Here is a 69,636-nt window from a genome sequence, read left to right as displayed (position 1 = left end):
CTTTCTAAGAGCATTCTTTTTTCTTTTAGTCCCAGGTTCCCAAGGTGTTTTTCATTCATAGTAAGTATATGTGACTCACACAGAATGTGGATTTTCCCCCTTTGGAGTATTTTTGTAATATAGGTGGATAGCTATGCCACAGCATGCATAAATTGCACATTTTGTTTGACTTTCTTTATAAAAGTATTTAATTTGAAAAATATAATTTATGCCAAAAAAGGTATACTTTGTAATTTTGCCACTAAAAAGGTTGATTTAGCACAAAATGCAAAGTTTTGGGGCAGAAGGGGAGGGAGATAAAAAAATTTTCATAGATAATAGTTGAAATACGTTCCATTACTGGCCTGTCAGAAACCCTAAAGCTGCATTGTAAAACAAATGGTGTAAATTAGTTTTTAAAAGTGGTAAGGGATTGTGAAAAAATCTCAGATTAATGCTCCCTGACCACATGAGTTTTTTTACTTAGTAATACGCTGCTACATATTTGGAGGTTCTGGTGTTTGTAGGTCACTGAACAGACAATGAAATATGATTTATATTGTATAACTGTAACATAGAAAGAAAAAGTATTTATATATTTTCCGTAAGAATATTTCATTCAGTTGTGTATAATTTAAATAAGGTTTGTCCCCAAATGGTTTTGCTCACCTTGATTTTTTTTTGTGTGTGTGGTTTTCTTGTTTTTGTATAATGTGTACAGTTTATGTCAAGGGCATTAAAAGCCTCCTGAAGCATAATCTTAGCAAAGGGATACATTCTTAATAAAATGTACTTAAAATTCTTAAACTTGTGTTGTTTTACTTGGAATTTTTAAAAAGATTTTTATTAAAATATAGCTAACATACTATATATTAGTTTCAGGTGTACATCATAGTTATTCAACAGTACACACCTGGCACTATGCAGAGTTATTACCGTATTATTGATTATATTCCTTATGCTAAAGAAGTGATCACCATGATAAGTCCAGCAACCATCTGACACTGTACCATGCTGTCATGATACTATTGACTGTATTCCCCATGCTGTACATTATATCCCCAACACTTACTTGTTTTGTACCTGGAAGTTTGAACCTCTTATTCCCCTTTATCTTTTGCCCTTTTTTTAATCTTTCAATTACAGTTGACATTCAATATTATCTTAATTTCAGATGAACAGCACAGTGGTTAGACATATAATTTACGAAGTGATCCCCTTGACTAGTACCCACCTGGCACTATACATAGTTTTTACCATATTATTGATTATATTCCCTATGCTTTATGTCCGCATGACTATTTTATAACTACCACTTTGTATTCCTTACTCCCTTCACCTTTTTCACTCTGCCCCCAACCCCCTCCCATCTAATACCCCAATAAATCTAATACCCATCTGATACCATACATAGTTATTACAATATTATTGACTGTATTCTGTATGCTATACCCTCCCTATATCTCCATGATTACTGTGTAACAACCAATTTGTACTTCTTAATCCTTTCCCCTTTTCCACTCACCCCTAACCCCTCTCCCATCTGGCAAGCATTAAAATGTTCTCTGTATCTATGAGTTTGTTTCATTTATTTTGTTCTTTAGATTCCACGTGTAGGTGAAATCCTGACATGTCTTTTGCTGATTCCACTCAGCACAGTACCCTCTAGGTCCATCCATGTTGTTGCAGATGGCAAGATTTCTTACATTATTTTTTACAGCTGAGTAATATTCCATTGTATATATGTACCACCTCTTTATCCATTCATCCATTCAGGGACAACCAAGTTACCTTCCTATCTTGGCTATTGTAAATAATGCTACAATGAACAATGGATAAATATATCGAACTAGCGTTTTGGGTTTCTTCAGATAAATACCCAGAAGTGGGATTACTAGGTCTCTCTTTGTCTCTTCTTATAGTCTTTGTTTTAAAGTCTCTTTTGTCTGGTATAAGTACTGCTACCCCTAACTTTTTTGTTGTTTGTTTCCATTTTCATGAGATATCTTTTTCCCTCCCTTTACGTTTAGTCTCTGTGTGTCTTTCGATCTGAAGTGAGTCACTTGTAGGTAGCATATATAAGGGTTTTGGTTTCTTATCCATTCAGCCCCCATCTTTTGATTGGAGCATTTAATCCATTTACATTGAAAGTAATTGTTGATAGATACATAGTTACTGCCATATTACTATTACTGTTGTTTTTTTGTTTGTCTTAAAGAATTCCCTCTATGATTCCTTGTAATACTGGTTTGGTAACGATGAACTCCTTTAGCTTTTCCTTGTCTAGGAATCTCTTTATCTGTCTTTTGATTTTAAATGATAACCTTGCTGGGTGGAGTACCCTTGGTTGTAGGTCTTTGTTTTCCATCACTTTAATATTTCCTGTCAATCCCTCTGGCCTGCAGAATTTCTGTTGAGAAATCAGCGGATAATCTTATGGGAGCTCCCTTATAAGTTACTAGTTGCTTTTCTCTTGCTGCTTTTAGGATTCTCTTCTTTAACTTTTGGAATTTTAATTATTATGTGTCTAGGTGTGGTCCTGTTTGGGTTCATCTTGTTTGGGACTCTGCGCTTCCTGGACTTGTATGTCTATTTCCTTTACCAGGTCAGGAAAGTTTTCAGTCATTATTTCTTCAGATAGGTTATTAATCTCTTGCTTTCTCCTCCTTTGGTACCCCTATGATGAGAATGTTACGTGTAATGTTGTCCCAGGGGTCTCTTAAACTCTCCTCATTTTTTTGGATTCTTTCTTCTTTTTGCTGATCTGATTGGGTATTTTCTGCTACATTGTCTTTCAAATTGTCGATTCAATCCTCTGCTTCATCTAGTCTGCTGGTGATTTCTTCTAGTGTCTTCATTTCAGTTATTGTATTCTTCACTTCTGACTGGTTCTTTTTTATGGTTTCTCTGTCCTTTTTTTTTAAATATCTGCTACCTCTTGGTTGAAGTTCTCACTAAGTTCCTTGAGCATCCTTATAACCATTGTTCTGAACTCTGGTAGATTGCTTGCTTCTATTTCGTTTAGTTCTTTATCTGGATTTTTCTCCTGTTTTTTTATTTCGGACACATTTATTTGTTTCCTCATTTTGGCTGCTTCTCTATGTTTGTTTCTATTTGGTATTTCTGCTATGTCTCCCAGTCTTGGCTGGGAGGCTTTATGTGGTAGGTTTCCTGTGGGGCCCTGGCACAGTCTCTCTGGTCTCTTGCTCTGGGTGCTCCAGAAGTGTCCCTTGTATGGATTATGTGTGGCTTCCCATTGAGCCTTGATTGTTTTTGGCACATCAGTAGGTGGGATTGAACTTTATGCTGACTCTCTGTGGGATTTGGCCATATCCACAGCTTAAGGGCTGCTGTCCAGGAGAGTTACCCCACTGAATGGGATTTGCCCCAGCAGATTCTGGTGCCTGTTGATACCACCCTTTGTGTGTGCCACTTGTGGGGCTAACTGGACGGCGCTTTGTTGTGGTCTGAAGCCAACCTCCAAGTGTTGGTTCTGGGCCCTCTTGGGAGGGGCTCTAAGGTAGGCCCAGGTCAGCCACTGCCTGTGACAGGCCGGGGGCTACCTGGCAGGAGCTATAAAGGCAATTCACAGTTTTTTGCTGCCTGTGCTAACCCTGAAGGTGTGTGGGAGAGGCTATGCTGCAAACAGGATGGCTGCCACCAGTGCCGGGTCTGGGCAACCTCCGCCAAAAGTCAGGACACCCAGAGGCCTGTTGCCCTTGGGAGGGGCTCTAAGGTAGGCCCAGGTCAGCCACTGCCTGTGACAGGCCGGGGGCTACCTGGCAGGAGCTATAAGGCAATTCACAGTTGTTTGCTGCCTGTGCTAACCCTGAAGATGTGTGGGAGAGGCTATGCTGCAAACAGGATGGCTGCCACCAGTGCCGGGTCTGGGCAACCTCCACCAAAAGTCAGGACACCCAGAGGCCTCCTGCCACCTGCCGGCTCCCTTAAAATTCAGCCACTGATAATGCCTTGTGTGGTATGCAAATTGGATGAGGCATGGCCTCAGACAGTCACTAGAGTGGGAAGAATTGCAGTCACCAAGTTAATGTAAATTTTGGTTTGATGCCAGTGCTGAGACTGGATCGACTCAGCAAAAGTCTCAGCACACTGAGGCTGTTCACCACCCCTCAGGGGCCTGCCAAACTCTGATAGTTTTCCAGGAAAGAGTACAATGCTGGCAGGCTGGCTGCTAGCAGTGAAAGTGCCTCCAGGCTGTGGGTGAATTGGGTGGGGCAGGGCACCAGTGAGTCAGCAGGTCAGAGCAATGAAGCTCACCAGGCCAATCAGATTCAGATTTTGCTGGAGGGGGTGGGCTCAACACGGGAAAGATGGCGCCTGCCTGCCTGCTGCATGGAAGAAGGACCCCTCACTGGGAAAATGCTGACTGTCTTCCAGCCGTCCCCCGAAGCCACACACCTCAGTCTGCCCCTCCCATAAGTCTCCGAGGCCTCACGAGTCACCATCCCTCCGCTGGAGCCCAAGGTGAGTGCCTGCGAGTGAGTGAGTCTGTGCTCGGGCTGTTTAAGAGACGTCTGGTTTTCCCGCCCACCAGAACAGTTGAATCCCCACTGTTATTTGCAGCCAGATGTTGTGGGGGCTCCTCAGCACCAGTATTCCAGGCTGGCAGCTGGGGAGCTGGTGTGGGGGGCTGGGATCTCTAGCTCCTCCAGGGAGATCCAAGGCGGCCCAGGTATCCCTCCTAATTCTCAACCACCACACGCAGGTGTGGGGCCCATCCCGTATCTCTGCCACTTTTACCAGTCTCGATATGGCTTCTTCTTTATATTTTTTGTTAGACTTCTGTTCAGCTAGACTTCAGATGGTTCTCCAGGTTGATTGTTCTATAATTTAGTTGTAATTTTAATGTGTTCACGGAAGAATGCAAGCACAGTGTTATTTACTCCACCATCTTGGATCTCTGTCCTTAGATTCTAAATGGTAGTTTTGCTGGGTAGTGTAATCGTGATTGTAGGTCCTTTTCATTGCTTTGAATATTTCCTGCTAATCCCTTCTGGCCTACAAAGTTTCTGTTGACAGCTCACCTGTAAGCAACTAACTGCTTTTCTTTTGCTGCTTTTAAGATTCACTCTGTCTTTAACCTTTGGCATTTTAATTGTGATGTGTCTTGGTTTTGACCCAACAAGAAAAATTGGGTTCATTTTGTTTGGGTCTCTCTGCACTTCCTGGACTTGTATATCTAGTTCCCTCACCAGGTTAGGGAAGTTTTCTGTCATTATTTCTTTAAATAGGTTTTCAAATCTTTGCTCTCTGTCTTCTTCTTCTGGTGCCCCTATAATGTGAATGTTGCTACACTTAATGTTGTCCCTTAAACGCGCCTGACTTTTTTTGGATTCTTTTTTCTTTTTGCTGTTTTAATTGAGTGTTTTCTGCTACCTTATCTTCTAAATCACTGATTGGATCATCTGCTTCATCTAATCTGTTAATTCCCTGTAATGTCTTCTTCATTTCTGTTACTGTATTCTTTATTTCTGACTGGATCTTTTTTGTTTCTATCTCCATTTTAATGTTTCCTGTCTCTTTGTTGAAGTTCTCCCTGAAATCACTGAGCATTCTTACAACCAGTGTTTAGAACTCTGCATCTGGTAAAATGCTTGTCTCCATTTTATTTAGTTCTTTTTCTGGAGCTTTGTTCTGTTCTTTTATTGAGACATGTTTCTTTGTCTCCCCATTTTGGCTGCCTCCCTGTGTTTGTTTCTACTGTTTCCCCACAAATAAGACTTAGCCAGACCATCAGCCCTAAAGCATCTTTTGGAGCAAAAATTAATATAAGACCCAGTATTATATTATATTATATTATATTATATTATATTATATTATATTATATTATATTATTATATTATATTATATAAAATGGGGTCTTATGTTAAAATAAGACCAGGTCTTATATTAATTTTTGCTCCAAAGGACACATTAGAGCTGATGGTCCAGCTAGGTCTTATTTTCAGGGAAACATGGTATGTATTACCATGTTTCCCCCTAAAAAAAGACCTACCCCAAAAATAAGCCCCAGTTAAGATCTCAGCCAGATGGACACATTTAGTATGTTATGACGATGTTCCAGAAGATGACATGACTGTATTTGAATAAACGTAGATTGTTGTACATGAAAAAAGAAGACATCTCCTGAAAATAAGCCCTAATGGAGCAAAAATTAATATAAAACCCAGTCTTATTTTCGGGGAAACACGGTAGGTAGGTCTGTGATGTCTCCCAGTCTTAGTAGAGTGGAATTATGTAGTAGATTCGCTATAGTGCTCAGTCGTGCAGTTTTCCTGGTCACCTGAGCGTGCACTCCAGGTGTGTCTCTCATGTGGGTTGTGTGTACTCTCTGGTTGTTGTTTAGCCTTGGTTGCTGTTTGCACATCAATGGGAGGGACTAACCCTCAGGCTTATTTGTTGTGAGGATTGGCCATGACTACAGTGGAGGAGTTGTGGTACAGGGGCTGTCCCTGCAGAGCAAGATCTGCCTCAGCAAGGCTCTGGTGCCTTCCCAATCTGCTCCTTGAGTGTGTTGTCCTTGGAAGCGGCTGGGTGATGTTTTGGCTCATTTTGATGCTGGCCACTGGGTGCACCAGAGCAACCTGGGATGGGACCTGCTGCTGGTCAAGTTCAGCTGCAGCCTATGCCCCACCTTGGGCCACCCACCCAGAGCCACAAAGCAATCTGAAGATGGCTGCCACCTGCATTGCTTGTAAGTGCCTTGATAGGCCAAGCTGCAAACCAAGGCTGGCTGCCACTATTGCTGGGTTTAGTTAGGGCTGCTCAACCAAAAGTACTGGACATGCTCAAGACAGATGCTGCTCATCTTGCTGCTTGTTTTGTTTCACAAAATTTTGAGACACCCTAGGAACATCTGCAGCATGAGCCAAGGCAGGTGGTTTGTATGAAAACACTGGAAGCAGCTTGGGTGTGCCTGAAAGTTGGGTGGGGTGGGGTCTCAGAATCACCTGGGCATGGTGAATGAATGGTATTAGCCAGGTTGATGGAGACTCAGACATGGCAGCCGCCTGAATCTGCACACTGGGAAGGGGGAGGGCTTAACAAAGAAATAATGGTTTCTGCCAGCTCCTCCGTCTGGGAGTAGGCTGCCCTTCTGGCTCTCGTCCTGGAGCCAGACAACTCAGCACCTCTCCAGCTGCTACACCAGCACTAGAGCTCAGAGCCAGTGATTCTGTCAGTGAATAAGTCCATGCAGGGTCCCTTTAAGAGAAACACCTGGGAGTGCAGCCGCCCTCCATCTCACTCAGCCTCAGTCTCCACTGGTCTTAAGAAATTATGGGGAGTTCTCTCCCTGGCACTAGAACCCCAGGGCTGGGGAGCCGGGTGTGGCACTGGGACCACTTGCTCCTTTGGGGTGGAGGCGGGGTGGTGGTGTAACCTCTGCAGCCAAGATATCCATCCCGATTTTTAATAGTCACACACAGGTGTGGACCAGCCCATTTCACATCTCTGCCCTTCCTGCCAGTCTCAAGGTGGCTTCTTCTTTATGTACTTAATTGTAGATCTTTTGTTCAGTAAGATTTCAGGTGATTCTCAATGATGATTGTTCTGTAGTTAAGTTATAATTTTGATGTGGTCGTGAGAGAAGGCGAGCACAGCATTTATGTACTCTGCCATCTTGACTGGAACTCCCTATTTTAAATTTTAAAACAATCTGTATTGATTTAAATGATATACTGAGGCTGAGATATGTTCTTCCCAGGAAAAGCAACTTTTAGTTACCACTGATAATAATCTAATTCAGTAACACATTAATAGCTTCTTCCAAATGTTTTAAAATAATTATTTACACTTTCTTAAACATCTTCATAATCTAATTAAACACATACCCGTACAGTTCTTTTTTCAACCTCAAATCAATCATTATCAAGGGTTTGGAAAAATGGGTCAATCTTCAGACAGAAAAATTCTGAATTTTTTGAGGAATTAATATACAACATAAATGGTGATGGTGTGATTTCTGTGGAATGTATTTGATTTCTCAGGCAGAAATCAGATCAAATAGGATAACCTACAGCCACCTAGTGGCAAAAGAAAATATCACAAAGGAAATTACCAAGCTCAGAGAATAAAATCCAATGTCAAAACTACGGTCCATTACAGTTGACTAAATGTGGTAAAATTATGTCTCATTTTTAGAAATAGATTTGTTTTAGGTATTTTGGTCTTTAAGCACATTTCTATATAACATTTCCCCATTGTCTTCCACTATATATGTATGTCATTCAACAAAAACAGTAGGCCCTCATATAAACTAAAAAGTACAGTTAATAATCATCATACAGCTGATCTTTGAAAAATGTGATAATATAACTGAACTTTAGAAAGTTTGTTTCATTTAAAAAAATTATTTGATGTACAAAAACATTCAAAAATAAAATACTGTCTTAGCCCATGTCGGGGGCTATAACAAAATATCACAGACATGGTAACTTATAAACAACAGAAATAATATTTCTCACAGTTCTGTGCCCGTGTGATCAGGTGAGGGCCCCCTTCCAAGTCTGACACTTCTTGTGTCCTCACATGGCGGAAGGGACTGCGGAGCTTCCTAGGGTCTCATAAAAGCATCAATCCCATTCCTGAGGGCTCCAGCCTCATGACCTAATCACCTCAATACTATCATCTTTGGGGGGTAGGATTTCAACATACCAATTTGGGGGGGATAATTCAGACCATAATAACTACTTTTGTATTGATTCCAAAAAAAAGAAACCAGAATATACTAAAACTTTGTTTCTTTAAGGCATATGGAGGACTAAGACAACTATATTTGCTTAGTCCTTTAAATTGAATATACTTAGTGATTGTGTTGTATATATCCTCTTAACTGCTAATTCTGAAGGCTTTTTGTTTTTTCTGTTGTATCTCTTTAAGGGTTTTTAAAGTTCTACTTTACGCAAAGTGTTTCATATGTTTTGTAAATTCTTTAAGATGAAACCCAGCTTATCTTTCCACAGAGCTCTTAGAACAAATATTAGATGTTGTCTAATTCTAGCAGAGAATCAGTTTCACTCGAATTAGTGTGAGTCAGGTGTTAGAAGGTCAGCAGACACTTCCAGCGAGGCCAGGACCCTGTGCTGTGACTAGGTCCCTGCTCCCTTCCTGAACCATCGTGGTACCCTACCACAGCTAAGGACTGGTCTCCAGGCCGATGAGGTATTTATAAGTCACTAATGCCAGTCCTGCCCCATCAAAATATCCTGATATTTCTAAGGAATTATTGCTAATGTGAATTTAGGTGTGATTTTTAAAAAGATGTATTATAGCTATGTTAGGAAAAGTAAAGTCCATTTAGAGAAACAAATATTTACAGATGAAATCATATGATTTGCCTTAAAATAGTATCTGGAGGGACAGTGGATAAGGATATGAATATCCTGAAACAGCCATGAGTTAGTGGCTGTTGGGGCTGATGGTAGTACATAGCGGGTTCACTAAACTATTCGACTTTTGTGTATATATGAAATTGTCCATGAGTTTTTTTTAAAAAATCCAATTAATTCTACTGACATATGAATACAAATTTCTAAGTTTCTAAATAAGATTTCCTAAAACAATGCAGTTAAGATTGTATATAATACAAAAAATTAAGGTATAAATATTAATTTATTTAGTTGTTATAAACATGGGAGAGGAATGTTTATAGCCAAAACTACAGTTAGAGTGATATCATAAGCACAAAGTTACATAGCTCAGCTACGTAACTTTCCTACTGGTGTGCTGTTATATTTCAGAAAGACGTCTTCATTTGATTAGGCCAGTGATTCTCAAAGTTGAGCGTGCATCTGAATGCCTGATTAAAAAATATATGGATTCCAAGCCTTGTGCCACAGAGATTCTGATTAGGAGGTTTAGAGTGGTACCCAGATATTTACATTTTTTTAGTAAGCTCATGAGGTGATTTATCAGCTATCCTAATTGTTAGATTTTCATTTCATTGAGGCAGAGAAAACACACAAAATAATGCAATGGTGAAATATTTTAATTAAGGCTTATTGCAACAAAAATGACTTCAAAGTTTTGTGGATTATTTTTCAAAGCAATCTATGTGAAAGATACTATTTACAAAGCAGCTGTCGCTGTCATCGACATTTCTGTGTACGTTAATCACTGCATCATGCATGACAAAGGAACACAAAGAGGGTAAGTGGTGGCAATACTGGCCCCAAAGTCTTCTCAAAACTGTTATACTGATCAAGATATTTGTTTGTACTCTGTTAGGAGTTGATAACCAATTTTCTTAGCAAAGGGTTTAGACACATGTAAGGAAAAGGTGGAAACGCCTTCTGAACAGAAGTCCTGGTTTGTCTGGGGATATGTAGGCCAGCTGACATCTCCCTAAAGTGAGACGTGGGTCCTTCCCTCCCTCTTCACAGTGTTGATGGCACCGTGCTGAGCATTTGGTACCAGAGGCAGTGTCATGTCCACCACAGCAAACAAAAAGGAACCCCCATTTGTGCTTGTTTAGAAATGTGGTCAATACACATTAAGGGTTGGGTGGAAGGAAGAGAAAGGAATGAACATGTATTGAGCACCTATTATACACCAGGTGCTTTGCATATATTGGTTCAAGGAGACAAAGCTGCTGCTGAGCTGAAACAGAATTTCTCCACTCCAGATAGCTTTTGATTATTCTAGACAATGTCTAACAATGCGGTTTAATTCTGTTGGGTTACCATAGTAGGAATATAAATTAGGGTGTTATCTTGATTCAAAACAACTTATTGCAGAGTCCAAAGGATGCTAAATGAAAACAGGTCATTTATATATTATAGTTCTTGAAGTAAAAGAGCAACCATAAAATGTGCATGGAATTACTCAATGATATACTTTCCTTTTTCTATTTGAGGTAGTCATCAAAAATTATGGGAGAAGCCTGGTGTCTATCAAGGAGGAGTGCACTTATCTTGACACTAGGTCAGGAGTTCCTTGCCAATCCCACTCTGACTGTGCTAAGCTAGATAAAATGACATTTGTGGGGATCTTACTGATTAATTCATATCTTAGCTATTGGATAAGGTCTGTGCCCCAGAAGAGTTAATTTTACCGTGCCAATGAACTCCAGATTCTTATTACTGCAAGACAAGTCGAAAATCTGTTTTGGTCTCAAACATCTGTGACTTTTTCATCAAATACATTCAGAATAAATTATCATTCACAATCTATGCTTTAGTAACAGATCTGTGGACTTTATTAAAGCCTTAAATCTACTTCCTTTACCCTTAATACAGTAAACGTGGGGGTAAAACTTAATGGAAATAATTTCTCGCTAAAGGCTGACCTTGTAGGACCACAGCCACCCTGTCCAGTACTGTGGGGATGGTGTCTGTTCCCATGTGAAGTGCCAGGGTGGCAGTTGGTACGCCTATTCCCATGATCCTGCCATTTCTACAGCAAGCCTGCTCCAAGGAAGGATAGTAAATTCATAGCTACTGAACTCGGAAACCTGGCAAGACGATAGTGGTCGTACATAAATCAGACTTGCCAGCGGTGATAGCTCACTGGGATTAAGCACCGAGATATGTGGCAATAGAACGGTGCTGGCTGTGCTTCTCTTGGTGCCTATGTAACATGAAGGTACCACCTGGGTACACGATTAGCGGCGGTGTTCACCTTGATCTAAAAGGGTAACCAAGGAGAGGCTGCTATTCTCACTCGGGGAAGGCGAGGCATGACCCAGGGATACAGCCATTTGCGTTCTGTACTCGGAACAGAGTGCTGGCCCTGGTGGATTTGTTGGAAGGCTTTCCTTGTCTCCAGATATGGGTGAAGCCAACTGGGACACATAATTCAAACTATTTTCTCCAGCTGGGCTTTCTCCCGAGGAGTTCACATAGTTTTGTTCTAGTGACTTGAGTAAATTTTCAGGTGAAGTCAACAGTGCCAGCTGACTTGGTGGGGTTTTGAGGGGTACAGGTACATGGCCACAGGAACCAGAGTCAGAAGCTGCTTGATTGTAGGTGAAGTTCTCAAAACAGATGCAGGGGCCAGGGCCGGAGTAGTTCTCTGTTGGGAGGAGGTAAAGGTAGGCAGGCTTAGTAAACTCCATTTCTGTGAGGGACTTCCTGGCACCTAAGAACTGGATCCTACTCCCTTCCAGCTTGTTGACAACTTCAATGGCATCTGGAACGCAATCATTGACGTTCATTATCGTGGGGTGATGATTCTCCTGGAACACAAACAAAAAAATACGTAAATATAACGCGCGTGCATGTCAGGGGAGACGAAGTATGAGAAATGTACTTAGAGCTTCACTTTTTCTCATGTTTCATCCTGGTCACATGTTAATGGGTTGTGGTGTTGAAAACCAAAGGATTCCCCCTGACAGAAGAAATCAAAGTTCCATTCTCCCATCTCAAGGCTATGGGAACAGAATTGGCTTTGCTCTGTTATATCTTCCTGAAGAAGTCTAGGAAAGTATGATTATTACAGCCCTCACCCTGGATTAGGACTTAACAGGTATATGGTATCCATACAATTCCCCAACATTTACCTTGTATTTTATTAATGACAGGACACTGCTCTTGTAAGGGTCTGGAATGTCAGGATAACACTTGTCCTTCATCCTAGAAAAACAGTGAACATGAGACTGAATTTTGCAATAGGGCGGAATCATTAAGAGTTGAGAACTCTGGAGGCAGATTCCCAGGTTCTAATCCTTGCTCTATGGCTCACTAACTGTGACACGGGGCAAGCTACTTAAATTAACCCATCTGTGCTTTAATTTCCTCATCGGTTCAATGGAGATAGTTACTGTGCTTATTGTAGCATTGTGAGGATGGAATGAGTTGTTACATGTAAAGTACTTAGAACAATGTCAAGCGCATAGTAAGTGAAATACAAATATTAGCTATTGTTATTGAACAAGTTTTGCCATCTTTTGAAATAGTTACTGTTTTTCTTATCTAGTGACCAGAAAAGCAAAACTATTTAAAAATGTGTCATATTTTCTTTTGAGGCTCCCTCCTCTGTCCTTTTCCTTTTAAGCACTTTTTCTCATATTCAGTGTGATTTGTTTTATTAAATTCCTTCCTAGACTTTGTTCTGACTGCCTCCTTGCATAGCCTCCCCCACACACTTACCACTGACTCGTTAAGTAACACAGGACCATGAGGAGCACAAGGCAGAAACTCATGGGGAGGATGATACGCATCAGGACGTGGGCTGCAGACGGAAAAAGAAGGGCATATTTTGAATGAGTATTTTTCCCTCCTCAAAGGAATAAAAATAAGTTTAAGGTTGAGAGTAATTTTACATGTCCCCCGTTTTGACATTCTCAGAAGTCTATTTATATGAGATTCAATAAGAGTTCTGCCTGACGGGGGAAAAAACAACAACCAACCAGCCAACACGGGGAACCATTTGTCTCTCACTTGTGACTTAAACTTGTTACTTCTTCTGACAGACTGGATCATTACTGCCCATTCTTCTCTCCCTCCTGTGTTAGAATTACACTCCACATTCTTGCAAAGCGTCATGGTAGGTGCAGTGTACTTCTCTGGCCCTGGACTTAGGGCTCAGCCACGTGACTTGGTTTGGCCAGTGGGATGTTAGTAATTATATTGTTAGTAGCTGCTTGCAGTGTACTTGCACAGTTTGCTTGCCCTCTTGTGCTCCTGGGATCCACCGAGAAGAGTTTGTCCCTCATTGCCACTACGCCTTCAGCCCGAGCCCCAGAGTGAAACTATATGAAACAAAGCTAGACTTGACGGAAGCCTGGAGCCTAGCCTGGCCCAGCCGAGATCAGCCACGCCATGAGCATAAAAAGAAGTATCTGTTTTTGTATGCCACTGACACGGTGAGGGATTTTGCTACATATCAAAAATTGACTAACGCTTCTAGTTAGTCTCTAATACAATGAATAAGTCTTAACCTGGGATAATTATTCTATTTTTATTTCTCAGAAGTAAAATGCAAATTGCATAGGGAGGATTTGGAGGCTGCCATTCACATGTACACATATTCTGTTTAATGCACGTGCTTCCCTGCTTCCCCCACTCCCCAGACACAACACTCAGTGTCCTGTAAGGCATGGGGTTTGGTGTGTGTGTGTGTGTGTGTGTGTGTGTGTGTGTTAGGTAATGCTGGAGATTTCTAAGGGCGGGCAGGCCTGGGTAATTCCCAACCCGGTGCTATGAGGCAGCACAGGGCTCTGGAGAAAAGGATGTAAGAGGCATGGCAAGGTAAGAGGGTGGCAAACCAAGCACCTCCACAATTGGCCTCAAATGAACCTTGACACCAGGTGAAGGCTAAGAAACTCCCGTCCTCATAGCACCGAAAAACACCTTGCTCTCCAGATCAGTACTTATGATGACTACAATTGGTTTTAAAATTTGGTTCAATTGTGTATTTTTATAATGCATTTGAGGATAAGCCTAGAGAGCTAACCATAGTAATTTCCAAAGTCCAGATAGGTTTATTAAACTTTTTACTGAAGTATAATATATGCATTTAGAAAGGTACTCAAAAGTGTACAGCTGGGTGAATTTTCACAAACTGAACACAGCCATTGTAACCAGTACCCCGGCCATGAAAAAAACATTACCAGCTCCCCAGAACACTCCCCGGGTGTCCCCAGCAGTCATTTTCTCCTCCCAAGGTAACCACTATCTTGTCTTTTAACAACATAAATGCCGTTTGCCTCTTTCTGTACTCTATAAATGGAATCAGATAGTAAGAGTCAGGTCTGGCTTCTGTCACCCAGCATTGCATCTGTGATTCACCCATATTATTTTTGTAACTGAAGGATGTCATTCTCATTACTGCAATTATGCAGCAATTTATTTTCCCTTTTAAGAATAATCAATATAATCAGCAGAGTCACAGCCAAGGCTAAGGAGGTTTAGCACGAGTAAGGGAGATAAATGAAATCAGAAAATATACTTGCGATAAAGATAATTATACGTATATGTTACACACACACACACACACACACACACACACTTCTACCAGCCAAATAAATACCAAGGTAGGAGAAAAATAGCATGAAAATGAATTTAAAATTAACTCCAAAATGGCACGAGTGCTCAAATGATGTGACTCATTGACTGAACAAAAACAGAGTTCTGGCCTTTGGCTTAGAGACCTGGGGCCATGTTTCAGTCTCGTGGTGAACAGCAGTGAGTGCCCCAAACTGCCACTGTAGTCGTGTGTGTCCTCATCACTGGTGAGGGCACCCGGGGTCAGCAGTTCTGCCTGAGGAGCCCATCCCATCCTCACAGTCCCGCCTTCAGCAAAGGGACCCCTCACAGGTAGGGGACAGCTGGTAACGTCAGGCAGACATTTTAGCCTATTTGTTACTCACAGAGGTGTTTCTTCAGAGTTCCCTTGCAGTGCGGACCTTCTATATTACCCTGTTTGCTACCGACTTTTCTCCTTCTCCTTCCATCAGTATCTATTTTCTCCCCCACCTTCTTGTTCATGGCAGGTCAGGGTTTACCAGGAGAATCTTATTTACCATTAACCAGTTCCTGCCATTCTCCTTCCTCTTCTATCTTCACCTTTTAGACCAAAGGCATTTTGAAAATATGGATGTCTTTATCTCACCCTTTCCCCACCAACTCTGCAAACACCCGGTTTGTGAACAAAGCCTTCTTGCCTCATCACAGCCATGTCTAATCTGCCCCAGAGAGGCAAAGTCAGGAAGCAATTAGTTGGCCACTGAAGGAAACCAGCCTGAAGGCTGGCGGCAGAGAGCAATCCAGCTGAGAAAAACAGCACCGCCCTTCTCTAGACAGAAGTCATGTGGCTCTTCCAAGCCAACACTAAAATATGCTGTCTGTAATTTTCAAACTATTCTGGGACTGAGTTCCAGAGAAGTACTTCAGGGGCCACTGAGAGAGGCAGGAGGAAGGTTCCAGGCCATAGATCAGTCAGATTAGCCCCACTCGTATCTGTTTTGTGTAGTAGGATTCTGTACATTTGTGTGTGTGTGTGTGTGTGTGTGTGTGTGTGAAACAGTCTCATCTAGAGAAAAAGAGACAGACAGACAGAGACAGACAGACAGGAAAGAAAGGTTTAAAAATTCCTGACTAGACAAAGCCCACAGCACTGCGTATGTAATTTGTCAGTTTCCCAGGAACTCCTAAACGGGAGAGTTTTGATTTGAAAAAAACTCACAGTATTCATCCGGAATGGTGACCTTGGTGAAAGTATCATGGGGACCTTCACCAACACTTGTGTATGGAGTGACCAAAAACTCATAGAAGGATTCCGGCTGTAGGTTTTCCACAACAAACGTCTTCTGTTCCGGGTTGTCGATTTTATATTGGCAACATACCGAATCATCTGTGGTTAAAAAAAAAAAAACAAAAAAAAAAAAAACTTTTTTTTTTTTACAAGAAGAAAAACTTATTAAGTGTGTGATAGAGGTCTTGTGAGAGAGTTGGGCACTAACACTCTTGTTGACTCAGCACTGTCAACATTTTTAAACCAACCAAAAATTACATCATAATTTCACCACACTGAGGACATTGGTAAAATTTTCAAGAGCTGGCAAGAAAAGCAAAAAAATATACTAAGCAAAGGATGTTGGTGATCCAGGGAGAACACAGAGATCTGCTGGAGACAGTAAGAGCTTGCAAGAGACTTAAAAACACATTGTAATAACCGTTACCAAACTCAAAGGCAAAAAAGAAAAATGGGTTAGCAAGAATGTGTCCAAAGTGGCAAGTCTTCTTCAGGACATGATGTTACTAAAAGTACTTCCAAAAATACCAGGTCACATTGTTTTTTTTAAGTAAGTTCAAATACCAACCCCCACCATCTTGTCCACCTACGAATTTGTTTCAGCACCTATTTGATCATAAAAGCATGCAAGAATAGAATTCAGCCTGGCCATAAGATCTGGAAGGAGTGAAATAACAAAAAGAAGTTACCTGAAAGGGCCACCTTTTCAAATCCTGGGTGGCACTGCTCCACCTTGGGTTTCAAGTAAACATGGTACCCTTGGATAAAACCGGGTTGGGAGTCGGTGGAATAATCCTTCCAACTCAGAGTGAAGGAGTGGGATGTCAAGTTACTTACGGCCACTTGAGGGTTTTCTGAAGGAGCTAGGAAAGGAAGTTGGGGTAAGAAAAGAGGCATGATTTGGAAATAGTCCCTGAGCATTCTAAACAGTCTAAATGGTCTCTGAGCATTTACGTAAACTAAAAGTAGAACCACAGTCAACTGCAGAGGCTGTAGGAGCTTGTGACAAGTTAAGGAATGTTATCTTTTTCTGCCTTCATGTCGTCTGAGAGAGCTGGGAAGAAGTTGAGCCATCTTCTTGTTCAAGCCTCGCCTTTCACAGATAAGAAAAGGGACGCCCAGAGAGACTCAGTAGCTTATACAAGGTCACACAGCAAAAAAGACAATAAAGGCCTTTTTAGATTTCCTTCTGTTCCTGAGTTCTAAATAGTTGACCCTTGAACAACACGGATTTGAACTGCAGGAATCCAGTTACATGTGGATTTTTTTCAATAAATATACAGTCAGTATTCTGTATCCCCAGCTTTTGCATCCATGGATTCCCAACCAAGGATGAAAAACCACTTGTTTTTGATCTTTGGTTGGTTGAACCCACAGATGCAGAGGGCCGACTGTATGCACTGTTCTACACCATTTTCTATAAGGGACTTCAGTATCGTGGATTTGGGTTTCCGCTGGGGTCCTGGAACCAACCCCCTGTGGATGCTGAGTGAGGACTATGGTTAAGTTTGGGGGCAGTCTAAAGTTACACGTGGATTTTCAGCTGTGCAGGGGTTAGCACCCCTAACCCTTCTGTTATTCAAAGGTCAACTGTCATGTTTCAGAGAAGAGCTGACAAGAGAATGGACTGAGGGGGAGGGGAGGACAAGGGAGGAGGCAGAAGGGTTAAGTTCAAAGAGGTAAGGGCAGATTTGAAGAACTGAAGTTCCCAGGTTGAACTAACGTAGCTTTCCAAGTGGGTATTTGCATTGGGGTGGTAAAACTAGCAAGGATTTTGTCTTTTGCATAACACTTTATAAATTGTCTTCAATGAAAATGTTAAAAAATAATTTTCTAAAACCCAATTTCCAGAACAATGGGACACTGAAAATTAGGAAGGGTGTTGAAATCTTCCTATACCCAAAGCTAGGAGTCTCTGGATTGCTCTGAACAAGTTTGCCCATGGGCACATGAAATTCTTTAAACTTACCCAGTTCCTGGGAGTATCCTGTTTTTCTCTCCAATAAATAAGCGATCCTTTCTGTAGAAATTTCATAAATCCTGAAGTTGTATCGGATCCCTGGTCTAAAAGCATCTAGACAAGAAAAGTCAACAGATTTTCAACAACACAGAATGAGATTCTCATTACTTCTGAAAAGAAAAAGAAGAAAAACTGAATTTGTATTCCTTTCATAATTTCCTTCTCGGGGTTTCTGTACTTCCTCTCCACCCTCGTCCCTCCTGCTGAGCCTGGGAGTCCTCCATTGTTTCTGAGGAAGCCTGTGGGGACCGTCCTTACATTGTCCTTGGGAAGAAGAGCTCTCAAACATGCCCTTATTCATGTGCATGAAACCGGGTGCGGAATTGGAGCAGGCACAGAAAACCATTATAAACTCTCCTTTGACTCCAAATTCCCCTCCAGCAACTCGCCTTCTCTCTGCCCATGAAAGCCAAGTGTCTGGAAGGATTTGCTCCCACTTCCTCACTTTCCCCTCACAGCCGCACCTCTGCAATCCACCTGCCATGCCACCGACACCTCCTCACTCCCACGGACAACTGAATGCCCTCCAGGGGCCTCTGTCACCCTCTGGACCCAGACAAGCCTCGCATCTTCATCTTGAGCCCAGCAGATGGCGCCACGAGTCCCCCAGTTCAAACTACAAAGCTAGGCTCCTTTGATTTTTCTAACATAGCAATCTTGAAATTACAAATCCAGTAAGAGATCAAGTTTGATATGTTCCACTGAAACTGTCGGAGCTGATCCACTCCCATCAACACTATTTCCTAAACGTATCCCGAATCCATATACTCCTTTGTTTCGTAAAAGCTCTGGAAACTGTTAGAATGTCCCTCCGCCGTTCATTCGAGACCACTACTTTAGAGGAACAAATTCATGAAAATCATGAAACCGTATTCCAGCCTGAGTTCCAGAGATTGTCTGTCAAAGTAGATTCAAGGTCAAATCTCAGGCCAAATCTGATTGCAAAATTTGAAATTCTTAGTCCTCATGCTGCATTTATAATTTCAAAATGGTGCGTTTATCACAAAGTATCTTTGAGATGGTCTAGACATCGTAGTTGAACTTGCTTAAAGGTGGGTGGAGCGAGATGGCGATATGGAAGGTTTTTCTTACCTGAGCGAATGACTGTGCTTGTGGTATTGGGGCCCAGGTTTTTCCACTGGAGCTGACAGCGCGGGTCTTGGGGAGACCAGTCCACAACGTAGCCTATGACATCTCCAGACTGGGGTTTCCAAGACAAAGAGAATCCATCCTCTGTGCCTTGAATTCTTCCTTCTTCAACATTTTCTATACATTACAAATAGGGCAAGATTTCAGATTTAACTAATGGAACATTTTGTAAAAGTATCTGAAGAATAAAATAAACTTGAACATGCAGTGTATCCAACAGGTAGGGGCCCCACCACTTCAGTTACTACAGGAGCGTGGAGTGGGGGAGAGGAGAGATGCTTTCCTGGGTGTTTTCCTGCCTCTCCCTTCACACCTGCCCTTCAGACGCCCCTTGTTCTGACCTCCTCAGACCCAACCAGACTTCAGCACCAGAAACAGGGATCTGGCAAACTACTGCCCTCAGGGCAAATCCAATCTCAGACTTGTTTTTATATGACTCTTGAACTGAGAATGGTTTTAAGATTTTTAATCAGTTGTAAAAAACACACAAACAAATTAAGAATATTGACTATGTAATGGAGACTGTATGACCTGCCAAGCTTAAGATACTTACTATCTGCCCCTTTACTGATAATATTGCTGACTTGTGACCTAGAACAATGTCTGGTACTTAATCTGCTTTCAACAAATATCTGTGAAGGAACAAATAATTGAGTTGAACTCCCCCACGTAATGCTGGCTGCTCCTGAGCTAACTACTGTTTCTCAGATGCTAGGGGTAGAGATCGAGGTGAGGATAAAAATACAATTCGGATAGGTATTAAGTCTCATTACACAAGAATGTTCACGCTACTTATGACCAAGGCTGCCACCTCCACATATTTCATATGCCAGGGTAGTTTTCGTAAAGTCTGACTGTTGGCAAAAAGGTGATATGGTCTTAATGGATATCCAGTTCTATTGATCTAGCGTCACCCTAGATCTTGAGGGATGGGGACTTCTCCTACGTCCCAAGGCTCACTTCACATCCTGCCACTGCTGATAGAGCTGTGGCTTCAGCTGGTTGGTCGAGTGAAAGCACACCCTGATCAAAGAGTGGGCCCGCAAGCAGCTGCTCAGAAAATCAACCCATGAGGACCAAAGATTGCATAGTACAGACTTACACCAAACATTTGCTCAATATTTATCTGCAGTTCAAATTTAATGGGGTGCCCTGTATTTTATCTGGCAATCCTGATTATCACTGAACTTTAATATGAAAGCATGGTGCTACTAAATTTTCTGGACACTGAGTTATCACCCAGCTTTTGGGTGTATCCCAAGGAATGTGGAGTCCTGGGTACGAGGCCAGGGGTTCCTTCCCCAAGAAGGCCTTTGTATATCCTGCCTACATGGCTTCCCTCTCCTCCTTCATCAAAGAAACAAATCTTTAAGTGACAATTTTCACTTCACTTATTCACACTGACTAAATTTCACCCTGACTTAGAATCATAACTCTAATCAAGTTGCTTCTTTAAAATTGCAAATACGTTTTGAGGAGTGCATGGAGAGATGTAAATTGTCTTAACCTCATGGGTCTGTCTCAGCATATCAGTGACTTTGTCCACTCTGGTGACTTAAGCATGTGACCACTTCAGGAAGGTTAGAGAGAGCCTCACAGGCAAAGGCAAGGAGGCCTGAAAGCAGGGCATAGGGAGGGAAGGTATGGAAGGAACCCACACCTCGGGAAGATCCTAAAACAGATAACAGTGATCGGCAGTGTTGTTTGCACTGGGCCTCATGTGAGGTGTCTTTCTTTTATCCACCACCTCCTCGGGAAGATCCTAAAACAGATAACAGTGATCGGCAGTGTTGTTTGCACTGGGCCTCATGTGAGGTGTCTTTCTTTTATCCACCACCTCCTCGGGAAGATCCTAAAACAGATAACAGTGATCGGCAGTGTTGTTTGCACTGGGCCTCATGTGAGGTGTCTTTCTTTTATCCACCACCTCCTCCAGGGTGAAGGAAATGCCTGCTTTGACTGTTCTGGTCCCAGTGAAGGCAGATTACAACTAGTGATTTCCTTCCCTAATACAGTCTTGACAAGCAAAGGTTATGTTAAATAACTCCTTAGTTTTTCTTCTGTGCCACTACCCTAACTTCTTTTTTTCAGTTGGCACAAAGGATAATTGTTAAAATTAAAATAAAACAAAGCAACAATACCCTCTAATCTGGCCCACTTAACCCCAATTCAAGTCTACCATGAATGACAGGTATAACACCACCTGACATAACCCCATAAGCGGGGTCTGAAAAACTTAATCGCAGTAACTGAAGGGTGACATTACTGTAAGGCTCATGAATGACCTCAAACGTCAATTGTATTATGTTCAACTGTGCATTGTCTCATAGTGTATTGCTGTGGGGATTTAGTGTATCCAACCTCTTTTCACAGCTCTCCCTAGAAGGAAATTAATATCACTACTGATTTTAAGTGCAAGGGCATTTCCACCTCATTTGCTCTTTCACACGCTAAGGGATTAATTAGCTAGCTACCATCCTTTATTCTACAGCTTTGGCAAAGCCCCTCTTGAAAGGTGATGCCAGTTCTCCTTATGACCTCTGGAAATGTTCACGAGCTCTTTTTAGGGCTGGCGGCAAAGGATAACGATATATTTTACAATATAATAATAAATGCAACTCTTTATTTCCTCAGCCACAAAGCACATTCATACCACCCCTATCAGTGAGGACTGTTTGTTACTGTTGCATTTATGTGAGTAAATCTGAGATAATTTCCCAAGTTTGTTGAAGAATCTCCTGGGCAGAAATGTCCTGAGCGATGGCTGAAATGTCAGTCTTCCCACACTGAGGACTGTCCCAGGAAACCCAGTGACTCACCTGGACCAAAAGAGAATGACTAACACTGCTTGGTAGCTAGACCTCTTGTCTCCTCAAGTAATTGTCTTTCCAATTCATCTCTACCTAATAACATCAGTGACATTTTCCAAGAGAATAAAAACAAAACAAACATAACTCACTGTTTCCAGGGTCTCTAGAGATGACAATTATAGAAGCAGGAGAAGTGCCCACACTGTTATTAGCTGTGACGTGGATTTGGTAAGAACACTGGTCGAGGGTTAGTTCTGTGCCATTGGCCGGAGCAGGAATGGAGAGGAGCTTTACACTGGATGGGTTGTCTAGATTTTCTATAACTACATTATAGAATAGAATCTTCCCGTGGGCATGCGATTTTGATAGTGGCTGAAAAAAAAAAGATCATTATTTCAAAATGGGCTTTCCTCTGAAAGGAGAAAATTACTTTTTTATCTTTTCTGTCCCCCAAACAACTTACACACACACACACACACACACACACACACACACACACACACACACACACACCAGCTAATTAAAGCAGTTTAATAGAGAAAATAGCCCTCTAAACCAAGTTTGACATTATGCCTTCTTCTCTAACTAAAGTTGAGTAGAGGATGAGATCATTTGGGGATGAGCCCATTATTCCTTAAGAGCATAATGTGTCCACAGAAGAGTGACCAAGCCAGGAATCAAGAGAAAGGAGGTCTCTAGCCTGCATTTAAGAAGGTGCGGTAGATACCCCTGGGAGAGGACATGCTTGAACCCTGCAGGGCGCCCAGTTCCTGGCCCCACTCCCTCTGCCAGCTATGCCCTCCCCAGACCCAGAGCCCATGGTCCCCCTTCTAGACGATCCTCCGGGTTGCAGAAATTCCCAGCCCACATAGTGCCAACCTACTTCCAGGGCCTGTCCTTCAGGCCTACCCTCCTGAGGACAGACAGTGCCCCTGGGATGTGGCCCCTGCTAGACCTGAGAACAGTCTGTGAGTGACTGTTTGCCTGGGTTGTGGGCAGAACCTGGATACACAGTCTAGCAGGTCCACATATGTGCACAGGGCTCCTTGCAGAGAGGACCAGAGTGGAGGTGGGAAGAAAAGGGGGTGGATTGTCGTTGGGCCCAACTCTCCCAGCTTGGCCATGTTTTGGTATCAAACACTGAGGAATCGAGAGTTCCGAACACAAACCTGACTTTCCTGGTTGTCATGAAGGCATATTAGTCAAGGTAGGAGAACAACGTATATTTATATTGTAGTTTTTTAAGCTTGCCTCATAACTTTTCAATGTAAATACTGGGAGTATTTAAATATTCATAACTTTTAAATATAAATACTATGAGTATTTAAATATTCATAACTTTTAAATATGGTATATACTTTTCCACTTCATATTTGTGCCCTGAGCCCTGCAAAAGGTAGAGGTGGGCCTGAGTAGAAGTTATAGACATGTAGGTTCTAACATTCAGAACTGGCCATCTGTGCAGTGGGCTGTCAGAGAAGGAACAGTGCAAGCTGGAGGGACATCAGTGTGGTGTGGGGACCCCTCCACTGGACAAGACATTCTGCTGGACTCATGTGAAGAACACTCCCAGTTGGAAGACTGCACCCAAATCCAGTCTCACAGGGAAAGACTTAGTGCCGAGCAAATCTGCCTTTTTGAATATGTGCACCTTACCCTCCAGAATAAGGTTACAATATGAGATCCCAGCACTGTCTTCACATTTCTCCAGACATCAGGAGCCTCAGAGGGAGCTGAAATTAACCAAAGAAAAGTTCTCGGGTCACCAGATGTGTGTAGAATCCCAACGTCTTCTAGCTCCGTCAATGAAGTGATGATGAGTACCCTTGAGACTTGCTTCTCACTTTTCCATCCTCTGTGACTTCTACCCATTTATCCATGGCCACATTGTTCACTCCTCACTAGGCACACATAGTAGGTGCTTTACAAAAGGTCTGCTGCATCTGCACGGGACATCAAACTGAAAGCCCTTTATGAATGACAAGCCGCAGAGCTTCTGGGAGCCACCAAAGAATTCTGGAATCATGCGTCAGACCAAGTCCAGTAAGTGAGTTGGGTAAACTTCCTGTTCTTTGAGCAGTGGACCATGGCTACTTCCTCGCCCTATTTGAGAAGGTTGCAATGGAAGCACTCACACAGATAGCCCTCAGGGCAGGCTGTGCTCTTCCAGGAATTCATTTCCCATTGGCTGGCCCTTCACTCCAGTCATGCCTGGGAACCTCTGCTTGTCGCCCTCTGCTGGGAAGGCCCTGTCCCTCCCCCACCAGTTCCCAGCTGGTGCCTGAGTCAGCGGCCTGTGGACACTCATGGCACGAGCTGCACAGTTCCTGCTGACACAGTTCTCACCACATTGCTCTACAAGGGTTTGCTTCCTTCTCTTTTTCAACAGTAAGTTGTAGGACAAGGGATTTGTGATTTGATTGAAAATATCTCTATGCAAGAATTGTTTTTGGAATATGACACCTAAAGATTTAACCTTCTGTTTTATCAAAATATAACTTTACTGTCCCCAATAATTGAAATTGAAGTAAGTCCTTTTTTCTTTTGGTTGCTTCCTCTTTGTCCTCAACCTACCGGTGACCATATCATTTTAAAATCTCTTGAAGAAGATTTTAATTTGCTAAAGAAGCCAATAGGAAATCAAAAAATTATTAAAATACTAAGGCACAATATGGGACCCCAAGCTCAGTGAAAAATCTTCAACTGGTTTATAAACTAGTGTTTGTAAGAAAAGACCACTGCAGCCCAGTTGATACTGCTCTATAGTTATGTCAATATAATTTCTACAATGGTGTCATTTAACTCTGCTCACTATGATTATACTTAAGTATGATTAGAATACACACAAACACTGAGTTTTCTAGCATTAAGTAAAGTGTTATCAGAGGTTAAAAAAAAAAAAACTAAAAATTTACCATCAGTAGATTCATGTCATTTTCTTATCATCATCAAAAGCAAAGTTAAGCATTTTCAGGTTTATTATACTCTAATCTAAAATAAGCACAATTTACTAAAACCTCTTATCTTTTTTGCCATTTTCCTTTTGCGCTTAATGTTATTTATAACGTGTGTCAGTTTAGATCCTTGAGTTAAATATCAGGGATCCGAACGTACCAGCTTCCAGTGTGGTGAAGGTTTGACCAGTCCATTCACTCCATTTCCAGAAGTGGTTAGACGCAGCACAGCGTACTCGAGTCACATACTCTGTGACAGGCTCCAGCTCACTTAAGAAGTACTGACCCTTCACCTTGACAGAGACATTGTGCTGCTTGATAAGAGACAGAAGTATTGGTGAGTATACTTCATTGCAAAGCCAAATCACAATACGGCACAGCCTGATTTGGAGTAAGACTAGTTATTTAAAGAAAAAGAAATCTCTAAGGTCCCCTTCCCAACTCTAAAAGTCTGTGACGAATTTCATAGACCCTTTTAAACTCACACTATTTGAACCCACACAGAACTAATAGTTTAGAGAGATTTTATTCATCAGTCTCTCTGTTCAGGACACAAAGGGATTTTTGAAAATAGAATATTAAGCAATATGCTTACTTGTATCACTTTTCCTTCACCATGGAGTGCAACCTGACACAATAATGTGGAGTAATTCCCAACAGGGTGTACCTTCCAGGTCATCGTGGCATTTGTGGCACTTATGTTTTTAAGAAACACATTAAAGGGCTTCATTGGATGAACTGCCAAAAAAAAAAAAAAAAAAGTGACAGAGAGAGAGAAGGAAACAAAGTAAAAAATTCAAGCATAGATCCAAAAGACTTTGATAAATATGCAGTTCAGTTCATCATTTATTTATTCAATAAGTATTTTTTGTTTATTTTTGAGAAAATGGCAAATAAAGCCAGACTTACAGCCAGGATGGAGTAAGCCAAGTACAGCCTTTCTCTCTCACTGATTACATTAGAAACTGAACAAAATATAAAAAGAAACTATCTGAAGACTCTGAAATTAAACAAAAGCAGGCAGATTGTGGAGGGGAAGCAGCCCCTGGGGATAATATATCAAAACCCAGCATCTTACCAAAATAGAAGACCAAGATTTGAAGTATTACTGAATCAACATTAAATTGACCATTCCCCTCCCCCCCAATCAGTCTGCCTAACACTTGGCACAGTAGTGGAAATGAGGGGAAGAATGGGGTGACTACAGTCCCAGATTTCTGGCTGGAGAATAAAAAGGAGAGTTCCAGAAAAATGAAAAGTATCAGGGAGATCATGGAGAAGTAGGAGCTTGGGAAAGCAAGTCCATAAAGCTGTTTATGAACTCGTGTGCTTACTTCTCAGTTGTGCACGCACGGATCTTATCTTAATCAGCATATCAAAGACTTTGGGGACCCAACTAACAGACCACTGCCCAGGTCCCAGACTGTCCACTGGGTGGCACTGGACCAGATCTGAAAAGCACTACAAAGGCTTTGAAAAGGGAACTGGCAGTGAAGCCAAAGCCCACAAATAGGGGCATTGAAATTTGCAGCTTGAACCTAACAAGGTCAGTTGTCCACTACAACAAAACTGTCAATATTCCCCATAGGATCTAAACACCCAGAGCCTTACAACATAATATTCAAGATTTCCAGGATAGAGTCCGAAATTACTCAGCATACAAAGAATCAGGAAAATCTCAAGTCATATGAGAAAAGACAATCAACAGATGACAACAAAAAGGTAACACAGATGTTGGAATTATTTGTCAAAGACTTTTAAACAACTGTTATAAAATGTTCCAACTAACATCATGGACGTTTTCAAAAGAAACGGGAAATACAAAGTCTCAGCAAAGAGATGGAAGATAAAAAGAACAAAATGGAAGCTTCAGACTGCAAAACACAACAAAAGAAATAGAAAATGCCTTGGGTAAGAGCAATAGCAAAATGGAGCTGATAGGGGAAAGAGTGAACTTGAAGGTAGATCAATAGAAATTATCCAATCTGAACAACAGGGAGGAAAAAGATATTTTAAAAATGAGCAATGTCTCAGGGAGGTGTGGGATAATAACAAAAGCATTAGTTTGTGAGAGTCCCAGAAAGACAAGAGAGTAAGTGCTGTGAATAAATAAGGGACAATTTTCCCCCTTAAGTTCATTAATTAAGATATGTATGAATGTTGGAAGCAAAAATTATATTATCTAGGGCCGGCCCAGTGGCCCAGGCGGATAGAGCTCCATGCTCCTAACTTGGAAGGCTGCCGGTTCGACTCCCACATGGGCCAGTGGGCTCTCAACCACAAGGTTGCCAATTGATTCCTCGACTCCCACAAGGGATGATGGGCTGCGCCCCTGCAACTAGCAACGGCAACTGGACCTGGAGCTGAGCTGCGCCCTCCACAACTAAGACTGAAAGGACAACAACTTGAAGCTGAATGGCACCCTCCACAACTAAGATTGAAAGGACAAAAAGTCCTGGAAGTACACACTGTTCCCCAATAAAGTCCTGTTCCCCTTCCCCAATAAAATCTTAAAAACAAACAAACAAACAAACAAACAAACAAAAAAACAAGCAAATCAAAACAATGTATTACGTAGGGATACAAACATGTTATAAATTTATTAAAAAAAGTATATGTCTAGTGGGGTTTATAATGTATGTAGATGTGATACATATGATAACTCTGACCCTTCTCAATAGGGGAGAGTAAAGGAACAGATGTGGTTGTCAAGTTTTTACATTGTACTTACAGTGGTAAAATATTAACTCTAAAAAAACTGAAAGATTAGTAATGTATATTGTAATCTCTAGAGGGGAAAAAAAAGAATACAAAGAGATGCAGGCAAAAGCCAGTACATAATTTAAATGGAATACTAAATAATATTCCAATAATCCAAAAGGGGGCAGGATAAGAAGAACAGAGGAATGAAACACAGAGGGAACAAATAGAAAATAAATAGTAAAATGGAAGACCTGAGTCCAACCATATCAATAATTATGTTAAACATCAATGACCTAAATACATCAATAAAAAGAGAAATTGTTAGGTGGGATAAAAAAACAGAACCAGTCAAGGCACTTGCCTTCAAACCGCAGTAGAGGAGCAAACATGAATCAATAACCACACAAAAAAGTGAAACACTGAAACTGGGGTAAGAACTCTGAAGGTGTAAAAGGGGCATCGGACCTAAAAGGTGCAGGTCTAGGAGGCCCTGTCTCAGCCCTCATCTCCTTTACTCCTTTGCTGAGTATCATCTTCAGGTTGATGACTCTCAATTCTAATTCTCCATCCCAGACTTCTTCCATGCTCTCCAAACTTTATATCCAACTGTGTCGTCAGCATCTCCACATAGACATATCTAAAGGGCATCTCACATGTAACACAGCTAAAGGGCATCTCACATGTAACACAGCTACAAGGAAACTCTATTCTCAGCTCAGAGCTGCTCTTCCCCAGTATCCTCCCCATTTCAGGAAATAGTTCCAATATTTGCCCGAGTGTTTAGGCCTAAAACATACTAATCACCCTAACTTCCTCCAATAATCCACATTTCTTCCCTATAATGAAGTCTTACTAACTCTATTCCAAAGTGTACTCAGAATATGACCACTTTCCACCAACTGCATCACTCCAACTTCGGTCCAAGGTCATTGCCTGACACTGAAACAGCCTCCTACTGATCTCCCTGCCTCACCCCCTGCAGTCCAGCCTGAGTGATCTGTTTTCTACAGTGTCAATCATGTTATCTATCTGTGCTGATTAACCCTTTCCAATACAAATGTCCTGACCAGGTCCACAGTTGTTGCATGATCTGGCCACTGCCTACATCCCAATCTCCTTTCACTCACAGTATGGAACGAGGGCATTCTTTCTGTCCCTCAAAAAAACCCAGAGCTCGTTCCCATTCTGTGACCTTTGTAAAGCCTCTTGCTTTTGCTACCAATGTTCTTCCCTTGGATATTTTCTGCCTCTTTCTCATCCTTTAGGAAGCAACTCCCTCAGAGTTTTTCCTAGCCATCCTAACTCAAGCAGCACGCAAAGCAGTCTCTACTCCAGGGGTGTCCAAACTGTGGCCCACGGGCCAACTGCGGTCCGCAATCCATTGTTAATTGGCCCGCAGCAAATTCCAAAAATATATTTAGTTTACTTAAATAAACCGGGTGAGGCAATGCGTACTTCACCTCGAGTGAGTGGCCCGGCTGTTTGCGTATTTTACCGCATATGGCCCTTGGTAAAAAACGTTGAAAACAGTTTGGACACCCCTGCAGTCTACTCCATTATGTCCATTTTTTTCTTCTTTATCAGACTTATTAATGCTTGAAATCGTTTTACTGACTTGTTTATATGTTTACTGTACATCTCCACTCCCCACTCTTACCTCTTCACCAGCCCCCCTACACACACACACACACACACACACACACACACACACACGAGCACATAAGCTCAGTAGGGACAGGTATCCAATTTTGTTCACGGCTGGATCCCCAGTGCCTGCTACACTGGAGGCACCCCATAATTCGTTGACTGACTGACATGATGATTAAGCTGAAATCTGAAAGATGTGTGAGACTTAAGAAGGTGAAAGGAGAAGGATGAATATCCCAGAAAGAGTGAACATATGTAAAGAGTCTGCATTTCCTAAAAGAGATACAGATGTGGTCAAAACATAAGAAGAAATATTCAGCTTCGGGGATATGTAGATCAAAACCATCATGAAATCCCATTTTATATCTATTCAATGGACAAAAACAAAAAGGGTAACAATACCAAGTTGAAGGGACTATATGAATCCACAGGATGGGGGTATAATTAGTACAACCACTTTGGAAAATAATTTGGCATTATTTGTCATTATTTCATAAATTGAACATTCACATTTTCTGTGTCCTCACCAATTGCACTCTTAGGTATATACTCAAAAAACCCCACAACTCAATGTGTGCTGGAAACATGTATTAAAAATGCCCATATTAATGATGTACCCAAGAACAAAAGCCTTGTTATATAATCTGAAAACCCATCAAAGGTGATGCATAAATAAAATAGTGTATATTTACAGAATGAAATATTCTACAGCAGTGAAAATGAATGGACTAAAGCAACATTCAATACTACGGGCTAAATCTTAGCCAGTTAATATTATATAAAAGGTGATTACTAGACTATTATATATAGCTTGATGTCTTTTATATACGTTAAAACCAAACAAAAACACAGCATTGTTAGGACTACATAAAAATGAGAATACATACACACACTTATAGTTTAAATCTGTAATTTTCTTGGTAGAAGGAGCAGGGTCAGGGGCTATGGGATGGGAGATGAAATAAGTTATTAGAGTTCTAGTTTTGAAGTTGAGTAGTAAGCTCACTGCTGCTTATTACACTATCAAAACAAACGACCATGGCCACACATGCGTCCTGGAAGACAAGTGTAGTATTAACAAGAGTTAGGAATTGTAACTTTCACTTAGGATGCGAATTAGGCAGAAATCTGCAGCACATTTACTAGATCCCCCGTTGTGTCAAACAAAGATATGTTCACAACCACAGAAGTCTGTAATAATTCTAGTCTCACCTCGATGAGTCAGGTTAAAAAATATACTGACACTTCTCCTTCTTAATTGGTTTTCAGCTATGAGTGTGAGGTTGTATGTTTCTTGTGAGTCTGGAGCTACTTGCCAATGACACCATTTTTTGTGTTCACAAAGTTTCGTTTTCCCGGAAAATCTTAAAAACAAAAAACAGAAAAACAACAATTCCAGGGTTTGCGCTTTTATTAATACAGCCGTGTATCCCTGTCTCCCTTGGGGCACACTCAGTGGCTTTAAAACTATGTCCCACACAACAGCATCCATTTCCCCATCACCAACAAACACTAATAATGGAAATATTGTTTCAACAAGTTTGATTTATGTGGTTCAATAGGTAACGATGAATCACCGATTCCCCCCTTGTATGTGGTGAGAACACTCCTTAGTTTACTTTGAATATTCTTAAAAAGATACTAGGTAAACCCAAATGGAACTATTATTTAACACAGATGGAACTATTTTCACATCAAAATTCATCATTAACTGTCTTTCTTATCTTTTTTTACACGACATTTTCCTTTAACGAAACTCAGGTAAAAAGTATTGTACACTTATGACCCCCTGAGAATTTCCTCCTAACCCTGGCAGGGTGGTTTTAAAATATTTGTTCACATTTTCTGCAACATCTAAATGTGGCTTTTGTCATGTTGTCACAAGCACCGTAAACAAGGAAGAATCTGTCAAGAATGTAATCAGAGCTAACTTACGATTCAAATAAAGTGTAGCGTTGGGAAGGTTGGTATTGCAAGGTGGTGTCATGCCCAGGATCCCACGTACAGTTCAAACTCTTGAGGTCCTGGGTTTCACAAGAAAAGTCCTTGGGCTCCTCAAGTACTTCTGTCCATAGTAAGAAAAAACAGACAGGAGGCGTAGTGAAATCCCTTTATTGAAAACCAAGTAAAATGGTGCGCTCTGCCTGGGGTCTGAGGCCACAGTTACTCTGAGCGATGACGGGACCACCAAATGGAAGCCTGCCTATACACTGGCAGCTCCAGAGTCACACTTCCGGTGCCTCATCCTTTTGGCCCCTTCTCCTTCCTTCCTCTGTGCTCTTCTGGGGTGTCATGGGGGATGAGAGGTGGGTGTTCTGCATGTGGTCAGCACTGAGCCTATTTGATGAATGCTGTATCCCCAGTGCCTGCTCGTAGGCACTCAGCAAGCACTGCTAAGTAACAGGCCAAGTGAGGGAAAGAATGAATGCACAGTCAGTGTTGCCCGGTGTTTCATTTCGGAGGCTGTGGCTTACAGAGAACCTAGGGACTGCACCTGGGGTACCAGAAAGTCAGTCTGATTTGGGGAACCTGCTAAACTCAGCCGTTGGGAGCTGAGGGTTCCAAGGAATGCTTCACCTCCAGGTGCCCGGAGCCACTGCTGTTCTCAGAGGCCGGTCTAAGGAGCGCAAATGAACCACGTGTCCCAGAGCCTGGAGACGCCCTTCGTCTGGGGAGCAGTGAGGACAGAGTTGCAGATTTTGCCCTACTGTGCAGGGAAGGGCTGTCTCCAGATGAAACACAGGAAGCCACCGGGTGTGGGCACACACACCTACATACAACGTAAAATGTTCCCGCTCCACTGCTAACATCCATGGAGGCACTGACATGTCCACACAATGGCTGCATGTACTAACTCCTACTGTGTGCAGCTGTAGTATCAGGACCAGGCCACGTGTCTGATACTCATGATGTCCACGTTCATTGATACTCAACAAGCATCATCATCCCCCTTCACAGAGGCATAAACCAGCGCAGAGAGGCTAGGAAACTTGGCCCAGATGGCACACCCAGCATCGGAAAAGGCTCCAACCTCCGGTCCTCCAGACCACGACCTTGTCTGCCTCTCTGGGGTTCCAATCTGCAGCCTCTCTCCTCCCCAACTCTTGCGGTAATTCCAGCACGGCTAAGGCAAAGCAGGTTATTTTCCCAGTGGTCCAGGTCATGACCTAAACTTTCTCCCCTTTACTACTCTTGGTTTCTAGGGAAAAAAATTGTCTGTAAGGACAAGAAAACAATAGGAAATCCTGGAAGTATTGCTTTCGGGTATCTCTTCCTGTCTCTCCTAGAAGACTTGGGAAACCAAAGACAATTGAGACCATGAAAATGTTTACTTGTTTTCTGCTAAAGGAGATTCCATCAGGAAATGGGAAGGGAGGGCAAAGAGAATGTGTGTACTTACTTGAGACAAAGAGGATGGTGCCGCTCATATTACTTGGGCTCACACAATAGATGTTTGTCCCAGTTTCTCTAATGAAACGAACGTTATTCAAGATGAATGCAAACACATTTGGACTGAGTCGTTCTCCGTGTATCGGTACCCCTTCCATAGCACAGGATATATTACTCTCAGGACTCTTAGAAACGTAGCAAATGGTGACATTGGAGCCTTCTTCCACCAGCTTATTTATAGGGAAAACAACCAATGGGTCCTGTCCAAGCGACTTCTGTGCTACAAGATAAGAAAAGACAGCCCAGTTAGAATTTCCCTCCAAGTTCAAAGCAGCCACCTCCCATCTCACTCTCAACAGATAACTTGAGCTTCTTCTACCACCTGGAGAAACTAGGAGCCTAAATTTCTATGGCCAACCTATTAATGTTGATGCATGCAAAACAATCCTTTGTACCATTGCTCATACGGTCACGCTAATACTGTTGCTATTCGTACTTGCATTTCCGGTGACCACGGCAGATTATTGCGTCATTGCCAGTGTTAGCTTCTTACTACAGCAGTAGCTGCTCTACTGATCCTCGCCACATGGGAGGTCCTGTGTTAAGTGGTACGTCCATTATCTCATGCCATCCTTACTCTCCCCTCAAACAACACACACAGGTAGGACTGAGACCAAGTTCACTCAAGCAGAAAAGCCATAGTCACACCTGCCAGGTCTGCCCAGCTCCAAAGCCACATGTCCTGCGCAATCTCTAAACTGTGCTGTAGATCACATCTCCTCCCACCTTCTCAGAAATGCCAAGTATCTCCTTTTGCTCCAGCCTCTCCTTTTGCTCCAGCCTCTCCTTCTGCATGGCCCATTCGCATATAAAAACCCTCAGGTCTCCCCCATTTTAAGCAAACGCATCATCCTCCCCATGCGTGCCTCCTGCCACCGCTCCACCTACCCCTCCACAGTCAGCCTCCCTGAAGGAGCTGCCTGCACTTACTACTCAGGCTTCATCACCCCTCCTCACTCAGCCCACCGCAGTCTGGCTGCGGGACCACCAGGTCACTAAAATGTCCATCACCAATATGATGCCACCTTCGCAGAGTGGCCTGGGCATGGGATTTGTTTTCAGGTCCCCAGTTGATTCTAATGTGCGACCATGGTTGAGAACCAGTGCTTTGGGAGTTAGGAATAATCAGGTGTTTCTGTTTGTTCTTGGGTTAGTTGAAGGTTATGGCTTTGAGAAATCTAGTGTATTTTATCAAAGGTGTTTACAATGTTGTTCTGTCTTTCTCCTTACTACCTTTTTATGCTCAATTTTGTCTGCGAGTGTGTCCCTCCTTCAGCAGTAGGATGTAATGTTAAGAGCATGGCCTCTGGACCTAGGTTGTCTGGGTTGGGATTCTGTCTTTACCACTTCACTTTACCAAGTTCACTCAAGCAGAAAAGCCATAGTCACACCTGCCAGGTCTGCCCAGCTCCAAAGCCACATGTCCTGCGCAATCTCTAAACTGTGCTGTAGATCACATCTCCTCCCACCTTCTCAGAAATGCCAAGTATCTCCTTTTGCTCCAGCCTCTCCTTTTGCTCCAGCCTCTCCTTCTGCATGGCCCATTCGCATATAAAAACCCTCAGGTCTCCCCCATTTTAAGCAAACGCATCATCCTCCCCATGCGTGCCTCCTGCCACCGCTCCACCTACCCCTCCACAGTCAGCCTCCCTGAAGGAGCTGCCTGCACTTACTACTCAGGCTTCATCACCCCTCCTCACTCAGCCCACCGCAGTCTGGCTGCGGGACCACCAGGTCACTAAAATGTCCATCACCAATATGATGCCACCTTCGCAGAGTGGCCTGGGCATGGGATTTGTTTTCAGGTCCCCAGTTGATTCTAATGTGCGACCATGGTTGAGAACCAGTGCTTTGGGAGTTAGGAATAATCAGGTGTTTCTGTTTGTTCTTGGGTTAGTTGAAGGTTATGGCTTTGAGAAATCTAGTGTATTTTATCAAAGGTGTTTACAATGTTGTTCTGTCTTTCTCCTTACTACCTTTTTATGCTCAATTTTGTCTGCGAGTGTGTCCCTCCTTCAGCAGTAGGATGTAATGTTAAGAGCATGGCCTCTGGACCTAGGTTGTCTGGGATTCTGTCTTTACCACTTAGTGGCCTGATGACCTTGCATAGGTTCTTTAACTCACCTGTGAAGTAGGGATAAAAATACTACATATTTCGTACGGCTGGTGTGAAGACTAAATAAATATGTATAGTGCCTAAAATAGTGACTAGAGTGCAGATTTAATTCTACTGTTAGTATTAAATTAATCCCTAGGCCACTCATGGGTTAATGTGTTATCAGTTTGAGTTAACAAATTGGCTAAACACTTAACAAAGAAATGCTTCTATTGACAGGAATTTCAGATAATCTGGAAGGATATATAGTTGAGAAAACCAAATGCCATTGCTTTAAAATTGGCCTATAGCTTAGCTGAAACATAAGAAATGGGGGTAAAACCCCCTCTAAATTTTAGTTACAACAAAATTAAATTATCAAAATTAAGAGATATTAAAAACATATTTTCCTATAGTCTCATTATTCAAATAAACAACTGCTTTAATTTTTCCATATGTCGTCCCTTCCCTCTATATTAGGGATTACTGGCAAACTGTAATCGATGGGACACTTCCAGCCCACCACCTGATTTTGTAAATAAAGTTTTATTGGAACACAACCACTCATTTATTTACATATTGCCTATGATAGTTTCAACACTACAATGGCAGAGTTGAATAGTCATGACAGAGACCTTGAAGTCTAAAATATTTCCTGTCTTGCCCTTTACAGAAAAAGCTTCCCCATCTCTAGATACGTACACATTTTGTGTGTTGTTCTAATAAAAACATATGTACAATTTATGTCCTACTTTGTTCACTTAGCATTCTAGAATAAACATGCTTCACATGTTCGGAATTATTAAATAACAATTGTCTGGGTTTGCATAATTATCTATTTCAATGAATGAATTCAGAGGCCAAACCTCAGATGTCTATCTCCCAGTGACAACTTTCACACCCATGCTTTTTAGTCCCAGTAGGAGCCAGAGGAACATAATGTTGGTGTCTACCTGAGTTCCTCAAAGGGGACCTCCACTATTTGACTATTTGATCCCCGAATAATACTCAATACTAAACCCTTGCCCTCTCTTATCACCTCACGTCTTACCATCTACCTCCTCCCAAGAACTCCAGTTGCTCCAGGACCTCAGCTCAGGGATGCTGGCATCATCCACCCGACTCCTTATTCTTACAAAGTGTGTCACACATTCCAAAGGGAGCTTGGATTCCCAGCTCCAATGCAGAACTTGGTTCCACGTCACAGGGGTGCTATAATTCTCCTAGAAATAAAGAGAAAAACTTGAAAACATAGCCATGCTTTGTCTTGGAAAATGGCTTGACTAGACTTATCACAAAGCATGCAGCCATTATAACTCCACAATATGTGCGAGTGCTGTACATTCCTAACCAGCCAGGAATGAGGACATGCTTTGATGTCTCAGCAAGGAACCAGCCATAGCCTCATGATTTTCAAAAACTTGGCTTCCACTCCCTCTGGCCCTCCAATTCCAGGGCGGGTCACATGGAGCACGTGAGAAAAAACTGAAACTACTCAAGTCTTGGGGGAAGAGATCAGAGATAGAAGGTGCTCACACAGCCGGTCACATAGGACCTGCAAAGAAAATTCTTGGAAACTTGAGAATTACTTGAGTCATCTATTTAAAAATAAGCATGATGGACAGGTATGGTTTTATATTCATTTTTAGGCAGGGTCAGATTAGGTTGGCCAAATCTCAGGACAGCAGCCAATCCTTCATGGTACCGGGGAATTCCAAGTCAACAGATGACTGTCCATGTCCCCCTTAGTTTGTTGTCTCTCATCTTTTCAGATTTGGTGACCACGTAGACGATATGCCCTAACTCGAGGTCCATCTGTGGGAACCTTAGTGATGTCCATCACATGGGAATGTCTCACACTGTTTTTTGGGAAGCTTGTCCAAGTGGAACTGACATTTGGTCTTCTTGCACAGCCTTTAGTCTTAATTTTTCTAACACATTGGTATTTTTATTCTCTAATTCAATAGGTTTCAATGGTTCCTGTACACCTTACCCTGTCATTCAAGGTCATCTGCAATCTAACTGCAACCCACCTGTCCCTGCAGAAATCTTCTCTCTGGACACAGTGGCCTACCCCACACTTCTGGAAACTTGATGCTTTTCCACCTCAGTGTTTGCTCTCACAGTCTCCCTGGTTTAGTGTCCCCCTCTGCATTGGGAATTAGTCCCATTCTTCAAGCCCAGGTCACACCCCAATTTCTTCACGAAGCCTTTCTTGCTCTTATCCCCGTACTTCCTGAAGCCCTCTGTACACTGTGTGTAGTTGTTGCCATTTTATCTGTGGTTGTGGTCTTGACTCAAGCATGGCCCCAGGAGAGCAGAGGCCATGCTTCCTTCTTCTTTGCATCCCCATGGCTTCCGGCATTCATGCTCCTCAGTGTGCCCCTGCAGGATGCCTGCTTTCTGGCCCCCCAGCTGGGAGATGGAGACAACAAACACCTTGCACTCCCGGGGGAAAGCTACGCCTGCATTCACATGTCTCAGAGCCAAGGGCACGTCCTACAGTGAAGAGGGGCGGGGCAACACACAAGCCACACACAGCCTAGAGTTAGCAAACTCTGAGGCCTTCCCCCACGGGTGTCTTTCCTCTTCCCAGGTTGGTAACCTTAAAACAGTGCTCATGGCAGAACCAAAACAGCCCTGCAGTGAAAATACCTTAATCCACCTGGGCAGCACCTTTCTCACGCTATGCAGAACTCTGATTTATAAATCATGCATATTTCATTTCAGTTTTATTGCTTTACTTTATTTCTAGATTACAAAACATATTTTGTTAACGATAAGTTTTGAGGTCCTGATCCATGCAACTTTCACCATTTAATCTGGGCAATCTCAAATACATTTCGCTTAAATATTTTGCACTTTAAGCGCCACTACCAAAAAAAGGAACTTTAAATAAAAAATGGTGACCTTTCTGTAATATCAACAGGTCACAAACTGGATTTACCTTTCTACACCTCTCTCCAGTTTGGCCACTTCTTTTGTCCTCATTGTCACCACCCACTCCAGGGACCTCTCCTCTGGACCCACCCCACATCCCACTTCACACTGGTCACCCATCACCTTCTCCAGGTCCCCCAACTCCTCTCCACTGTGCAGCCAGAGTGGGCTTTTTAAAAACTTCCAATCAGATCCTGTCACTCCACTTCTTCTTATTGAGCTCAGGATAAAAAACAGATTTGGGCTCAAATAGCCCTTCTTCCAAGTCTCTGGAGAAGGTCAGGCCTACCCCCAACCATGCAGCCCCGTGTCTGGGACCTGCACTTCTCACATCCAGGAGCCCCGTATCCGTGTGTTTATCTGCTCACAGATCCACACCTTGAACATGACTGCACCTGGGCCCACAGCCTAAAACTAGGTGCTGAGTGACTTCGTCAGTTTGTTACCATGCAGTGGGCTGTGCTTTTCCCAGACACTATTTATGTGGATTCTGTCTAACCACAACTTGGGCTTTGTGGTGTTTATGGCCTTGTAATGGAGGAGATAAAACTTTCCTTGAACGCATCAATTCAGTGATTTTTTTTTTCTAATGTGCTGAATTGTGTTGAAGCTGTTTTCATTAATTGAAGTGGCAAGTTTAATTTGGCTCAGACAGATGTAGTACCATGTTTCCCCGAAAATAAGACCCAGCCGGACAATCAGCTCTAATGCGTCTTTTGGAGCAAAAATTAATATAAGACCCGGTCTTATTTTACTATAATATAAGACCCGGTCTTATATAATATAATATTATGTAACATAATGTTATATTGTATTCTATATATATTAATTTATATTAATCCATTAATATTAATATAAATTACATTTGTATTAATTTTTGCTCCAAAAGACACATTAGAGCTGATTGTCTGGCTAGGTCTTATTTTTGGGGAAATGCGGTAAGTCACAAGAAACCAGCATATACACTTACACAGAGGTCTAACAAGGTCACTGGTTCAGTATTGAGATGTGAGCTTATCCCTGACTGACTCCCATGTGGGCCTCTTTCCAAACTTGAGCTGTTGCTCTGCCTTGTGCTGCCACAGACAGAACCATAAAGCAAGTGTCTGGAAAGGCTGCAGACAGAACCCAGCCCAGGGTGAGACCAGGTACCGTGGCTGCCAGCAAGGCTCTGAGTGGCAGGTGCCATCTGAGAGGCGGCTCAGAGTCCTTGGTCCAGCTGCAAACACCTGGATTAGATGCTTTTCCTTCGGCTGGTTTGGGAACACAATCATCTGAGTCTAGAAAGCGGCCTCTTTTTGGCATGAGTGAGGGTGCCCTAGAAGGCTTACATTCCAGGGACCTGCCCCATGAAAGGGAGACTATGATTTAGACAGAAGCAGCCTCGCTCGGCTGGCTTTCTCCCCCTTAACTGAAGGGGACTTTATCTCTCTCCTCAACTTCAGGCGTGAGTGGTTCAGACAAGGGCTTCTCACGGCATCATCTGTTCTGGAACACATGGCCGCTGATGACCCAGGAAGCTGCATGTGGCCATCACTTGTCTGAGCATGCGGCTGGAGGGTGATTCCACCCTGGCTCTGTTGCCTTATGCAGCACAACAAACCTCTCTATGCCTTGGTTTTTCTCCTCTGTTGGGCTCAGGCAGGGCTGGGTGTTTTGGGGACAATACAATAGACACTGTAAAACTCTCCTCTCAAAGATCTTGAGCCTTAGCAGGTAATAGTTTCTTTACCTTGAAAAGTGAACTGTTACATGAGTCACAGGTGAAAATAGATATGAACAACTGCCTGTTAAAAAAAGAAAGAATGGGCTCCACTTGCTCCATGGCTTTCATTATTTTCTCTAACATGATAACAGAAAGAACCGCCTTTTAGAAAAATAAAGACTGGGGTCCTGTTTTTCTGTGGTCAATGTCACTTTCGCAATGGTGTTAAGTGCTAGTTTCCACTGAATGCCTCCAGCACTTCTCTTAAATTTCTTTTTCTTAGGCAATTCTTAGCCTCAATATGACCTTTGCTTGACATTTTACTAGGTCCCTATAAACAACCAGTGTATCCATCAAAAATATGAAAATACAAAAATTAGTATGAGTTGGGACAGTGGGAAGATACGCTGATGGCAGGAGGCGAACAGCTGTCCACAGGGATTGCTATCATTTAAAATCGGAACACTGAACAATACTCATTGTTGGGAACTGCCCTTTGAGAGGTAGAATTATAGACCTGCCATCAATCCTGAAGTGACAGAGTTAGAATTCTGTGTAACTTAGGCCTCTCAGTCAGAGCTCAACAATAGTGGACATGGAAAGTAACTGGAGGCTTTAAAATTAGAGGCCTTTGTGCTTTACTGAAGAACTAACCATCTGCATCCCTGTAGCCATGCCTCCACTGCCTGAGAGAAGCGTGGCCCTCCACTGAGCGAATGGCGGTCCCCAGCAATGACACCTCCCGGTGTCTGCCTTCCCTCCAGGCAAATCCTCCATTCCCCTTCAATGAGAAAACATCTCACTGTCCTTCAACATCCCATGATAACGAATGAACAGGATGCGTGCAAAGATGATTAAGGTTCCGCAGACCAGGAATGGTCATTGAAAGGAACCACCGAAGTGACCCAGTTCACTAGATTGGGAAGCATCAGGCAAAATAGACACAACCCTGACTGGAACCAAGAAAAGTAAAAAAAATCTGTCCCAAATAAATCAAAGGCAAAAGAGTGTGACATTAGAATTTTCTCAATTTGTTCTGGAAAAAGCCACATGTGAGGCACAAAGGACACCGTAAGTTACTCTCCAACATGGTGCATGAAGAAGCTCTTTGCTGGCTAGAACATAAAGTGCGAGGATTCATTCTTGCATTGCAGCACAGGATAAGCCAAGTGCTGACTGGAAGCCACGCCAGCAAGAAAAATGTTGCCAAACTATTACATCTAATTTGGGAAAGTCTCTGGTGGACAAGGAAGAAAGAAGGAAGGGGAGTAAGATGGCTGATCTTCCCGGATTTCTGGAGTCAGGACTCAAGTTCAGACCTGATAGCCTTAGGGCAGAGCAGAACTAAGGAAATGATCTATCAACACACCCCATCCAACTTACCAAACCAAAGTTGTCATGTTACTTTGTCCCAGATCCTCTCAATTAAAAACACAGAAATGCAATTTGTTTAGGAAAACTGTTCTGAGTTGCTAAAATGTTTCCATACTGGGATTTTTTTTGGACATTATAGAAGACAAATCATGGTACCGGAAAAGGATTTTTAAAACATAAAGCAAAAAAAACAAACAAACAAAAAACGTACCACCCAGATGACATTGGATGTTTCAATTCTGCTGATCTCTATCTGAAAAACCATTTTTAATTCCTGATGATTAGTAAGGTTGTGGACACGCCATTGTAAATACAAACACTGCTGTGTAGAATTGATGGAAACTTCTAGTGATTCTGGAGTCAATGGTAAAGGTTCCGACAAGACTGAAAGACCAAAAAAAAGATATGACATAACAATTAATGAGGACCATGATTGAAGAGTCACAGATAATTACTCTTCGATATCATCCTTGTTTAGCTTTGAAAAAAATTGCTCACGTGTGCCTCCTAGAATCAGACACCCTGAAAAGCTGGAAGGGAGTTTAGAAGACACTTGATGAAGAAATTAAGACCTAGATGAATGAAATGACTTGCTCAACAATACACAGCAGGTTAAACAAGCAATACAAATAGCAAATTAAATAATCAAGAATAAAGGACACTTTATTGGACAATATAACTGGCTTAGAAATTCATAGCAAGGCTGAATAAAGAAACGGCTTTTTGCTATAAACTTCATATTTCTATAAAAAAATAAAAGTTTTCTTTTTGAAAGGTAATAGTCCATTTATTCGCTAGCTACAAAGTAGGAGTACTTCCATCTCTAAACATGACTGCTTTTATCTCAACACACAGAATTTAAAACACGTCTGGCAAGAATTCACTGAACTCTTTGGATAAGACTAGCACCAGTAACATACTAGGCATTTAGTGTAAAATAATCTAATTATGTCAAGGTTCCTAGCTCAAGGAAGGAACCTATTGGAGAGACACAACTGACTCATATGAAATGAGAGATTGCAAGTTTAGAGTGTTTAGTGGTGTGATTGAGTCTGTAAAAGAAGAGAGATTCAAACAGAAATGGCCAAGAAAGAGGATGGATACTGATGGAGTGAGTTGAGTCATTGCTAATGTTTAAAGAAGAACAAAGCACCACTTTCCACTCAAGTGGAGGAAAGGCCATACACATTCAACAGGGATTGTGTATTGCTGACTCAGCTGGTTTCACTTGTTGGTTTGAGGAAGTCTGGAGTAAACTGGGAATGCTATTGCAAGATATTGAAAAGATTAAGGCTGTATTGATAAAATTAACTGGTATCTGATGGTCCATGGTATAACAGATATCACCTTCTAAGCATTCATTTTTCGAACCAAAAAGAGATTTGGAAAGACGAAAGAGCAGGTCCCTTATGGAATAGGGGGGAAATACTTTTAATAATTGTGGAACCAATAGCACGAGAGAAAGCAGGGTACATGCAAAATCATCCCAGCTTTCCTAGTCCTCATTTCATTTTGGCCTGGATGGTAGTTTGTTGCTGTCAGTCTCACTCTGGATTCAAATTTCCTGGAGGACAGGAGTTGAGGCTTGTGCATCTTTGAACGGACACTTCCCCTGCACTTGGCACAACATCTTACCCAGAGCAGATGTTGATCTCAAATTACAGAGATCTAGAATCTCCATGAGGTCTCATGTGGAGACAAGCAACCCCTCACTAACACCCTGATGTATCCTTCTGACGTTCTCTTCTTCCCGTGGCTGCTTTCCTAAGCCCTTGTTTGAGCACTGGTCACAGGGTACTGTCATAGTCTGTTCTGTGTGTGTCGCCCCATAGACTGTGAGCTAAACAAGGGTGAGACTAAGTCTTACTCAGCTCAGTGAAACCAAGACCAGTAACATACCTGTCACAGCACAGACACTCAGTTACTAGTTGCTGAATGAGTGAGTCAACTACCAGTATCAACTTTATTTCTGGAAACTCTAGAAAGCTATCACAGACAAAAGGGGAACTTGCTTTAGACAAAAGGTGAGTTCTGTATATTGACATATGCTATCAGCAAATGTTGCATGACTTAGGTACTCAAGAGATATCAGTCAGTCAAAAATAATTTGGTCGAATCTAAAGAAAAGAATAAGTGAATGAACTAATCAGAAACAGTTTTGGAAACATGGAGGGAAAAACAGAGGGTTGCTAGAGGGGCGGGGGGGTGGGGATAAGGGGAAGGTGAGAGGTTTTGGGAACGTACAGAGGGATAGTGGATGGGGGGAGGGGGGTTCACACAGTGTGAGGGATATAAATGATAAATGTCTAAGTTTTGCTTTGTCTTGTGCACCTGAAACTAATTAATAAAAAAAATAAAAAATAAAAATAATAATAATAATTTGGTCAAAAGCAATCTAGGACTTCCTTGGGAAATAGTTGGGAAATGCCACGGTAAAGTGAGAGAGTAAACAGACCTCAGAGGTCATTAAGGCCAATCCCATTATTTTTCAGAGGAAATTGAAGTTAAGAAAAGGGAAAAAAGGACTTTCCCAAGGCCACACAACTAGGCCAGACGCAGGACCCTTAGCCCTTGGCCCAGCTCTCTTTTTATAATGCTGCATTGGAGTATTGCCAAAGAAAAGCAGGCTTGGGAATCAGACTGACGTGGATTTTATCAGAGCCTCTTCTTGCACTTTCCCCACCCAGTTTCTCTATCTGACCCCAAACCTACTTAAGGAAATAAACCATAGTCCATTCATAAGATGAGACACCATGCAGCCATTAAATATAATGTTTCTAGAAGAACACTTAACATCAAAGGGAAAAATTCTCATTGTATGTTGTATTAATTGTTTTACTAAGTATATATTAAAGTATATATACCATATGTATTTATATAGTTATACTTTTATAAAGTATATATGTATAAAGCATACATACATAAAGTATATATACTATATATACTATATTTAGTTATTAAAGTATATATAGTATATTTTCCAAGTATATAGACTTATGCTATATAAAATATATATTTTATATTATATGTACTTTAGCAAGCATATATACTTACAATAAATATGTATACTTTAAGAAATATATATGTGTGTGTGTACACACAAACACACTTAAGTTTAAATACTCGCAGTATATATAGTATAATTTCACTTCTATAAAAAAGTCTACATATTTATATCTTTATCTCTGTATGTACATACACACAAGAAATACATCCAAATGCCATGGTCACGATCTCTGGCTGATGAAAATTCCAGCCTAGGGCTCGCTGGAAGTGAGCCTGGCTCTGTCTCATTGGTCAGGTGAAGCTAGGTTATCTGAAACGATGTCTCACACCTGAGCCTGGCTGGGGATCCAGTGGGAGGCTCGCTAGTTCGGATGGAGGTTTGGTAGCTACTTGGTCAACTCCAGCAGAAATTAAGACAAGAAATCCAAGCAGTGCAGGTGAGGACAAAGCCAGGTTTACTTAGCAAAGCAGGAATGCTTGGCTGAAAAACCTGGAAGCAGAAACAAAGATTGGTAAAAAGAAAAATAGGTAAGTGTATGTCTGATCTAAACAAAAAGAGCTGAAAAGGGGAGCAGCAGAGATTGCTCTGAGAGTAGAGAATCTTGTAAGTAGCAGGCACACAGTCCATAGTTGGATCAGATAATGAGACTTCACTAGGGAAGTGAGCTGTGCCAAGAGCTTGGTTAAATGCCTGGGATTTTCTGGAGAATCTAGAGTTGGGGACATGGGTCTGTCTGAGCATCGGGAGCTCTGGCTGGGCCTAAACACTTGTAGGGCACAGACTACCCAGTTAGCCCAGCTGTGTCATGCTTAGATTTAGTAAAATAGAGGGAGGGGTAAACACACTATAAATGAAAACTCCCAATTCCCATCTTTCAGCTCCAGATTAAGGAAGAAACCAACAATCAAACAATGATTTTTAAGAAGCCATACAAATAACATTTTTCCATGTGCCCTGAACCTGAAAGAAATTAACCTAGACCTCAAGAATATCAGACAGAAAATTGAGCGACTGTAACCATGCAAAAATCTTCACTTCTTTAAAATGACTTTTTCTCTTTCCTTTCTCCTTGATTCAAACTGGCCTTGTCCAGTCTGATAGCACCAGGACTCACTTGCTTTTCTGTCCGTATCCTTCCACCTTTGCACGTACTGTACAACCACTCCCTTAACCATGAAGCCCTTAGGACATTAGATTCTGGTCAGCATCAAACAGTCTTAGAATCAAAGCCTCAGGTCTGTTGACTATAGAAACTGAGTTTCAATCAAACTAAAGATAACATCTTGACCTCAGTTATGTTTCAGCTCCAGACCCATGAAGGTGGAAGGACCCTATCTGCCACATCTCCTTAGAACTAGACAGAAAGACGCCATGACTGATGTTAGGACTTCATGCCACGATCAACTGCCTCCTACCCTGGCCCTGACGGATCAGTAGGGCCCACGACCCCAACTCCCTTAGCTATGATGATCTTTCCCTTACATAGCCTATCTCCTAGAGGCCATCAGGGAGCCAGGTCTTTGAGTACTAGCTCACCTGTGTCTCCAGGCTTGGCACCATTTCCTTAATAAACCTTTACTTTCTTTGCTGCAAACCCCTGTTTGTATCTTGTCTGGCTTTGATGAATACAGGCAAATGAACCCCCTTTTCTCTTGGTAACACTATTATCAAAACAAAATCTCCTTTGTATTTTTAAGTATCTTCTCACAGAGGTTCAAGGGGAAATTGAAAACTTCTAAGGGTATTTCTTGCAAATGTCATTTTCATGAATCCACGGACAGAATTGTGTGGGTAATTACTAAGAGCATGTGCCTGTACTCTGTTACAAAAGGAGTACAGCAAACAATAAACACAAAAATAGGAAAATGTAAAGCTTTGTAAAATACAAGTGAAAGCAACACAGACTTTATAAACCAATAAAAACTCTCTCAGGTCTAAGAATCTACCTTCCAACTGGTTCAAAGTAATAAAGTATCCAAAAACACTTTTCTAGAAGTGTTGAATTTTTATTGACTTTATTTATAAAGTTGATTTATTTCAAAATACCCTTAATGGGGGTAGCTAAGTGACTATTTTTTAAAAATCCATAAATAGCATTTCAGCACTTAGCAATATTCTGTTGCACCTAACAGCTTCTCAAGGAACGAACATAATTGAGGGACATCTGAGCTTGTTTTAACCTAGTGGTCAGCATTGTTCTGGTTCAGCCCATCTCTCCCTAGCAAGGTGCAGAAGGAACTTTTATGGTGGTGGCTGCATTCAATATCTGACCATGAAGTTCTGCAGGATTAGGTCCATTTACAAGTGCCCTAATGATAAAGAAGTCAGGCTTAAAAGGTGGCTTACTAGCATTTAAGATCTTACTCCCTGGCATAGGTCATCAGTTTGGCTCAAATAAACTCTTATAAAAAAATGTTAAAAAGAAAAGGTGGCTTATTAAGATGAGCCATCAAGATCAGGAAGGTTAAGACTTAGGTGACGTAACCACAGCTACTCACCAATTCCATGTAATTTCCAAAGGAAAAAGAATTGTGCCACTTTTCTCCAAAGCAACCATGACCGCATTCTTTCTCTATGTGATTTTTTTTCTTTACTGTTCTACTTCTTACCTTCACTCTGGTAAGTTCTGAAGGACAGCAACACCAAGAGGAATGCTGCCTGAAAGACTGCCAAGAGAGCCATACGTTCTGGCTTCCTGAAAAAGATAAATCACAAAGAAGGCACATTTTATTTAATTTTAACTCTGAGCAGTTTTCCTTGACCCATTCTTCTCACCTCCCTGTATCCACACCCTTTGTCATGTGACTTTGGAGTTTCCCACGCACCCTACCTCCACCCCAAATAAGAAGAGTATATTTTCCTGCTGTGCGTGACTTGCTTTGGCCATAAACGATGCAGAAGTGATGGTGTGTCAGCTAGGAGCCTAAGCCTCAAGAGACCTTGTGTATTTCTGCTTGCTCTTTTGTGTTTTCACCTTTGGCAAGGAAAGAGCATTTCTGGGCTACCCTACTGGCACCAGGAAGGGAACAGAAACAAGGCAGGCAGAGCTGAGTCACCTCAGCTGTTCCAGCTGGGGCCAGTTCAGCTCAGCCAGCTACACACCTGCCACACCTCAACCAAGAGCAGCTGATCCGAGAGAGCAAAAACGCTCACTGCTGTGTGCCCCTGACACTCTGTGGCAGGAGATAAGTGATCCACCAATTTCTTCAAACCAAGTAAAGGTTGGCAAAAAAAAAAAAAAAAAAAAGCAAAGCAGAGAAACAAAAGTTAAATATAAAAAACAGACTCTGATTAGAAAGAGAACAAATGCCAGTCTCAACAGGGCTAAACTTGAATTAAGTACGTATCAGGCAGTCATCTTCAGGCTCCCCTGTCTCCCTCATTAAAATTACATCTAGGAAAGATGAGCGTATTCTACCTACAGAGACAGTGTATCATTGTTCAAAATAGTTTCCGGTGTTCCCTGCCTTATAGGAGGACTGTAAACTGCAAGCCAAAGAGCTTCAGTGATTCATCAGGTCTTTTGACCACAGGACAACCTGAGGGCGAAAACAATGATCCTGGACAACCTCAAGAAGGCTAATAAGTTCCTAATTTACTAATACACATATTAGTCAGGGGAAGCATTGAATGGCACTTTTCTACTTCACATTCTGACTCATCACGGCAGGAAGCAATGAAACAATCTGAAGTCAAAATGTGCCTCTGTCTAGTTACCTGGATCATCAAACGTTAGAAATTCAGTGACCAGATCATCAGTTCTCATTACCCACACTCTATAAGTATTTTTTGATGGTATTGATAGGTAAATGGAAACAGCAGTGAGGGCAGGAAGAGGGTAAACCAAACCTTACATCAGTCTAGGTGGTTAAGCCTGCCTACAGATGAGCCCAAATGGAAGCGAAAGTCTGCAAATGATAACTTTTGCTCATATTATCTTTTTAAAAAGATTTTTAATTAAAAATATTGTTAGTATACAATATTATATTAATTTCAGGTGTACACAATAGTTATTCAACATTAATATACCTAAAGAAGTGATCACCCTGATAAGTCCAGCAATATCACGATATTATTGACTGTATTCCCTATGCTGTATGTTACATCCCCATGACTTACTTGTTTTATACCTGGAAATTTGGAGCATTTATTATGCTTCACCTTTTCCCTGTTTTTAATTTTCCAGTTACAGTTGACATTCAATATTATTTTATACTAATTTCAGGGGTACAGCACAGTGGTTAGACATTTATATAATTTAAGAAGTGATCCCCCTGAATAGTCTAGTACCCAAATGGCACTATACATAGTTATTACCATATTATTAACTATGTTCCATATGCTTGCCTTTATATCTCCATGATTATTTTGTAACTATCAGTTTACTTCTTAATCCCTTCCCCCTTTTCACCCACTGCCTCACCCCCTTCCAATGTGGCAACCATCAAAATGTTCTCTGTATCTATGAGTCTTTTTCTGTTTTGTTTATTTTGTTCTTTAGATTCTATATACAAGCAAAACGACATTGCTTCTGTCTTTCACTGTCTGACACACCACTCAGCACAATACCCTCCAGGTCATCCATGCCGCTGCAGACGGCAAGAACCCATTCCCTTCCTTGGGTGAGCAATATTCCATTGTATGTACCATCTCCTCTTTATCCATTCTTTTATTGACAGACACCCAGTCTGCCTCCACATCTAGGCCATGTCAACAATGCTGCACATGTCCCCTTTGAAGTAGCGTTTTGGGTTTCTTCAGATAAATACCCAGAAGTGGGATTACTGGGTCCTTTTTTGTCTCTTGTTACAGCCTTTGTCTTAAAGTCTGCTTTGTCTGGTATAAATATTGTTGCCCGAGCTTTTATTTTCGCTTCCATTTTCATGAAATATCTTTTTCTATCCCTTTACTTTCAGTCTGTGTGTGTCCTTCAATCTGAAATGAGTCTCTTATAGGAAGCATATGTAAGGGTTTTGTTTTCTTATCCATTCAGCCACCCCATGTTTTTGATTGAAGCATTAAATACACATTCATTGAAAGCAACTGTTGATAGATATGTAGTTATTGCCATTTTATTATTTATATTTTTGATATTCTTTTCCATTTTAAAGAAGTCCCTCTAACATTCCTTGTAATACTGGTTTGGTGGTCAGGAACTCCTTTAGTTTTTTCTTGCCTGGGAAGCTCTTTAGGTCCTTCAATTTTAAATGAAGGATCTACAACCAAGCCTTGCTGGTTAGAGTAGTCTTGGTTGTAGATCCTTGCTTTTCATCACTTTAGTATTTCCTGCCAATCCCTTCTGGCTTGCCCAGTGGCACAGTCTCCCTGGTCAAGCAAGGTCCTCCAGGAATGTCCCTTGTGTGGGTTGTGTGTGCCTTCCTGTTAGTTAAGCTTAGAATGCTGTTGTCATGTCAGTGGGTAGTACTGACCCTCAGGATGACTGGCTGTGGGGATTGGCCATGTCCACAACTTACTGACTGCTGTGTGGTGAGCTTACCCTATGGAGTGGGATTTGCCCCAGCAAATCTCTGCTTGTGGGGCTAATTGGGTTGTGCTCTGCTGTGGTCTGAAGCCAACCTCCAAGTGTGTTGGTTCTGGGGTCTCCTGGGAGGGGCTCCAGTGCAGGCCCTGGTCAGCACTGCCTCTGACTGACTGGGAGTATCTGGTAGGAGGTACAAAGCAATCCACGGTTGGTCTCTGCCAGTGCTATACCTGAAGGTGTGTGGGAGCGGCCAGGCAGAGAATAGAGGTCAACTGCCACCCGTATCGGGTGTGGGGTAGCTCTGCAAACACCCAAGACACTCCAAGGCCTGCTGCCACCTGCCAGCTCCTGTAAAGTTCAGCCAATAATAAAGCCTCCAGTGGTATTTGAGTTGGGTGAACCAAGGTCTCAGTGAGTCAGCTGGATGAAACAGCAGAGCTCACTAAACCAATCAGATTCAGATTTGGCCTGTGGGGGTGGGCTCAACACAGGGAAGATGGCACCCACCTGTGGGCTGCATGGGAGAAAGTCCCCACACAAGAAAATGGGGACAGTCCTTCAAGTCCTCGCCCCAAAGTTACACAACTCAGTCACTCTCCATATGTCTCTGACATCCCCAGAGTCATCGTCCCTCTGCTGGAGCCCAGCATGAGTGCCTGTGCAGGCCCTTTAAGAGGTTGTCTGGGTTTCCCGCCCCCTTCCCTCCCACTTGGATGGCCAGAATCCCCACTGTTTTTCATAGCCAGAAGTTGTGGGGGTTCCTCTTCCTGGCACAGTACTCTGGGCTGGGGAACAAGTACTCTGGGCTGGGGAGACTGGTATGGGGGGGGGCTCACTCCTTTGTGGGGAACCTCTATGGCCAAGGTATCTCTCCCGATTTTCAACCACTTCATGTGGGTGTGGGACCAGCCCATTTCACGTCTCTGCCCCTCCTACAGGTCTTGACATGGCTTCTTCTTTAATACTCTTAGTTATAAAACTTCTGTTCAGCTAAACTTCAGATGGTTCTCCAGGTTTATTGTTCCATAATTTAGTTGTAATTTTGATGTGTTCATGGGATGAGGCAAGCACAGCATTTGTCTGCTCCCTCATCTTGACTCTCCTCTTGCTCACATTCTCTTAAGCACTGCTTTCTGCTACTTGTATTTTTGGCAAACAACAACAGTCATTCATACCTCTCTAAAATCTTTACTTACAATTTCAAATAGGTTCCTCTTACAATTGGATATCAAAGGGGGATGGTGGGAGACTAATTTAAGAGAAAATAGTTTCTGCTCAGAACCAAAGGGAAGGCAAAGAAAAATGTCAAAGTGGAGCATCTGACACTCACTCTACAATTTAAATATCCTTTCAATCTTTTCTAGCTACAGTCTCTCATCCTCTTTAGATATTTATCACCACCTGAGGGATACAAAGCGCCACCATCGTAAGGAAATCTCATAAAATTAAAAGCAGATGATTCAGGGGGCCTTGTGTTCTCTTTATAAAAGGACTATTTAAAATATTTCTGAAAATTTGGAGTTCTAGCAAATCAAATATTTTACATGTGATGAAAATTAAACAAGTCATTGGAGCAGAGAAACTTAAAACTGAAAGTTATAAGCCACCTACCAGTTAAGGGTAACCAGAAATTAAAGAAGACAAGTTGTCACATAACAAATTTGAAATATATAACTACTTACAGAGGACATATATCTGTGGTCTGGGTAATACAGGAAAGTCTTTACGATTCACCAGGACAGTCCTGTCTGGAAGTCCTGCCCTTTCCCACCTTCTCACACACATCAGATTGTGACTCTGAGGTTAGCTTCAGCAGCCATTCAGATTTACTATTTATATTGTCGTCAGTCTGACATGCACAGTTTTACACACGCCGGACAGGTGGCAACCATGACGTGGTTGTTACTGCCTGCACATGAGGAAGTGGTTGTTATTTCCCCTGGTGTGACTGGCCAGCTGCCACCTCAGGACCACTTTTGCAGAAGGACTATGAGTCCTAGCTGGTGTCTGAAAACCTTCTGGTGAAACTGACAAAGTTCATGAAAACTTACAGAATGAGAGTCATACATGAAGTTCCCTTTGGGAAATGCTACATGAAGTTTTTCTGACAGCACAGAGGCTGACACTTTGGGAAAAACAGAGGCTCCACGGGCTCAGAGCTGGCTGCTTGCCAGATCCATGTGACTCACTGCACAACTTGTGTGGTTCCCCCCCTCCTGCCTACCCTCCCACACACACACACCTCACTTGTAAATCCTCCTTGAGTTATCCCATTCCAAGTGTGCCAGCTGTTTCCTGATTGGACCCTGCCTAACACAGTGAAAAACCTGGAGGTGAGGGAGAGAACTGTGCAAAGAACCTGAGAGGAGAGAGTGCTTGGCATAGTCAAGAAACAAGGACCCAGTGCTGGAGTGAGCAAGGAGGGGAGGGCTAGGAGGTGAAATCAGAGGGCTCATAGGGAGGAAGAGCAGATGGAAAAACATTTTGGAAACTTGGGCTTCTACTCTGCATCAGGTGGGAGCCACTGGGGAACTTTAAGCAGAGGAGTAACAGGGTCTAACTTACATGGAACAGAAAGGACCTAGAATGTAAAGAGACTGAAGGGGTAAGAGTGGTGGCAGGGAGAGCAGTTAGGAGGTCACAGCAGTAGTCCAGGGGAGAATGACACTGGCTAAGACCAGGGTGAAGGCTGTAGGGTGGAATTCCACAGGGATTTTAAAGACAGAGCTGGCAGGGGTGGTGACAAAGTGAGACATCATGGATGGCTCCAAGAATTGTGGCGGAGCCCCTGAAAGAATAGAATTAGCATTAAAGGAGAAGCAGAAGAACAAATTTAGTGGGCTGTACCAAGGGCTCAATGTGCAACATGTTGTTTATTTGATATCCAAGTGGAGATGAAAGGAACTAGCTAGATACACAATATGGAGTTTGTGCAAGGGGTCTTGGCTGGGGGTATAAATTCAGGTGCCCTCAGTGCATTCATATAGTAATTAAAGCCGTAGGACTAGATGGTCGCCAAAGCAGGGGGTACAGACAGAAAACAGAGAAGGCATCAGGGAGCTCTGGGGTGTCCCACACCCTGTTCTGCACTCCCTCGTGCAGATCGAAACGAAAATCCAGGGTTAGGCCAAGTCTTTCTGCATCACCTCAAGGCCCAGGGCTGTGTGGTGGGGATGGGGCAGGGGAGCTCCTTCAGCATCAGCCTGCTGTGTTCTCCCCACAGGGGGGTGGTTTTTCCTCCACAGCTCTGCTTCTGACATGGGAAGGGCCACCCAGCCCTTTCACTCATTCAACAGCCTTTCTCTCCCCACAGTTATCAGTGAGGGCTGTTGCCAGTTCCATTTCCAGTAAGAAAAGGAAGTCAGGGAAGCATGAAGTAGCAGAATTCAGAAAGGAAAAATACTTTCCTGCCTCATCCGCACGCCTTGGTCCTTTCTCCAAATCTGTTCATTTCTCTTTATTTTTCAGATCCCCATCTTTCCCAACTAGACCATGAGTGGCTGGGACAAGCCTGGGTCTCATTCCCCATTGTCTATCACAGTCTCAGAACATAACTGCTCCCAGAAAATTTGGTACATGAATAATAACATGTAGCAATTTTCTTACATTCTCTCATTGCTTTCATTTTTCACTAAAATAGACTTCTTTTTGGCCCTTCGACTTTTCCTGTGGCCAACTGTTGCCGAAGTCAGTCTTTCGCTGACATTCCTTATCAGAGGGGAAAGAGGGAGGAAAGAAAAGAAAAACTACCCATTCATTTTGTAGAACTTCTCATTCAAATCTTGTCTCTTTGCAAAATGGAGATGCGTTGGACTATTCTTGAGTATGAATACTACACCTGTGTAATAGAACACAATTTTTGCAAAGGGTATCAGTACGCCCTTCTTCACCAGCACATCTGATTACGGCAAATAATCCCCGTGAGAAGCAGCATGAGCAGTCCTTTGCTTCCCGAGAACGTGGGTGTGTTGCTAAACTCTTCAAACTGGCTGGGTACCCAATGATGTCATAGGCAAACACTCTTGGAGAGAAAGCAGCTGTTCATTCAGGACATGTGCTGGGATGTGAATCTTGTGGAAGAAACCACAGTGAATATTTCTATATTCTGTCTGAGTGTGGTATGAAACCCAGAAGCAATAAAGATTGCTACACTGATTAAATATTTTTAAAAATTTAGTGCTATAATTGGACCTCCTCAAAAAGTATAGTAGTTTCAATACTTAGGGCAAAGGGTTACTATCCCTAATATACCAGGAGCCCTTAGAAATCAATAAGAAAGAGACAAGCAACCCTGTAGAAAAACTGGCAAATAACATGATACATAATTCATGAAAAGGAAATATCAATAACCAAAAGAGAAAAAAAAATCCAAAGAACTGGACACTGTCACTAATAATTAAATAAATGAAAATTAAAACAGTAACTGTGTATGTTTCTGTGTGTATCTCTGTGGTGTCCTATTAGCAAAGCTTAAAAAGGTCTTAAAACCTAGCATTGGTAAGAGTTTAAAGAAGTAGGAGTTGTTACTCACTGATGGTCAAAAAGTACTTTATTACAGTTAATTTGGCACCATCCATTAAAGTTTTAGTATGTATTACCTTGATTCAGAAGTAGTATTTCTGAACTTTTGTCCTATAGATAATGTGTGTGTGTGTGTGTGTGTGTGTGTGGTGTATGTATATATACAAAAATATATATTTTTAAAGAATGTTCATTATAGTGTTGATATCGAGGAAAACATAAAAACAATCTAAATATCTATCAAAAGAAACCAGACAATTTAATTATGGTGCATTTTTACTAAAGAATACTAGGAAACTATTAAAAAGAAGGAAATAGATACATGAACTGACACGGAAGAAAGTACAAAAATTATTGAATGAAAAAGCAAGTTTCAGAACAGTGTTGCACAAAAAACCATGTCTGGAAGAGAGGTGTCGCAACCATACAGCGGTGCCACTCAGAGCGCCCTTCAGAGGAGCCTGCAGGAGCACAGCTGACTGACAGCTGCCACGGCTGCACCTTTGATGGGCTGCACATTCACGTCCAAGTCCACAGTTCCCCCAAGCTGCTCCCAGTCAGTGATCAAGCCAAGCCATTTCCACCCAAATGGGACTCCTCACATGGGCAACCTTTGATCAAAGATTTTAGATCTAAGAATAGAACATGGTGTTATATTTATTCTTCTCACTAACCCTCTTTCTCTTCCAAAAAAAAAAAAAAAAGGAAGGAGGGAAACAACTATAATTTACTTCTTTAGCATATAATATTAAAAGAAAGTAATTTACAAGTTCTGTCAATCACATTTAGCTTCATAGGAAATACAATCACTACCAGCATAATTTATACTCAAAGTGTGGATGAAAGAACAGTAGCACTGATTTCAGGAGCTTGCTAGAAATGCAAAATCTTTGGTCGAATCTTAGTCCTATTGAATAATAATCTGTATTTAAACAAGATGCCCAGGTGATTTACATGCACACTGAAGTTTGAGAAACACTACTATATGAAACATTTACTACATATTTTTGTCTCCAGGATACCATCAAACATAAAGGAAAATATTTACTGGTTCCTTCAATGATAATGACCCCAGCTAGCACTGGATGCTAACTCTCTGCCAGGTGCTTTGCTAAGTGATGTACATGCATTTATTCTCACAACAGGCTTATGAAAGAGATTCTATTATTATCTCCATACAGAGATAAGGAAATTAAGGCTAAGAAAGGGTCAAAGTAACTTTGACACAGGTTGGCATAGTTAATCCAGAACTTGAAACCAGTGACTCACTCCCCAAAGCACAGTACTTCCCACATCACGCTGATTCCTCCATACTTAGGACATTAAGTCATAAAAAAATGATTAATAATTATAAAACCAAGAAAATTCTAAGAAAAATTTCAACAAGATTTTATTAAACTTGGCAAGCTATTTATAAAGTTTATGCAAAAGAGAAAATATATAAAAATATTTCTAAATATTTTTTTTGAAAAAAACTACAAATATATCTACTAGATATATATAAACCACACTATACAGCTTTTAAAAACCAAACTATATAGCATTTAATACAGGGTGGCACTGGCATAAAAAAAGACAAAAATATCACTGAAACAGACCCTTATATAAATAGTAATTTATTCTACTATAAAAACAATTTCAAGTGAACCGGAAAAAAGACGGATGATTACATAAAGGTTGTTGAGTTAACTGCCTAAAATTCTAGAAGAAAAATTGTTATATCCTTACCTTTCACTTTATACAAAAGTCTGATATTTTAAAAAGCTAATTGTAAAAACCAAAATAATGTAAATATTAGAAGAAAATAAGATAATTTAAAAAATAATTTTGAGGTGAAAAAGACCTTCCTAAATTAGACAAAGCACAGAAATCATGAGATTGCAGAGTTGATTATACAAACATTTAAAACTTCTGTGCAGCAAAAAAATAGTTAAAAATAAAAACATTATGAATGAATAAGCAAAATGTGGCATATGCAGACAATGGAACATTATTCAGTCTTAAAAAGGAAGAAAATTCTGATACCTCTTACAACATACATGAGCCTTGAGGACATTTTGCTAAGTGAAATAAACCAGTCACAAAAAGACAAATACTGTATGATTCCACTTATATGAGGTACTTAGAAATAGTCAAATTTATAGAGACAGAAAATAGACCGGTGGTTGCCAGTGGCTGGGATGGGGGAATGGGGAGTTACTGTTTAACGGATACAGAGTTTGAATTTTGCAAGATGAAAAGAATTCTGAGGAAGGAAGGTGGTGATGGTTGTACAATAATATGAATGTACTTAATAATACTTTCCTGTATACTTAAAGATGGTTAAAATGGCATATTTTATGTCATGTATTTTACCATAGGTTATGTACTTTTTCAGGAAAGCTGGGGAAAAAGAGCTTACACTAGAGGAAATATTTACATCATCTATAACAGACAAAGGATTAAAATCCTGAATAGGTGTAGAGCTTCTGCAATAATATATAGGAATAAGGAAAAGCAACTCAATAGAGAAATGAGCAAAGGACATGAACAGGTATTTCACAGAAGACATACATGACCCATAAATTTTTAGAGATATTAAATCATAGTATTAATCATTAAAATTAAAATTAAAATGCCTTCCTTACTGGGTTTCACTCATTTACCGGATTTGAAAATTTAAATTAAGAAAAGGTAACAGTTGCTATTAGGAATATTAAGGAAAACAGATTTTAATGCACTGAGTTTGAATTAGTACCTGGTCTGGGGGTCATGGTGCAATTTGAAGGGTTGTATCTATCAAGTTGAAAAATGGACAAACCCTTTGGCTAGGGTTTCCAGGTGGGAATTCCCACCTGTTCTCAGGAATTTTTTCACTTTCCCGTTCCCAAATCCAAGATATAAACTGTTTTCTGTTCTCACGATGAATCGTTTCCGCAAAGTGACAGCCGATACTACCAACCACCTGGGTTCAAGGAACCGATTTTCCCAATTTCCTGACCAATTTTTCTCGGGATTTGGGAACGGAAAAGCAAGAAAAAATCCCGAGAACGGGCGGGAATTCCTGCCTGGAAACCCTACCTCTGGCCCAAGAATATCTTTTCTAGGATTCTATTCCACAGAACTATTCAGGCTTAAGCACATAGATGAATGGACAATCTTCCCTGGAGTATTGTTGCTAATGTGGAATAACTTTAAATGACCCAAATGTCCATCAATAAGAGAAAGGATGGATAAATTGTGTTTCTCCTTTAGAATAACACATAGCCATTACCAAAAGACGTACTTATAGACATGGGAAGATCTCTAAGACTTGGGAGTGAAAAGTAAGCTGCATAATGTATAATAAGATCTCATTTCTATATATTAAAACATATGTATATATACATGTTATGCATATGTATAAAAAGAAAAAAAATCCTGGAATGGTATTCACCAATCTTGGAATGGTATTTACCTCTTCTATGTGAGAGTAGGAATGGTGATGGTACTTGTACAAGTCATTCCATATACTTCTCTATTTGAATGAGAATGTATTCAGTTATTATTAGTATTATTTTTAGGACATTACAATAAAACAAAAACAGACGACTTGGAGTAAATAAGGGCTGAAAAACCAGCAGAACTAAAATGAGAAGGGAAGGAAGGCTGTGACACCAAGCATACAGCTGCTGGAAAAGAAACTCTCACTTTATGTAGCTACTAGGAAGCTTATTTCAAGGGAGGGATATTTCTCACAAGATTCTGTTTGTTTTATTTTTTCCCTATTTAACATAGTTCTTTTTAAAATCAAAGAGGGCTTCCTCTTCATGGAAAGGACAGCCAGGGCTCACCATTCCGGTAAGTGGGCCGGATGACACTCACTAAGATTTCTTTCTACCCGAGCCAACAATGCCCCAGCCCAGTTCCCACAAGGAAAAAAACACTCCTTGGCAAATCACATTTCCACCCATTCCTCTTTCAAAACTGTATATAGTTTTCCTGTGTTGGTTCCTTTTTTGGGACAAAAGGATTATGAGAACACCAGAGACTCTGGAACCCTTGCATGTATTCAGGTAGGTGTTCCTGGTCTTTTGGGTTCAAGAAAAGAGACCTGGTGTATAAGTAAGTGTTCTTAGACACATTTGCTGGGACAACAGGAGGCAGAACAGGGACCAAGATGTAAGTCACAAGGAGGCAAGTTACAGCTGAGAATTAGCTCTGTCCAGCAATGAAATGTTAGGTGGTAAGCTCTCTGCCACTGCAGGCATTTTGAGCAGTACTGAACGCTACCAGGGGAGATACCAAACTGAAGAGGTCCTCAAGATTCCGAATATTAATAGGTAGCTGAAGTTGGTGCTTTGAAAGCTCCAGGAATGATTTTGAAGCACAACTAACTTTGGGAATCCCTGGCCACTATGACTGTTTGGGGCCCTTTAGCCTCAAGGGTCTCTGAGGGCATTTTAAAGCAGCTCAGGAGAAAGACAAAGCAGAACAATGAAACACTATCCCCAGGGCAGGTAACAATGGAGGTCCAAAAAGGGTCCTAAGTCTGAGGCACAACATAGTGGTTATAAGCAAACTCCAAAGCCAAATCTTGACTCCATCACCTGCTAGCTGTGTGACCATAGACAAGGTACTTAACCTCTCTGGGACTCAGTTTCCTCATTGATGAAGTGAGAATGATAAAACTAGTATCTACTTTATTGGTGAAGCTTAAATGAGCAATATATGAAGTACTTAGAATAGTGCCTGGTGCAAAGTAAGTATGAACCATTGCCATTTTACAGACAAGGAAACTGAGGCTAAGGTGATAAGCAACATGACCCAAGGCCCAAAGTTAGTTTTAAACTTGGGAATAAGACCTAAAGCTTCTTTCTAGTTCCAACTAAATATACCATATCCAATGCTTTTCTATCCTCTGCCTGTACTGACCCCCACATTTACTCCTCTTGAGTTGGAGAATTTGTTCACAAAAGGTCTTCCGGCTTTTTGGTTATCCAGCGGCCTTTCTCTGTGGCATTGTACCTCCACATGGCAGGCAGGAAGGCGGGCAGGCAGGATGGATGGAGAGATGGAGGGATGTATTGATGGGCGGACGAAGGACAGGCCAAGACCGTCAAGAAAGAACTCAGGGTGTCAAGAGAAAAGCCCCGGGCTCGGCGATTTCAGCGCCACCACAGCCAGCTCTATGGTCTTGGACAAGTTACTGAACCCCTCCATGCCCAGGACTGTCTATAAAACGGGGTGGGGGGGGGCGCTTACACACGCACGGCTTCAGCTGCCCAACCTGACAACTCTGCAGCCTCCATTCACGCGACGGAGAGGGTTGGCGTCTGAGCCAAGTACAAATACAAACATCACCGGGACATCCTTGCGCCACCTGTGGATGAGTACCTCCCACTTCTAGGTGTAAACAGAGACGGAGTGGGAGGAAGATCATGACTTCGAGAGGAGTGACTCTGTCATGTGGCAGTTAAGGGGGGGGGGGGTAGGGGGAGACTAAGAACAGCAGTAACACCCCCCACACACACGTAGGTGTGTCTAGAGAGAGGCAAAGTGGATCAAATGGGAAGTTTAACGCCACAAACATTCCCGACCACTTGAGGAAGCCGCAATGGGACGGTGAACGAACGTCAAAGCAGAGTAGGAAACGTCGCGGTGGACCCCGCGGGGTGCGCTCTGGAAAGCATTACTCGCAGTGCGACGCACCAGGTGGGCGGGCCAGAGGCGAGGACCCCTCAAAGCACCGTCTCCGCGCAGATCCTACCCGGCGCCACAGCGAACGCAGGGCAGGGATGGCGCCCAGCAGGGCCGGCAGGCGGCTCGCCCGGGGCGGCCAGGTTGTCCGATTCTTCCCCGCGCCGCGCCGCGTCGGGTCCGGCATCGGAAGGACAACCGAGGGCGGCGGGGCGCGGGGTCGTGCTATTGCCGAGGCTGTGGCGGGACCGCGGGGGGCGCGGAGGCCGGGTACTCACCCCGAGGGCGGAGGGCTCCGCGAGCCCGCCAAGTCCTCAGCGGCGCGAGGTGGCGGCGCGGACGACTGTGCCGCCGCCTGTGGGGAGGCGGCCCCGCGCCCCGGCTATGAATCAGCTGCGGGGTGAGCACCGAGGGGCGGGAGTTACGGGAAAGCCACGGGGAGGGCCGAGGACTTTTGCAATTTCCCGTCTTGCTGCGCACTCTTGGCACTTCTGGGACCCACAGGAATTCGCCTCCGTTTGGTCCCGGGAGAAAGGACGGGTCCCTGCGGGAGGAGGACGATGCCCCGAAGATATTCGACCCCCAGACTTGGCGGCAGGGCGGGGACCGGTGCGAAAGGAAGTGGGAGAGGCCTGGGAAGGAAAAGTGGAAACCGAAAACTTGGCGGGCCCGCGCGTCCAGCTCCTGCTGGAGTCAGCCGGCCCCACGGAGGACGCAGAGGAATGGCGACAGACCCACGAGGGCCTGTGTTGGCCCGCGGGCCACTGTTATCCCCACCAAGACAGAACCCTTGGCCTTCATTTGGTGTTCAGAGCAATAAAAAAATGAACAGATTTCTGGGATCCCGGTCCTCGTTCCCATCTAGAAAGCCCTGTCTGTCAAAGTTTCTTCTGCAGCAATCGTCCTGAAGACTTTGTTTCACAAGAGTCGTGGATGCTACAGCATGGCTTACTTTTCTTCTTAAAAAATGGCATTCTATGTTTGAGATACATATTTCAAATTCAGAGCCTTTGAAATACAAATTCGCCCTCCCTTTATAGTTACATGATGGACTATGGGGAGCCATATCGACTTTGGAGCTGGTATGGAATCCCTAATACTGACGCTTCCTCAGCAGCCTCAGACCCGAGAGGACAGCGCGCGGGGTGGGGGTGGGGGGGTGGGGGGTAGGGGGGGGCGGGGGGGTGGACTCGCCCAGATGCGCGGCAGCTCGGAGGCTTGTTCATGGCACTGCTCCTGGTCAGCGAAGCCTGTTCTGGTTCTGGTTTGGGGACCCTGGAAAGTATCCCAAGTGGCAGAGACTGGGGGGAGGGGCAAGAGGGATCGAGAAAGATCGCCCAAGAATCCATCATAAACAGAGTGACTTCCTGAATTAATGGGATGGCTCAAATTAATGTCAGAATTAGTCCAAACATGACTTTTACTTTTTTTTTTTCCTCCTCCCCAATGTCATCCCAGGGAAATAATGTTGTTTAGGTCTAAATACACTCAATGCTGAACGGTGCCACAAAGACTATTGGTGCATAGTAAATATTTGATGATAATGAAGAAAAGATACTTTTTGCTAAATAAATGTGTGGTCCTTTGCCACACCTCTCATTAGTTCAAGAATTTTAAAGAGTCCATTAGTTTGCCCATCTGCACGACTATGGAAAACTCCGTTAAACGGGGTCCCCACAGGTTGGGAAGGCTTTCTGCTTCTGTATTTCACTAAGTGAAAAAATGTGAATTTCTTCTTTATAGAAATAGTTCAGAGGGGTGTCTCTTAGGGTAGCTGAGATGCCAAATTAAAAAACATTGAGTGTGAAGAATTTCTACAGGATGAGTCCTACTTTCGGCTCATGTTATTAGGTTGGTGCAAAAGTAATTGCGGTTTTTGCAATTATTTTTAACCTTTTAAACCGCAATTACTTTTGCACCAACCTAATACGGTTGAAGAAAACTAAGGTGCGAAAAAAATTCAGTGCTGTTGGTTCAAAACCTCAGGCGGTCTCCCAGTGAAATTAGAAACTAGCCTCCATACAAGGAGATAGACCCCTCCATATTGGTAGGTGGCAGTTTTAAAAAACAAGGGAACTTACATATGAGAGTAGTCTTGGGTGGCCACAAAGGGTACATATAGATTTCTTCACCCTCCCGCCAGACTCTTAAGAGATTATATAGAGGCCTTAATGGGATTCAGTCAAGTCTACAGTCTTCATGGTCTCAGTTACACGTTACTCTCTCAAGACAGCATCCTTTGAAGTGGCTCCTGGTACGGGAACAATGGAACATACATCCCAAGACCAGGGGAAGTGAGGAGCCCCTGATTGCCTGGGTCCAGTTGTCAGGTCAGCCAGGGATCACATCATCTCACTGACCTCCTCCAACAGGTGCCTACATAAAATTCATTTCTTATGTGCACCATTCTAATTTCTTAACCTTTTCCTTACTAGAATCTAGTTGCTATGGCACTTGTAAATTTCTGAACGTACTCAGGATGGTGGGTTGAGTAGCATCCTCCAAAAGTTCATGTTCATTCAGAATCTCAGACTATGACCCTGTTTGGAAATACTGTTTTTGCAGACTTTAAATCAAGTTAAGATGAGGTCATATTGGATTAGTCCAATGACTGCTATCCTTACAGGAAGAGGAAAATTTGGACACAGACACCCAGGAGGAATACCATGTGACTACTGAGGCAGAGATTGGAGTTATTCTGCCTCAAGCCAAGGAATGCCAAGACTGGTGGCAACCAGCAGAAGCTAGGAGAAGATACGGAACACATTCTCCCTCTGAGCCCCTAAGAAAGAATTCACCCTGCCTACACTTTGATTTTAGACTTTTGGGCTCTAGAACTGTGAGTGAAACAATTTCTGTCATTTTAAGCCACTAAAATTGTGGCAATTTGTTACAGCAGCTCTAGCAAACTAGTACATAAATATGTATGTGATACATATTCTAAAGGGTAGTTTTTAAAATTAGCCTGAAAATAGCTGAAATGAAAAAGATGAAAAATATCAACATCTTATTAAGCTAAAGGCTGAGATACCCTTCCTTGCTTATCAGTGACAAGATTATATTGAGAAAGCATATATTTATTCTGCTTCACTTGACACTCCTCCCTAATGTTCTCTCTTCCTTTTGATTTTGGTAGCACAACTCTCTCCACTTTCCCCCACTTGCCTGACTTCCCTCCTTGTCACCATCTTGGGCTTCTTGTTTCCACTTGTCCCTCAGATGTTGGTGTGACCCAGGGCTCCAACCTTGACATTCTCTAAATCCATGGTCTCCCAAATGAACACATCCATGCTCCTGATTTCAATTATCACTTGTGCACTGATAACCCTGGAGTCTTCCTTTCCATTGCAATTATAGCATCTAAACTCTAGACCAACTTATTTGTGCATCAAAATCAGTATGTCCAAGTTGAAACTCTTTACTTTTCTCCATTTGATTTTCTTAAGTGAGTGGGACAACCTTTAATTTAGATACCAAATCAAAAAACTTGGGAATGATTATTGATCTATCTTCCCTCATCCTCCATCTTTTAACAGAAAGTCTCCTATATGTATTATGGGGAAGCATGAGTGGAAAGTACGCTTATTCTATCCAACTTCTCAGAGGAAACATAGTTCTTCTATAACTGTCATTATAGGTATAATATAGCTATATGAAATCAGCTATGTAAATTGTGAAATCTGGTTATGATTCTATTCAGCTACTATAAATTAGTTACATATTTGGCAGTATTTGGTAACCAAACTGATGGAGTTTGAAGGAATTGGGAGTTTTCTGAAGAAAGTGGCTTCATCAAGTAAGCAATAGATGATGACGTACAATCAACTTCATGGATAAGACTTCTCTGTTTTTTGGCGTATTATTACATTTGATATTTTAAAGATTCACTTTTAGGTCTTAAAGCATGCTGCTGTGGTTATGCTTGGTGGTGGTACTGGCATTATTTCTAAGAAAACTTCATGAAATTAAAACGTTATTTTGTAAATGTATTCTTGTATTGTGAAAAACTAAAGAGGCCTTCTGAAAATTTTTAATCTAAAATATATCATAAAACTGGATTCATTCAGAGACATCTATCACTTCCAAATTATCCAAAAAATAAAAATAAAAAAGGGAGTCAGCAATTGCTGAATATTAGAAGGCCACATGAAACTTTTACATTTTGTGATTTCAGGGGATTTCTTCTATGAATTGCTTTTTTTTTTTCTCTCCAATATCTGTTAAGGGAATTTAAGTGAGGAATAACATCATCCTTAATAGTTCCAAAGAAGTCTTTTGCTTGAACTAGATGTTACTTGAAGATTGATTGATTCTACACATTCTTCCCTCTCCTGGATGTTGTAATTGTATTCACAACCTGTTCCAGAAATCAGACAATGGGAAGAACTTTTTTGGATCTTTTACTTTTTTCCTCCCCATGGGCTTTAGGAAGAATGCTGAGTATGTGTTTCTTTTATTCTCTTGGCCTATAGTTATGAGAATTAATAAATATGAATGCAATGGTTAATGCTAAAGAATAGAACATTAATACAATGAGGGGGAAAGTACTTTGGGGAAGAATTAGATGGGAATTTTGGGGACTTTTGAAAACTATTTGCTAAGCTTGACCTAAATTGTTTATAGCTGTATTTATATTTAAACATCTCTTACAAAAGCACGTAGTTGGGACTCTTTTAAAACTTCATTCTGACAATCTCTGCATTTTAATGTGATAGAGAGTGTTTAGCACACTTACATTCAAGGCAATTATTGGTATACCATTTTACTATATGTTTTCTGTTTTGGTCTCGCTTTTTTGTTGTTCTTCTTCTATTTCTCCTTTTCTTCCTTCTTTTACATTATATAAATATTTTTTTTTTTTGAAATTTCATTTTAATTTGCCGTTTGGTGTTTTGATATTACTCTTTGCAGGATTTTTTATCTGCTCTATGATTACAATATATATCCTTAATTTTTACTGTTTATTTGTCCTTCAATTTCCTCTGAACTTTCTTCAAATGCCAAAAACAAAATTTATTTGAGAGAGTTACAGTTATCTTTCTCATTCCATTTGTCCTTAAATTAATTTTATCTAGATTGAAATGAAAGCTTCCTAAAGGCACTCACTTTTATCTTCAGTCTTAGCTTCCTAAATGTAGCCTCTTTCATCCAGTTCTAACACAACAGCAATTATTTTGTCCATTATCAAATATTATCAAATGATGCTTAGTCACTTTGGAATAATGCTCAGGTAATAGCCACACTCCCAAGGCTTTTTGTGGGGAACAGGCCAGGGAGAAAATGTTCAATCAAATTCAACACAGAATAACCAAGCTAAACTAGAATAAGATGAAACATCCAAGAAGGAGAGAAATGTTATTAAATCAATGTTATTAGATATTTTTTAAAAATATTTTTATTAAAAATATAGCTAACATAAAATATTATATGAGTTTGAAGGGTATACTATAGTTGTTCAACATTTATATACCTAAAGAAAACCACCATGATAAGTCCAGCAACCATCTGACACTGTACCATGCTATCACAATATTATTGACTATATGCCCCATGCTGTATGTTACATCCCCATGACTTATTTGTTTTATACTTGGAAATTTGGACCACTTATTGCCCTTCATGTTTGCCCCTTGCTTTTTAATTTTCCAGTTACAGTAGACATTAAATATTATTTTATATTAAATTTGGGGGTACAGCATAGTGGTTAGACATTTATATAATTTAAGAAGTGATATCCCTGACTAGTCTAGTACCCACCTGGCATTATACATAGTTATTGCCATATCATTGACATTGACTGTATTCTCTATGCTTTACTTAAATTTCCATGACTATTTTTTAACTACAGATTTGTATTTTTTAATCTCTTCATCTTTTTTACCCTGGCCCCAAACCCCCTCCCATCTATCACCCCAATAAATCTAGTACCCGTCTGATATGATACATAGTTATTACAGTATTATTGACTATATTCCTTATGCTATGTCCTATATCCCTATGACTATTTGTAACAACCAGTTAGTACTTCTTAATCCCTTCCCCTTTTTTCACCCACACTCCCAACCCCCCACCTGGTAACCGTCAAAATATTCTCTGTATCTATGAGTTTGTTTCTGATTTGTTTGTTTGTTTATTTTGTTCTTTAGATTCCACATACAAGAAAAATCACATTGCATCTGTCTTTCTCTGTCTGACATACTCCACTCAGCACAATACCCTCGAGGTCCGTCCATGCCACTGCAGATGGCAAGAACCCATTCCCTTCCAGGGAGCAATATTCCATTGTATATAGGTACCACCTCCTCTTTATCCATTCTTACATTGATGGGCACCCAAGCTGCCTCCACATCATGGCCATTGTAAACTATGCTTCAATGACTATATGGATGCACATGTCCCCTTAAAGTAGCGTTTGGGGTTTCTTTGGATAAATACCCAGACGACGGATTACTGGCTCCTTCTTTGTCTCTTGTTATAGCCTTTGTTTTAAAGTCTGGTATAAGTATGGATACCCAGGTTTTCTTTCTTTTTTTTTTTCATTTCCATTTTCATGAAATATCTTTTTCCATCTCTTTACTTTCCATCTCTGCATGTGTCTTTCAATCTGAAGTGATTCTCTTGTAGACAGCATATGTAAGCGTTTTGTTTTCTTATCCATTCAGCTCTCTTCTGTCTTTGGCATGAGCATTTAATCCATTCACGTTGAAAGTAATTGTTAGCCATTTTATTATTCATATTTTTTATCCTCCCCCCCCCCCCCCGCCCCATCTTAAAGAAGTCCCTCTCAGATTCCTTGATATACTGGTTTGGTGGTGATGAACGCCTTTACCTTTTTCTTGTCTGGGAAGCACTTTATCTGTCTTTTGATTTTAAATTATAGCCTTGCTGAGTAGAGTACACTTGGTTGTAGTTTCTTGATTTTCATCACGTTGACTATTTTGTGTCAATCCTTCTGGCCTGCAAAGTTTCTGTTGAGAAATCAGCTGACAATCTTATGGGAGCTCCCTTATAAGATACTAGTTGCCTTTCTCTTGCTGCTTTTAGAGTTCTCTCTTTGTCTTCAATTATAATGTGTCTTGGTGTGAGCCTGTTTGGGTTTGTCTTGTTTGGGATCTCTGCACTTTTAGGGCTTGTATGTCTATTTCCTTCACCAGGTTAAGAAAGTTTTCAGTTGCTATTTTTTCAAATAGGTTCTCAATCTCTTGCTTTCTCTCTTCTCTTTCTGGTACCCCTATGATGAGAATGGTTGTTACGCTTGATATTGTCCCAGAGGTCTCTTAAACTCTTCTCATTGTTTTGGATTCATTTTTCTTTTTGCTGTTCTGATTGGGTGTTTTCTGCTACCTTATCTTCCCAATCACTGATTAGATCCTCTGCTTCATCTAGTCTGCTGGTGATTCCTTCTAGTGCATTCTTCATTTCAGTGATTGCATTTTTCACATCTGACCGGTTCTTTTATGTTTCTATGTCCTTTTTTTATGCTTGCTATCCCTTTATTGAAGTTCTCACTAAATTCCTTAAGCATCCTTACAAACATTGTTTGAACTCTGTCTCTACTTGGTTGCTTGCCTCCATTTTGTTTAGTTCTTTTTCTGGAGTTTTCTCTTGTTCTTTCATTTGGGATGTATTTCTTTGTTTCCTCATTTTGGCTGCTTCTCTGTGTTTGTTTCTATGTATTAGACAAATCTAATATGTCTCACAGTCTTGGCTGGTTGGCCTTCTGTACTAGGTGCCCTGTGGGGCCCTGGCACAGTCTCCCTGGTCACCTGCTCCAGGTGCTCCAGCAGTGTCCCTTGTATGGGTTGTGTGTGCCTCCTGTTATAGTTGAGCCTTGATTATTCTTGGCACATCAGTGGGTGGGATTGACCCTTAGGCTGATTCTCTATGGTATTTGGCCATGTCCACAGCTTAAGGGCTGCTGTCTAGGAGGGTTACCCCACTGAGTGGGATTTGACCCAGCAGACTGGTACCTGTTGAGACTGCCCTTTGTGTGTGCCACTTGGGGCTAATTGGGCAGGGCTCTGCTGTGGTCTGAAGCCAACCTCCAAGTATGTTGGTTCTGGGGCTTCTTAGGGGGATCAGTAGTGCAGGCCCAGGTCACCCACTGCCTCTGACTGGCCGTGGACTATCTAGTAGGAGCTACAAAGTGATCTGTGGTTTGTTTGTTTTTTGCTGCCTGTACTAAACCTGGAGGCACGAGGGAGAGGCCATGCTGTGAATTGAGGATGTCTGCCACCAGTACCAGGCCTGGGGTAGCTCTGCAAAATGCCAGGACACCCTGAGTCCTACTTCCACCTGCCTGCTTCCTTAAAGTTCATCCACTGATAAAGCCTCATGTGGTAGGTGAGTTTCTTGAGGCAGGGTCTCAGGGAGTTACTACAGTGGAAAGTGTTAATATAGACTCTTGTTTGGTGCAGGTGTTGAGCCTGGAGCTACTCAGTAGAAGTCTCAGAACAAGTTGAGGCCAGTCATCACCCACCTGGAGCCCATGAACTCTGATAGTTTTTCAAGAAAGAGCGCAATGCGGGCAGGACTGGCTGCTCATGGAGAAAGTTGAGGAAGTTGGGTCCAGCGGGGTCTCAGTCAGTCAGCAGAGTGGAGCAGTGGAGCTCACCAGACCAATCAGATTCAAATTTGTCCGTAAGCATAGTCGGAGGGCTCGACATATTAAAGATGGCCACCGCCTGCCAGCCGCAGGAGGAGGAACCCTCACAGGAAAAATGGGACTGTCGTCCAGCCCTGATCTCGGAGCCACACACCTCAGTCTGTTCCCCATATGCCTCTGACATCCCTGAGTCACCATCCCACCTCTGGAGCCCAAGGTGAGTGCCTGCGAGTGACTGAGTCCGTGCACAGGCCTTTTAAGAGGATATTTGGGTTTCCCGCAGCATTCTGTCCCACCCAGATGGTTGGAATCCCCACTGTTTTTCACAGGCAGATTTTGTGGGGTCTCCTCTTCCCGTCACCAGTACTCGGGGCTGGGGAGCCTGCAGTGGGGCAAGGGTTCTTTGCTTCTCCGGGGGAAACCTCTGTGGCCAAGGTATCCCTCCCAATTTTCATCTGCCACGCAGAGGTTTGGGACCACAATGTTTCGTGTCTCCACGCCTCATGTAAGTCTTGTTGTGGCTCATCTTTATATCTGTAGTTATAAAACTTCTGTTCAGCCAGGCTTCAGATGGTTCTCCAGGTTGATTGTTCTATAATTTAGTTGTAATTTTAATGTGTTCAGGAAACAGGAACAGTGTTTATCAATTTCTCCATCTTGGGTCTCTTCCCAATGTTATTAGATGTTGTAGCAAAAATAATGTAAGAACTGTCTTTCTAGAATTGATTGGAACATGCCTAAAGTTGTGTAAATGTTTTAAAAGGGGATGACAATAGACAATTTCTTTTGAAAATCCCCCCTGTTCTTAAAAAAGAAAAAGAATATTCACTTGGCTCAAAATTTAGGCTCACAAACATTCAGAAGTGTTAAGTTATAATACACATACACAAATCCTTATGAAAAAACACTGTGGGTGCAATATATAGATGATGTATTATAGAAATGTACACTTGAAACCTATATAATTTTGCTAACCGATATCACCCTAATACATTTAGAAATTTATTAAAAAAACATTGTGGAGGAAAGGGGGAGATGGTAGGGGAAAAAAGAACATTATTTGTAATAGCAACAAACCAGAGATTTAATAGAAGACTGAAAACTCTTTATGATTCATCTTTTGAAAAGAAGGACGGTTCTCTGTGTGTGCTGGTATGGAAGTATGTCCAACATGTATCATTAAGTAAAAAATGTAAGAGTCAGAAATGTGTATTTGGTACGTCTGTGCATCTTTGTAATTTGTTAATGTTTATGGGCTATACACATAGGCCTGTTTTGAGTAGGATTATAAGAAGTTGGTAACTGTGGTTGTTCTTCGGGAG

General features: G+C 41.8%; 1 protein-coding gene across 5 annotated transcripts; it reads right to left on the bottom strand.

The window, feature by feature from the left end:
- Positions 1-9,970: 9,970 nt before the first annotated feature.
- Positions 9,971-60,276, bottom strand: OSMR (oncostatin M receptor). Of its 5 annotated transcripts, none has more exons than XM_019737311.3 (18): positions 59,988-60,276; positions 46,658-46,743; positions 41,253-41,425; positions 36,074-36,245; positions 32,878-33,147; positions 31,413-31,542; positions 30,690-30,841; positions 25,723-25,865; positions 25,288-25,441; positions 23,830-23,906; positions 22,323-22,545; positions 19,307-19,480; positions 18,164-18,268; positions 16,884-17,057; positions 16,126-16,293; positions 13,089-13,170; positions 12,500-12,572; positions 9,971-12,175 (listed from the first exon to the last, which is right to left on the bottom strand). In XM_019737311.3, the coding sequence occupies exons 2-18, from the start codon at positions 46,728-46,730 to the stop codon at positions 11,603-11,605; spliced, it is 2,916 nt and encodes a 971-aa protein (XP_019592870.3). In that variant the 5' UTR covers positions 46,731-46,743; positions 59,988-60,276; the 3' UTR covers positions 9,971-11,602. The 5 variants fall into 5 exon arrangements, with proteins under 5 accessions (XP_019592870.3, XP_019592873.3, XP_074185081.2 ...); XM_019737314.3 differs by having other exon boundaries at positions 25,288-25,438; positions 59,988-60,125; XM_074328980.2 differs by having other exon boundaries at positions 25,288-25,438; positions 46,547-46,743; positions 59,988-60,068.
- Between the last annotated feature and the right edge of the window lie 9,360 nt (positions 60,277-69,636).

This window comes from Rhinolophus sinicus, chromosome 3 (assembly GCF_057876585.1).
Source record: "Rhinolophus sinicus isolate RSI-liver-muscle chromosome 3, RSI-T2T, whole genome shotgun sequence".
Lineage (NCBI taxonomy): Eukaryota > Metazoa > Chordata > Mammalia > Chiroptera > Rhinolophidae > Rhinolophus > Rhinolophus sinicus.
This window is presented reverse-complemented; position numbering and strand designations above follow the sequence as displayed.

Excerpts from the sequence above, each read along its gene's own strand:
- OSMR (XM_019737311.3), bottom strand. The coding sequence starts at position 46,730 with ATGGCTCTCTTGGCAGTCTTTCAGGCAGCATTCCTCTTGGTGTTGCTG. Across the intron at positions 25,866-30,689 it reads TTTTAACCTGACTCATCGAG|TTCATCCAATGAAGCCCTTT; the intron begins GTGAGACTAGAA and ends TTTTTTTGGCAG. Across the intron at positions 12,176-12,499 it reads TGTCATTAATAAAATACAAG|GAGAATCATCACCCCACGAT; the intron begins GTAAATGTTGGG and ends TTTGTGTTCCAG.